Below are 72,089 nucleotides of genomic sequence, written 5' to 3' on the forward strand. Positions count from 1 at the left end.
CAAACTAACCGATCCCTTTTGCTTGAGAAGTAGGGGCCCATAAAATAAAGCACGTAGCTAGGAACATTGCTAAACTGAAAATAACCAACCGGGCTCATTGCTGCAACCAAACTAACCGAGCCTTTTGCTTGAGTAATAGGCGCCCATAAAATTAAGCACATAGCTGGGAACATTGCTACACTGAAACTTACCGACCGGGCTCATTGCTAAAGCCAAACAAACCAACCGGTATCATTGCTGAAACCAAACTAACCGAGCCATTTTGCTTGAGCAATTGGGGCGCATAAAATAAAGCCTGGATCATTGCTAAACTGAAACTAACCAACCGGGATCATTGCTGAAACCAAACTAAGCGATCACTTTTGCTTGAGTAATAGGGGCCCATAAAATAAAGCACGTAGCTGGAGCATTGCTAAACTGAAACTAACCAACCGGGATCATTGCTGTAACCAAACTAACCGATCCCTTTTGATTGAGTAATAGGGGCCCCAGGTCCCCCATCTCGCCGTCCTGTATAGCGTAGGACTCTGTCGATGATTTCCAGCAAGTATATGCCACAGTCGTTGTCATTACTCTGCAGCGGCACGGCTAACTGTAACTCCTGGGTCATGAAGTCCGAACTCCCGTATCTCTGCTGGTACTCCCACTGCAGAAACTTCAGCCACGCCTCAGTCGCGTATGTGACCTTGCCCCTGACCCTGGAATCGGCTATCCATATGTAGCGCTCTTGCCAGCACTCCACATCAGCCACGTGGTGGGTCATTTCCCGATTCGCTAGCGCCAGTAAGTACCAATGGTTCGGTACATTGTGGGGTGCCAGTATGATGCGCTTACCAAACAGGTCCGTATTCCTCAGTCATCGGTGTATGCGCCGATGATTTTCATCCTCGTTATCCTTCTGGGTGAGTTGCCAAATTACGAATGGGCTTAATGTTGTACCCTGTTGCCCGTACATGATATCCAGTTCCTTCGCCCACGCGTCGATGACCGTGTCGGTGAGCCAGCGGCTTCCCTCGAGGGAACGGAGATCGGGCGCGTAGAGTGCGATACCTCGTGGTCCCGGTGGGAAACTTATCTCCGGCCCTTCCTTCTCCTGCGCTAATTGCTCATCGTCCGATGATAGCTCGATCGTGTCGGCCTGTTTTATTGGGCTATGTGGCCGCTTGGCATTGCCCTTGCCAATTGTGGCGGCCTGGTCTACCCGTACCCTTCCCAGGATGTTGGTTGTTGTCGGTGGTCCAGTTGTTGGCATGTCGGCCTCGACCGAGGCAACCTCCCGTACTGCTGCGAGTGTGGCGTTCGCAAACGAAGCAATTGCGCGTCTGGCTATGGATCCGGCGATAGCTGTGTTCGCCGTGACGATGGTGGCTGCGTTTGCCGCAGCTATACGAATGGCATATACGGCTGCCTTGGGATCACTGTCGGCGTCCTGAGCGGTTGCGCGTGCTGCGGGGCGCATATTGTCGGCGGTGGCGTTCGGGCGTCTGCGTGTGCCTGCATACCGGCGGCGCTGGCGTAGGCAGCGATCGCTGCTCGGTCTTGTTCCGTAGTACGCGTGCCGTTGGCGTCGTGTTCGCAGCATTTGTTGGTGTAATGGTGCGTGCGACGTCAACGTACGTATTTGCGCGAGTAGTTGCACGCATGTTGTTGACGTCGCCGCCCGTAGTTTTCAGTGGTGTGATGTTGCGTGCGACGTCAGCGTACGAGTTTGCGTGTGTAGGTCCAGGCGCGTTGCTGACGTCGGCGCCAGTAGCTCCTTCCAGCAGCACGACCCTAGGGCGTTTTGCTTCCTCCTCCTCGTAGCGCTGCGCATACGCTTGGCGCTGTTGGATAATTTTGCGTTATAACCCTCCATTGTAGATTGTTGGTTTGTCAAGAAATTCGTAGCAAAAGAACGTGTTGTCACCTCGGTGGTTTGCGATAGAATGACCGGTGCTTGCTTATTCTCCCATCCTTGCCATTAATTAATATATGTTTGTTTTCCCCTGAATTTATTATAATTTCGATTGTGTTTATTATTTCCTGGTTTCGTGGCCTCTCCGGTCTCCGATGAATGGTATGCCTTTAGTTCGGCAATGCTTGCCGTCTTCTCCTTCCCGCTATCGATTTTCCTTAGTTTGACAATTACTGGGGAGACATACCCCAGGATTTGGTAAGGGCCATCATACTTGGGTGCCAATTTCGCTGCAAATCCCTCCGCAGCCTTTGACAAGTGGTGCTCCTTGGAAAGGACCAACTCGCCGACTACGGGGGTCCATTTTCTCCGCCGTAGGTTGTAATGACGTGCTTGATCTACTGCTGCCCGCTCCATATTCTGCCTCACTATTCTGAAGGCCTCCTGCATTCTGTTGGACTTCTCCTCGGCCGTAGCGAGAGCTGCACCCGTCCCAACGTTGACTTCATCGAATAGGGCTCCTGGCAGTCGTGGCTCTCGTCCTTGCGTTGGTGAGCTGCGCTATGATCCGTTTGATGGTCCTGTTTGCTCGTTCTGTTGGGTCTTCTTGGGGAGTATAGGGTGCGGTGTATTGTTGACGTACGCCAACTTCCTTAAGGTAGCGCTGCCAGAGCGTGCTACAGAACTGTGCGCCGTTGTCGGATATGAGTACTTTGGGGACGCCAAACCTTGCGAGTATCCGTTCCCTGAAAGCTCGGCGAAGGCCGTCTGCGGTAGCACGCCTCATGGGGATCAATTCCACCCACTTGCTGAATCGGTCGAAAAATACCAGTAACATGGTGTTTCCGTGGGTAAACCGTGGTAGGGGTCCAACGAAGTCGACGCAGACCTTGGCAAATTGTTCCTGGGCTACCTGTGAGAGCATTTTTCCGGCTGGCTTTTGTTGTGTTTCCTTGTATTTCTGGCAGGATTCGCATTGACGTACATACGGGCTGATGTCACGGAACATACCGGGCCAATAATATCGGTTGGCGACTCGTGCTACTGTCCGGCGGATACCCATGTGTCCCGCTCTTGGTATGTCATGATTTTCCTGTAACACTCGCTGTCTGAGTGGTGTGGGCACACACAATTTCCATGGTACCGCCTCTTCGTCGTGTGACCGGCAGGGAATATGGCGGTATAAGTGTCCATCCTGTATCGTATAGTCGGCGTATTTCTCCGGGTTGGTGCGTACCTCGCTGACCCGCTTGTGCCACTACTTGCATTGTGGTTCCGTCGTCGTGGTAAATCGTAATGCTTCCAGCGGCTGTCGAGATAGAGCGTCCGCCACCAGGTGGAGCTTTCCCTTACGATACTCAATGTCGAAGGTGTGCTGCTGTAGTTCTAAGGCCCATCGCGCTATGCGGCCAGAAGGGCTCTCAATGGAATTTAGCCACCTTAGTGACATGTGGTCAGTTATTACTTTAAATTTGTAGCCTTCCAAGTATGGCCTCATCTTACGGATTCCCCAAACGATGGCCAGACACTCCTTTTCGGTGGGTGAATAGTTGGCCTCTGCCTGGTTGAGCTTCCGGCTGGCGTAAGCGATCACTCGCTCGCCCTCTTCTAACTCCTGTGTCAGCACTGCCCCCAGGCCGTAGTTACTCGCGTCCGTCTGCAGGGTGAACGTTTTCGTGAAATCCGGGCATGCAAGTATGGGTGCTTCAGTGAGTTTCCGTTTGATGATGTCGAAGGCTTCTTGCTGCTCGGTTCCCCATCTCCAATGCTTGCCTTTCTTTAACAGGGCGGTGAGCGGCTTATAGTGGCGAAATCGGGCACGAAACGGCGGTACCACGAGGCTATTCCTAGGTATTGGCGTACTTCTTTCGCGCTGGTCGGTGGCTTCAGTTCCTGAATAGTGGCAACCTTTTCTGGGTCCGTGTGGATCCCTTTATCGCTGACCACGTGGCCCAGGTACTTCAGTCCTTTCCTAAAGAAATCACACTTCTCTGGATTGATCCTGAGGTTGGCGCGCTGTAGTCGTAACATCACATCTCTTAAATTTCGGATGTGTTCCTCTAAAGTTGCGCCTATGACGATAATATCATCCAGGTACGCAAAAGCATGGGGGTCCATTTCTGGCCCAATGACCTGGTCGAGCGCCCTCTGGAACGTTGCGGGTGCCGAGTGCAAACCAAAGGGCATGACACGCCACTGGAACAGGCCGCGTCCGGGTACCGTGAAAGCCGTGTAGGGGCGACTGTTTGATTCCAGCGGTATTTGCCAGTAGCCGTTCTTCAGGTCGAGGCTACTTATATATTTCGCTTGTCGTAGTTTGTCCAAGATGTGCTGTATCCTTGGCAGCGGGTATGCGTCGGGAACTGACTTGGCATTGAGCTGCCGGTAGTCCACGCAAAGCCTCCACTTACCGTTCTTTTTCTTAGCTAACACGATCGGGGCGCTATGTCGGCTGCAGGAGGAGCTCGTCGATCTCGTTGTTAATTATGCTCTGCATCGCTGGATTGCGCGGGAAATACCGTTGCTTGATGGGACGGTCGTCAGTCAGGATGATCTTGTGTTCGGCTACCGTCGTCACTCCGCTCATGGCCTCGAACTTTTTGAGTTCTACTGCCAGAAATTGTCGTATGCAATCCCCTTGCCTTCTATACCACTATGTTCATTGCTGGTTGTGTCGCCGTTAATTCCGTTCCTGACGTCGTACTTGCCGTTCTTCGCACTCGGTGGTGTTATACTCTGAATGGTCTCCGCCGTGGCTCCAGGAGGCGGTTTGTGCTGAGCAAGGGGTCTGGTTAGCACGAGGTGTCCTCCTCCACATGATATGGCTGCTCCTAGGCTCCCCAACGTATCTAGGCCAAGTATAATGTCGTCGATTGCCCCGGGCATCACATGTAGGACTGTGTGCAATGACGAATCTCCGAGGCGTACCTCTGTCCTTACGGCATCGAAAATCGTGTGCTGACTCCGTTAGCCATTGTTATTTCGATGGCCACTCTTACCCTCTCCCCGCTTCCAGAACTCACCACGTGATTCGCAAGGGTGGCTGAAACGAAGCTTCTTGAGGCCCCTGTATCGATAACTACCTCCGATGATACTGCTCCAATCTGAGCTGGGGCATATAGGCGACCGTGTTCCTGGTACATGACTACCGCTGATTCGGCGCTGGGTTCAGTGGGCTCACCGCGCCTTGTCCTTGGTGAAGCCCTCCGTCGTTTCCCTGACGTCGACGGCAGCATTCAATCGTGCGTATATCGTTTCGACCGCACTCCCAACAAAAAATTTTCCGTGGGTTACGACATCTCCTTGCATAGTGTCCTTCTTGGCCACACCTTCTACATACCCTGCTCGGATCGAAAACCCGAGTTTCTGGTGGTGAGTGGCGCTGTAACCTCGGTGGCTGCTGGTGGGATGATCGTTGCGACTGCGGTGATGAAGCTATAGTTTTGTCACCAACGACGTGTCTCGCTATTTCGCGACGTGATCCATCTGATGTCCGTCGGTAACCTTCGTGGATACCTTCATATTCCTCGGCGAGAGAGATGAGTTCTCCTAGGGCGTTGAAATCTCTTCGGCGAATGTAGAGTAAATAATCGGGGTGGCTATTTCGGAAAATTCTTTCCAGGCGTTGCTCGTTGCTGTATCCGGCGTGTCTCATCAAGCTTTTTATCCCTAGGACATAATCTTTATATCTTTCGCGGGCGTGCTGCATTCGTTGCCGCATTTCGTCTTCGAGGCGCTCGAAGTACCTGGCTGGTAGAAAGAAGCTTAAAAAGTCGCGCTTGAAGGTCGTCCAGTTGCTCCAGTGTACGTTGTTATTGCGGTACCATTGAAGAGCGGTGCCACCTAGCAATTCGGGCATCGTTTTTGGGAGCAAGTTTACGTTTAGCGTATAGACATCGGCTAGTTCTTCCAGCCGTTCGACGAAAGCTAGAGGGTCCCGTCCACCTTCATATTTCACTGACCACTTTCTTACCTGGTCGATGATGGGTGCGAATATAACGGTCGGTGCCTGAGATGCACCGTTGGGTGGTACCGCTACTCCGGATGATGCGCACTGTTGTGGGGGTACTGTGTTCCTGGGAGGGAACGCAAACTGGTTGTGCTCAGCTGGTCTATCGGCGATATTCATGGCTCCGCCTCCGTTCGGCGGGATCGGTGTCTTATACTCATTTTCCTCACTCGTGTTTGCTGTATTTTCCTTCCTATACGCGGCTTCTAAGGATAAAAATTTTGTGTGTATTTCCGAGTCAACACTTGCTTTTGAATCCACGGCTGCTATGCGCTTTCTGATTTCTCGGGTGGTGCCTGTCTGCTAAATGCCCAGCTCCTGTGTAATGGATATCAGCCGATCCTTTGAAATATTGTCTAGCCACGTGGTGTCAATCTGTTCGGCCATTTTTCTGTTAGGTTTCTAGTCAGGAATGTTCCTTCTGACGTTGTACGATTTGCAGGGTCCCTGCTCGGGCGCCAATTGTAACGAAGCTTTTCCTTGCCCCGGTGCTTCTTCAGTAACTGCTGGGGTATACTCGCCGTGTCCAAGGTTCGTTTACAATGAATTTGTATTTCGGGGCGCCTTGCAAATCGTTTTCATATAAATTCACTTTATTGGTAAATTCCCTAAACTATAATATAAAATGTATAAAATGTGTATCTATAATTCACCTAATTTCATTGCTTGCTTTATAATTCGTGATGGGCTTGCGGCCCCTCGTGTCCCGTTAGGAACGTTCTGTTAGGGCGCCGTACTGGTCGCCGTCTAGGTATGTGTGAATGTGTCTCGGTGACGCCTTGCGCCGGCGTGTTCCTATTATGGTTAGTGGCAGTGCTAAGCCTCCTGCGGCCAGCGTCGTATGCCTGCGTATCTCTGCTGCGGCCAACGTCGTATGTACGCGTAGTTCTGCTGCTGCCAACGTCGTGCGTATTCGTGGTCCTGCCAGCGTCGTATTTATGGGTGGCTCTGCTGCCAACGTCGTGTGTATGCGTGACTCTGCTGTGGCCAACGTCGTATATTTGCGTAGCTCTGCTGCGGCCAACGTCGTATGTAAGAGTGACTCTGCTGTGGCCAACGCCGTGTGTATGCGTAACTCTGCTGGCGTCGTGTGTATGCGTGACTCTGCCGCCGAGGCTTATGGCGATGGCGCGCGGGCTCGTGACGTTGTGGGTCTTCGCTTAGCGGGGAGCGAGCGTAGTTTAAGGCGTTGTAGAGCGGTCAAAACCAGCTTACCCACAATCCTCAACCCACGGCTCTCTCCTATGACGGGAACTGTCTTGCGATGGTCAAAACCGATACGCCTTTCAGATGCCCTTCAATTGCTGCTCAGGTGACAGTCGCAACTTTGCGCCCCGTTAGGTGAGATCCGTTAGCCTTGGTACAGTCACGTTGTTGCGTTTCACCTCGACTCACCCCTACTGCGGTTGCCGACGTACTTCTGCCGCGGACGACGTTTGGCTGAGCGCGGGATCACGATGCTGTGGAGGGCGTTTGCTTGCGAGGGAGCAAGCGTGATCTAAAGCGTTGTAGAGCGGTCAAAACCTGCTTAACCACAATATTCAGTCCACGACTTTCTCCTATGAAACGGACTGGCTTGCAATGGTCAAAACCGATATGCCTTCCAGAGCGCTCCAATAGTAGCTCCGGTCGCAACCACAACCGCGTGCTGACTGACTCCTGTCTTCTCGTGTTGCCCTTTTTATAGCCAATGCTCTTGATGTTGCTAGCATTGTTCGTTGTGCTGCCATGGTTACGGTGTTGGTGTGGCGTGTTGCGGCAACTTGTTGCACTAGTTATGTTTCTGACACTTGTTTGTGTCCCGTGTTGTGTTGGCAATGTTGCTAGTCGTGTTTTTATGATGTTTCAGAGACTTGTTTGAGTCTCGTGTTGTCTGTAGTACTGCTCCTGTGTTATGGGGTGGTGGTTTTGTGTGGGCCAAATTAATGGATTATATTTGGTCCTCACAGACGGCTCCATCCTCGTTAGCTTACATATTGCGTTTTTTTTAATTTGCTTACTGGGCTAAAGGTTAGCGTGCTTAAAATACGTAAATCGTTTCGTTCAACAAATTTGACTAGATCTCTCAGCAGTTGTTTGTTTCAGAGCAACAATTTTTGAGATAGTTATTAAAGCTTTTTAAAGGTTGTGAAACGTTCTTTCTCGTTTTATATCCTTTAATTCTAGAGTTAAACTTGATAAATACCGCCTACGAATTTTTTTAACCCATTTGTTTTGGTTACTCGACGGCTCCGTTTTCGTTAGCTTACATATAACGTTTTTTTTTTTAATATGCTTTCCGGTCTATAGGTTAGCCTGTTTAAAAACGTAATTCGTTTTGTTCAACAAATTTGAGTAGATCGCTCAGCAGTTGTTTGCTTCAAAGCGACAATTTTTGAGATAGTTATTAAAACTTTTAAAGGCTGTCAAACGCTGATTCTCGTTTTATATCCTTTAATTCTATAGTTAAATAATATAAAAACCGCGCACGTATTTTTCTAATCCATTCGTTTTGGTTACTCGACCGCTCCGTCCTCGTGTAGCCTACATATTTCGTTTTTCTAAATATACTTACCTGCCTAAAGGTTGAGCATGTTTCAAATATGTAAGCCGTTATGCTCAACTAATTTGAGTAGATCACTCAGCAGTTTTTTGCTTCAGAGCGAAAATTTTTGATATAGTTATTAAAACTTTTAAAGTTGTCAAACGCTGTTTCTCGTTTTATATCCCTTAATTCTATAGTTAAATAGTATAAAAACCACGCACGAATTTTTTTAACCCATTCGTTTTGGTTACTCGACCGCTCCGTCCTCGTGTAGCCTACATATTGCGTTTTTCTAAATAAACTTACCGGCCTAAAGGTTGAGCATGTTTCAAATATGTGAGTCGTGTAATGGAATCGCATTTACGTTGGAAGCAGTAAGGAAGGCGGTCGGCATGATGTGTTGGTGCACAGTGGCTAGTCATTGACGGCTGGGCGGGTCCTTGCCAACCTTACTGTTCCTGCGCCATAAACAGAGATAAAGTTCCTATCATGCCTATCAAAACGAGCAGTTGTCAAATTCAAAACAAACTGACAGAAGCGCAGAGACCGACTCAAAACGCTTATAATTCAAATCAAAATGACATCCGGTCGAACCGGATGCCACGGACAAACCGTTAACATTCCAACATTTAAAAATTCAAATTAAAAAAAAAATGACTGACGCAAGAAAATTTACCGAACCGGACATGGCCGGTTACTGCTCTGAAATCAAAATAACCGCTGAATATTAAAAGAAAACAAAAAGGAAAATAAACGGGCCGAATATACATAGGGGCGCCGCGGGTGGTCTTGCGACGCCCGGTGCTATGTCCCACCCTCAAAAAAAACCATGGCCACCGACGCACCTAAATTTCGGTGGCCCCTTACCTGGTAACCCTACGTGCCTTCTAAATAAATGGCGACGCCAGCATTCCCATATTGTTAACAAATTTATTCAAGTTTCATTATTACTAATATAGCATTTCTTTCTATAAACTTCTTTTGATCTTACTGCAAGGTTTTTTTTATATATTTATGCTTATAAATATTTTTATTTAAAAAAAAAGTAGCAATCAAAAATGCGTGCCTAATTGGAGAGGAACTCTATTTTTTTTTTGTAAGTTTTTAGAAAAATTATTGTGAGCTGCGTTTTGTGACGGTTCATTGAATGTAATAATAATTGGTTTGTTTTTATAATCTAATATATTATATATATAATAACAAATTTTTTTTTTTTTTTGGTAGAAATTTGGTTAAATGCCCTTTTCTTTTTTCATTCACAAACCTATCTTAGGGCTGTACAGTTCGGATACAACTTCCGAAAATTGGGGCCCCCTTACAAAATTAATATGTTGTTGTATTAGACTTACTTTGAGTTTAGCAAAAAATCAATTTGGTATAACACATAGTATAATGACACTAATATGAACTATGTACTAAGAAATTTGTTATAAACGCAACTAAGACTAAATTTGGGGTAAATCATACTCCTCAAAAAAATTGTTTCACATGGTCAAGTAAAACGTAAGCTTTTAAATTCATAGAAAAATTACCGGAGTCATTTACCTGTTCAGGTAGAACGTGAGCTTTTAAATTTATGGTAAAGTTAACGAAATCGTTTTACAGGTTCAGGTAAAACGTGAACTTTTTAAACTTATAGTAAAATTAATGAAATCGTTTTACTTGTTCAGGTGAAACGTAAACTGTTTTGCATGTATCAGTCAGTGCTGGTATTGTTTTGGGTTTAGTTCAACTCAGTCAAAAAAATGTATACAATTTTTTTTTGTTTTTGTTGATAATGTAAGCTAATCCGCATTACTCGTTATTTGCGTCCCTTAATATAAATTTAAGGCGTTCTAACTGATAATGCAATTGAACTTTAATTACCAATAAAACTTTATTCCTTACCGAAACAATATCAATACTTTTTGCTCATTCCAAAATCATATCCGCAACAATTGCATTAATTAAAAAAGTAATAGTAAAATTTTACCGTAACGCAAAGTAAATTTTAATACCTGGAACACTTTTTTTTGTTTCACAGGCAGTAAAAATTGCCTACCTATGACCATTAAGATATGCTTTGTTTTTTTTTTTGTTAATTTTTCTGTATGCAACAATTTCGAATGTATAACAAGAATTGTTTTCTTAACTTTTCATTTTCTTCGCTCATTATACATGTTGCATTCGTATTCATATTCGTTTTAATTCTATACTAGGGTGATAGCCTTAAATTTTAATATGTTTGTATATTAACATTATATAATGTTGCAGAGTCAAAAAAAATTTTAAAAGACAAGGTTGAGGCTACAAATACGTATATTTGGTTCAGTAATGGAACGAACTCACCGCTTTACCCGCTGATATTCGTTGTCGCAATTGGCCTGGCCGCAGGCCTATGGTCGCTGCCCTGTGGTTGTCATTGTAGCTGGTTTATGGTAGCCCGTATGGTCGTAGCTGATAAAGATGTGGTAGTATTGTTATCGCCGGTATGGACGCAGCTAATAAAGATGCGCTAGTATTATTATCGCCGGTATGGACGCAGCTGATAAGGATGCGGCTAGTATTGGTGTCGGTGGTACCGCCTGTTGTAGGTGTTAACATTAGTGACCTCGGACCTATGTTCGCGGCCCCGTTGTGTGCGTTGCAACTGGTGGTGGCGGTACATCTGGTGGTTGTTGCGCTCGTGGTTGGCGCTAATAAAAGGGTTGGGGAAGGTACTACCGATGGTGATGCTCGTGATAATAGTGGGCGCCGTTGGTGGTGGTTGGCGCTTTATCATATGCTACTGCGTATGGAGTTTGTGGTGGTTTTGGGGTACCATGCAGTCAGCGCAGACCACGTCACAATAATAGGTGGCCGTTGTATGTTGCCATAACGAAAAAGTGAAATTGCGGCTAGTAGTAAAACCGTCGGAATGGCAAATGTAGGTAAATTAACCACTTTGAAATGCAGGTAAGATTTGGTGTACGATGAACAAATGTTGGTTATTAGTGGAGGATTATTTACACTGCCTTTGATAAGTCTTTTGATTCCATGGTGCCTTTAGCTTGTTTCCTTTGTAGCTGCGGAGCTGACTGTCGCTGCATTTCTTCCAGACGCGTCACGATGATGCTTGCAGAAAATTAATTCAGTTTTATGTTCGAAAAGTAGTATAGGATTGTTTTCATAAATACAATTTTTATCGGCTTAAAACCAATTCAATTTAAAGTACGCTTAGCCCTTAATTGGAAAATTTAAGAGCACAAAATCACCACGTTTAACCAACTCAGCTCGAAAAAAGGAAAAGATCTTTTTTCTTCCTCCGGAACTCGTGGTCTTTTTTTCGTTAGCGATCGCCCGTCTGTCTTTTTCCTTGTTTTTCGATACTTTTTATCGCAACTTTCGCCACATCACTAGGTATGTTTGCGTGAACACGCTCCCAAGTGGATCGTAGCCGTAGACCGTAGCAGCAGACCGTAACAAACCTGCTTCGCTTTGAAGGCCTGACGATGAAGCGAACAGGAAACCGGATCATCTGTGGGAAGCCACTGCCAGGGATCTCCGACGACAAGCAACGTGGGGCACGACTCACCCCTGAGATAAGAGTCTCAAAGTCCTACTACGAAGCTAGCCGGGCAACATAGGTCTATCAAAAAAAAGTTAAGTCAAGTTGGGAATAATTTCTGTTTCCTAGTTAAAAGGGCTTTGCGGCAATTATACATTTGTTATGGAGAACTCGTCAAAACTCCGAAAGATGATTACTAGTGGGTATCGCTCCCACAGGAAAGAAAAATAAAAAAAGGTGTAGAAATTTTGATCTGGAGAACTCGTCCAAACTCCGAAAGGCTAGTCCGACCTAAGCGTGGACTGCCAGGGTGTTCACGGTCCTCGGTAATTACGCGTGTGAACATCCTATGAGGTCATTGGTCGGGGAGAATACTGGGCGAGATGTCCCCGACCGCCAAAACGCCCAGACAAAAAAAGTGCAACTGGTAGGTATATAAAAAAAGTCAAATTGTAATTTGGCAAGGAAACGTTTTCTGGTTTTTGCGGACGAATGTCCGAAGCGTGAAAGCGACCTATCAATTTCCCGTTTAGGTCTTCGAGATCGTACAGTGCATTGCCTATTTTTCGAAGCACACGACACTTTAGGTATTTTGGTAGGAATTTGGCGTTAATGCCCTGTTTGAAGTTACTTAAGGCAAAGTTTTTCCGAAAAACTTCCTGACCTTCCTTATAGTTGACTTGGCTGGAGCGCTTGCTATAGGTGGTTACTCCCCTATCCTTGGCCTGATCTAAATTTCTACGGATCTGCTCACGGATATTAGTCAACTTGTCAGCTCTGCTTACTACCGTAACCTGGTCCTCCCGAAGGCTGCCGAGTTGCTCTAAAATGTTGTACGTTGAGGCATGTTGGACCATATTTTGGCCATATAATGCAAAGTATGGAGAACACTGAATCGCCGTATGAAAATCACTTCTCAAAACTGATAAAATCTCGGGTATATGCTTATCCCAATCGGTATGGTCAGGTTTATCTTTCAGGAAAATCCTAATCTTCGAAACAATCTCTCTATTAACGCGCTCGGATGCGTTTGCTTGGGGAGAATATAACCCCGTCCTCACGTGCGTCACCCCGTAATTTGCAAAAAATTGGTTCATTTCCTTCGAGATAAACTGTTTACCATTGTTACTGTGAATAAACTCAGGGACCCCTACAGCCGGAAAAATTTCTGAAGCGAAGTAATTTATAACGTTTACAGTTGTGGCTCTCTGTGGCTCTAAGACTAAATTTGGGGTAAATCATACTCCTCAAAAAAATTGTTTCACATGGTCAAGTAAAACGTAAGCTTTTAAATTCATAGAAAAATTACCGGAGTCATTTACCTGTTCAGGTAGAACGTGAGCTTTTAAATTTATGGTAAAGTTAACGAAATCGTTTTACAGGTTCAGGTAAAACGTGAACTTTTTAAACTTATAGTAAAATTAATGAAATCGTTTTACTTGTTCAGGTGAAACGTAAACTGTTTTGCATGTATCAGTCAGTGCTGGTATTGTTTTGGGTTTAGTTCAACTCAGTCAAAAAAATGTATACAATTTTTTTTTGTTTTTGTTGATAATGTAGCTAATCCGCATTACTCGTTATTTGCGTCCCTTAATATAAATTTAAGGCGTTCTAACTGATAATGCAATTGAACTTTAATTACCAATAAAACTTTATTCCTTACCGAAACAATATCAATACTTTTTGCTCATTCCAAAATCATATCCGCAACAATTGCATTAATTAAAAAAGTAATAGTAAAATTTTACAGTAACGCAAAGTAAATTTTAATACCTGGAACACTTTTTTTTGTTTCACAGGCAGTAAAAATTGCCTACCTATGACCATTAAGATATGCTTTGTTTTTTTTTTTGTTAATTTTTCTGTATGCAACAATTTCGAACGTATAACAAGAATTGTTTTCTTAACTTTTCATTTTCTTCGCTCATTATACATGTTGCATTCGTATTCATATTCGTTTTAATTCTATACTAGGGTGATAGCCTTAAATTTTAATATGTTTGTATATTAACATTATATACTGTTGCAGAGTCAAAAAAAATTTTAAAAGACAAGGTTGAGGCTACAAATACGTATATTTGGTTCAGTAATGGAACGAACTCACCGCTTTACCCGCTGATATTCGTTGTCGCAATTGGCCTGGCCGCAGGCCTATGGTCGCTGCCCTGTGGTTGTCATTGTAGCTGGTTTATGGTAGCCCGTATGGTCGTAGCTGATAAAGATGTGGTAGTATTGTTATCGCCGGTATGGACGCAGCTAATAAAGATGCGCTAGTATTATTATCGCCGGTATGGACGCAGCTGATAAGGATGCGGCTAGTATTGGTGTCGGTGGTACCGCCTGTTGTATGTGTTAACATTAGTGACCTCGGACCTATGTTCGCGGCCCCGTTGTGTGCGTTGCAACTGGTGGTGGCGGTACATCTGGTGGTTGTTGCGCTCGTGGTTAGCGCTAATAAAAGGGTTGGGGAAGGTACTACCGATGGTGATGCTCGTGATAATAGTGGGCGCCGTTGGTGGTGGTTGGCGCTTTATCATATGCTACTGCGTATGGAGTTTGTGGTGGTTTTGGGGTACCATGCAGTCAGCGCAGACCACGTCACAATAATAGGTGGCCGTTGTATGTTGCCATAACGAAAAAGTGAAATTGCGGCTAGTAGTAAAACCGTCGGAATGGCAAATGTAGGTAAATTAACCACTTTGAAATGCAGGTAAGATTTGGTGTACGATGAACAAATGTTGGTTATTAGTGGAGGATTATTTACACTGCCTTTGATAAGTCTTTTGATTCCATGGTGCCTTTAGCTTGTTTCCTTTGTAGCTGCGGAGCTGACTGTCGCTGCATTTCTTCCAGACGCGTCACGATGATGCTTGCAGAAAATTAATTCAGTTTTATGTTCGAAAAGTAGTATAGGATTGTTTTCATAAATACAATTTTTATCGGCTTAAAACCAATTCAATTTAAAGTACGCTTAGCCCTTAATTGGAAAATTTAAGAGCACAAAATCACCACGTTTAACCAACTCAGCTCGAAAAAAGGAAAAGATCTTTTTTCTTCCTCCGGAACTCGTGGTCTTTTTTTCGTTAGCGATCGCCCGTCTGTCTTTTTCCTTGTTTTTCGATACTTTTTATCGCAACTTTCGCCACATCACTAGGTATGTTTGCGTGAACACGCTCCCAAGTGGATCGTAGCCGTAGACCGTAGCAGCAGACCGTAACAAACCTGCTTCGCTTTGAAGGCCTGACGATGAAGCGAACAGGAAACCGGATCATCTGTGGGAAGCCACTGCCAGGGATCTCCGACGACAAGCAACGTGGGGCACGACTCACCCCTGAGATAAGAGTCTCAAAGTCCTACTACGAAGCTAGCCGGGCAACATAGGTCTATCAAAAAAAAGTTAAGTCAAGTTGGGAATAATTTCTGTTTCCTAGTTAAAAGGGCTTTGCGGCAATTATACATTTGTTATGGAGAACTCGTCAAAACTCCGAAAGATGATTACTAGTGGGTATCGCTCCCACAGGAAAGAAAAATAAAAAAAGGTGTAGAAATTTTGATCTGGAGAACTCGTCCAAACTCCGAAAGGCTAGTCCGACCTAAGCGTGGACTGCCAGGGTGTTCACGGTCCTCGGTAATTACGCGTGTGAACATCCTATGAGGTCATTGGTCGGGGAGAATACTGGGCGAGATGTCCCCGACCGCCAAAACGCCCAGACAAAAAAAGTGCAACTGGTAGGTATATAAAAAAAGTCAAATTGTAATTTGGCAAGGAAACGTTTTCTGGTTTTTGCGGACGAATGTCCGAAGCGTGAAAGCGACCTATCAATTTCCCGTTTAGGTCTTCGAGATCGTACAGTGCATTGCCTATTTTTCGAAGCACACGACACTTTAGGTATTTTGGTAGGAATTTGGCGTTAATGCCCTGTTTGAAGTTACTTAAGGCAAAGTTTTTCCGAAAAACTTCCTGACCTTCCTTATAGTTGACTTGGCTGGAGCGCTTGCTATAGGTGGTTACTCCCCTATCCTTGGCCTGATCTAAATTTCTACGGATCTGCTCACGGATATTAGTCAACTTGTCAGCTCTGCTTACTACCGTAACCTGGTCCTCCCGAAGGCTGCCGAGTTGCTCTAAAATGTTGTACGTTGAGGCATGTTGGACCATATTTTGGCCATATAATGCAAAGTATGGAGAACACTGAATCGCCGTATGAAAATCACTTCTCAAAACTGATAAAATCTCGGGTATATGCTTATCCCAATCGGTATGGTCAGGTTTATCTTTCAGGAAAATCCTAATCTTCGAAACAATCTCTCTATTAACGCGCTCGGATGCGTTTGCTTGGGGAGAATATAACCCCGTCCTCACGTGCGTCACCCCGTAATTTGCAAAAAATTGGTTCATTTCCTTCGAGATAAACTGTTTACCATTGTTACTGTGAATAAACTCAGGGACCCCTACAGCCGGAAAAATTTCTGAAGCGAAGTAATTTATAACGTTTACAGTTGTGGCTCTCTGCATGGGCTTTAGCCAAACGTATTTTGAAAAATGGTCTAGTACTATGAAAAGAAATTGATTTCGCCGCTTAGATCTCGGATACGGCCATAGGAGGTCGCAATATAATCGCTGAAATGGCCTCTCGGATGCAAAGGTATTCTCTATAGGCGGTCTCGACTGCTGATTAGTGGGTTTTACAGCTTTGCAGGTGTCACAACGCTGGACGTAGTCCCTGACGTCCTTAGCCTGCTGCGGCCAGAAGTACTTCTGCCTAACACGTTCTAAGGTTTTCTGCCCCCGCCATGGTAACTTCCGTTAGCGTCGTGTGCTAATCTCACTGCTTCCTCAGTCAGCCCTTTCGGCAACCATAATCGCCACAGCGAGTCTTCTTCCCCTTCCACTCCCTTACGAAATTTAACTCGTTTGAAAATTACTCCGTCCACCACTCGCAAATCCGGAAGCGATTCCTCATTTTCGGTGACGGTCCGAATTAAGTCTAAATATTCGTTGGTGCTAAATTCGGGAGAGACTAAGTCTATTTCCCCGGGTGTGGTAGTGAAAGACAACTCATCGGCATCAAACCGCGACAGCGCATCTGGTACTACATTCAGGGTGCCCTTACGATGTTCCATTTTGAAGTCGTATCTTTGTAGTAAGAGCGACCACCTCGCCAACCTCCCGCTCAAGTCCTTTTGTGTCATTAACCACTTGAGACTGGAGTGGTCCGTGATAATACGAAACGGTAATCCCTCCACATAGGGTCGGAAACGCTTCACGCTGATTATGGCGGCGAGACATTCCAGCTCGGTTACCGTGTAATTGCGTTGAGCATTATTCAGTTTTTTCGACACAAACGCGATCGGATGCTCAGCGCCCTCGACATCGACCTGGAACAACACTCCGCCAACACCTATTTTGGAAGCGTCGCATTGTATCACAAATTCCCTTGAAAAGTCTGGTTGGGCCAAAACAGGGCGGAACTTAAAGCTACTTTTAGCTTTTCGAAGGCCTCTATAGCTTCAGAGGTAAGCTTGAACGGGCCTGCTGACTTACGGAGACAGTCGGTCAAGGGACCTGCCAAGTCAGCAAAATTGGTAATAAACGCCCCGTACCAATTCGCCATGCCCACAAACCTACGCACTTGCCGATTAAGGGATCGGAAAGTTTTGCATTGCCTCTATTTTTCCCGGATCCACTTTCAGACACCCGCTGCCTATCAAGTACCCTAAGTAGCGTATTTCCTTCTGAAAAAATTTACTTTTTTCCACGTTTATTGTCAGCCCTGCGTCTCTCAAACATTGGGCCACTTCCGCTAGCAATCTTAGGTGATCCTCAAAATTAGTGCTACATACCATCAGATCGTCCAGATAGACAAAGACGTTCTATCGCAGACGCGAAGGGATTGCCTTGTCCATCAGCCTACTCATAGTCTGCGGTCCATTGCACAGACCAAATGGCATTACTTTGAAGTGGTACAGAGGCCTCCCCGAAACTGCGAATGCTGTTTTTTCCTTAGAGGACTCTGTCAATTAGATCTGGAAGAACGCGTCCTTCAGATCAATGCCACTAATAAAATGCGTATCTTTCAGTCTGCTCAATAAGCCGTTGATATGAGGCAGGGGGTACGAGTCTTTCTTAGTCACCGCGTTGACCTTCCTGGAATCTATGCACAGCCTAACTTTACCTGGTTTCCGGACCAGTACTACAGGACTACACCACGGGGAGTTCGATTCTTCTTTAACTCCTAATTCGAGTAACCTGTCTAGTTCGCTAAAAGCTTCGGCTTGCCTCGGTGGCGAAAGAGGGAAATTTTTGCTTTTTATGGGAACGGCATCACCGGTGTCGATGTGATGCTCCACTAATTTAGTTTGCCCTAGGCCTAACTTCTCGTACGAAGGAAACGTCTCGATGACCTTTTGCAATTATAATTTTCGTTCTGGTGACAATTCATGGAGGTTAAGTTCCTCTTCCTTTCCAAGTCTAATCTCTAGGCACTCTACGCTTGGGAATATTTCGGGAGCTAACGCAAATGCTCTCCAAGAATCTACCCCGAAGTACGCTTCTTGGAGCAATGAGGGAACAAGGTAAAAACGAATAACCTTTGTGATATTTTTGAAGGTGACTGGTAGGGATACTGAGCCTAAAATTTTTTGCTTGTTGCCGCCCGCGGTATATACGAACGCGTGAAAGGGCTGATATTCGAAGCCGTTATCCTCTAGGAATTCTAATCCATTTTTCCCTAAGATAGAGACGTTGGCTCCCGAGTCCAACAGCCCTACAAGAAAGCTATCTCTAATTTTAGCCTTTACTAGAGGCCTTTCATCCTCTGTAAGCGTTAACGTGGTGGCTTGCAGCAGTCTACGCTCCTGTACTCTCCTGTGGTATCTCTTTCTACACTTCAAAATATTGTCCGACACCGGGTATTGTTTAAAAATGGAATGTCTTATTTGTTCGTACCTATGTTCCCTTTCTTCAGGGTTTGGTGAAAAATGCGTTTGGCACGCGACATCCCTATGCTGGCGTCGCAGAATCTTGATACGCTCGCCCATCGCGGATGAGGATGTTTGACTCTCGGATTCGGAACTATTCGAATTGTCCGTACTGTCAGGGTAAGTTATTATCACGTTTGAGGGCTCTTCTGCCAGGGTACTACTTCACCTCGGAAGCGTGTCACCTCTATGCAGAGATTCACCCTCTGGTTCAGCGCACGGGACGATGCCTCGAGCACTGGCTGATTTGGGAGCTATGAAGCCGAACGAGGTTCCCCCGCCTTCTCGCTCGGGTACTGGTTTCCCTGCCTGCGATGGTCCGTAGGGCATTTAGGAGTAAATATACCCTTATACCCACATTTAAAACAAAAAGGATTTTTTATGGGTTCCTCACAATATATATAGGAGTGCCCCATTGCCTGGCAATTCCAGCATTGGATTACCGAATAGTCCGGTCTTCTGTTGCGTCGATATTCCAGCGCCTGTATTTGTGGATCCATTTCGCCGTCCTCGCTTTCCCCCCTCATGTCTGGGGTTGTCGCGCGTGCTTCGTTTACCTGCCGTCCTGTGTAAGTGGCTCCCAACAGCTAGCTTTCTTTCAGCACTTGTTCACCTCTGCGTGCTACATCGCGTAGATCATGAAGGGTCCTTACATCTGCGTTGAAAAGCATCAGCTTAAGGCTACTGTTGACGTTTCTTTTTATTATGTCAATCAGTAGAAGCTCCGACATTGGCTCTCTTAAGCGCGCGTTCAAGGAGATTATGTCCGTGTGAAACACGTCATAGCACTCACTTGCTTTCTGCTTCCGCATGGAGATCTCCATCATGATCTCGTGGTCAGTTTTCAAAGTGCCAAACTATATTTTCAATGAGTAGCACAAAAAGGCATAAGTCGCGTTTGGGTTTTGTTTCGTGAAAAGACAGTATCATTCTTCGGCCCGCCCGGAAAGAAACAGGTGGAAACTAGCCATTATTTGTTCGTCCGTGCATTGTGTGCGCTCACACAAGGTGTTCAGTTTAAAAAGGAAATCGGCCACGCTCCCAGTGCCGTCGAACGAGATTTTCCACTCCTGCGGCTTCACTACTATGTTGCTCGGAGCAGGGTATATTGGCGGTACTACCGTTGGAAATGGGTTACGGTCCATCCTACTTGCGTTCCTGTTTTGCTGATTTAATTGCTGCGCGGATTCAAGAGCGGCGTTGAGCTGGGCCATATTGGCTCTAATTGAGCCCATCTCTCTCCGCATTTCCTCCTGCGAAGCCTGGAACAGTTGGTGTAGCACGTCCACCCACGAGCCTCCACGAGTGGTTTTGTCCTGCATTCCTAGGGTATTCCCCGATCACTTGTAGCGTCCCCAAAATTTCCCATCTCCTGATTTGGTGGTAAAGTACCAGCTCCTTCGGGTTCATAGGTCGACACATTGGTCATTAGCCCCGAGATATCGTAACTGGTGCTTCCCGGTCGGTCCAGTTTCTCGCGAGGGTTATTCAGGTCCGAGCCCATGTTTATTAACGCGGGATCTCCGTATCGTCCCCCTACTGGGGTGTGCACCACCAAGGGACGCCTGGCCTGAGAGAAGGCCCCTCTATTTTTATTACCCCGTTGCTGGTTTCTCTGGGGATTCCCCGCACTCCCGAACGGAGTGTTCGGTCCGATTGCCCGAATGACTGGTCGCGCGACATGTTCAAGGGAAAAAAATTTGGTCAAGCAAAAAAAAACTTTTGCCACGTAAGGCGCTTAGGGATACAAAAAAATTATATATAAAAAAAAATTGAGCGAAAATAATTGCTGAAACCTCTTATCGATAGTCGTATCGGATAGAAGAGGTCAAAAGCTGCAAAAAAAATGATTAGATAAATATGTCTTAAGTAACCCATGGGAATGCTGACATCCCATTCCCAAAAGGCAGTAGGCTACAGGAAAAAAAATTACATAAATTCATTCATACTTGTTCCTAGTGCTCCCAACCGCAATGCGAGGGAGTCTTAAGGCCCCCCTCCGAGACTGGTTGGGGCCACTAGGGTCAGTTCCAGGCACACGCGGGTTGGTCTCAACACGCCCAGCTGCAACGCAGGGGCAGTTTCCAGGGGCTTGCCCCTGGGACTGGTTGGGGGTGTTGAGGCCTCCCGTCCATTCTTACTGGACACCCCTCCTGTCTCCGCCGCAATGGGTGGAGCGGTTTCGAAACCGCTCCCCAGTCTGGTGGGACAGGAAGGAGTGCCACTCTGAATCCCAGCTCAACCCGTCACAGTCCAGGTGGTATTCGAAACTACCACCTGGGACGTGGGATGAGCTGGGGTTCTTTCAACACATACACACACACAGTCACTCTAACAACACAAATTCGGCAGATAAACTAAAAAAAACTACTTTAAAAAAAAAACCCAATTTATCGGACAAAATATTTCCAAAGCCGACTAACGGACAACATTTCGGCAAAATAAAAACCCCAATTACAAAAAAAAAAAATAAAGTGCTTGCAGCACTGCCTCTTCGGGTGAATACAAAGTCCGGATAACTGACGTTAAGTCGGTGGCTCCTTCGGCCACTGCCCCCGATGACCAGCCCGGACAACCTGATCCGTCCAACCATCCCACCGCAACGTAGGTGGCAGCTCCTGTGGCTGCTCATTCGGACTGGTGGGATGGTCAACATCACAAGTTGACCGGACTGACCCCTGCGAACAGCGCCTCAGGCGCCATGTTGGGCGCCATCTGTTATGGTATCGCATTTTCTACGGGAAGCAGTAAGGAAAACGGTCGGCATGATGTTGTGATGCACAGTGGCTAGTCATTGTCGGCTGGGGCGGGTCCTTGCCAACCTTACTGTTCCTGCGCCATAAACAGAGAAAAAGTTCCTATCATGCCTATCAAAACGAGCAGCTGTCAAATTCAAAACAAACTGACAGAAGCGCAGAGACCGACTCAAAACGCTTATAATTCAAATCAAAACGACATCCGGTCGAACCGGATGCCACGGACAAACCGTTAACATTCCAACATTAAAAAATTCAAATTCAAAAAAAAAAGACTGACGCAAGAAAATTTACCGAACCGGACATGGCCGGTTACTGCTCTGAAATCAAAATAACCGCTGAAAATTAAAAGAAAACAAAAAGGAAAATAAACGGACCGAATATACATAGGGGCGCCGCGGGTGGTGTTGCGACGCCCGGTGCTATGTCCCACCCTCAAAAAACCATGGCCACCGACACACCTAAATTTCGATGGCCCCTTACCTGGTAACCCTACGTGTCTTCTAAATAAATGGCGACGCCAGCATTCCCATATTGTTAACAAATTTATTCAAGTTTCATTATTACTAATATAGCATTTTTTCTATAAACTTCTTTTGATCTTACTGCAAGGTTTTTTTTTTTTTTATATATATTTATGCTTATAAATATTTTTATTTAAAAAAAAAGTAGCAATCAAAAATGCGTGCCTAATTGGAGAGGAACTCTATTTTTTTTTGTAAGTTTTTAGAAAAATTATTGTGAGCTGCGTTTTGTGACGGTTCATTGAATGTAATAATAATTGGTTTGTTGTATAATCTAATATATTATACATATAATAAAAATTTTTTTTTTTTTTTGGTAGAAATTTGGTTAAATGCCATTTTCTTTTTTCATTCACAAACCTATCTTAGGGCTGTACAGTTCGGATACAACTTCCGATAATTGGGGCCCCCTTACAAAATTAATATGTTGTTGTATTAGACTTACTTTGAGTTTAACAAAACATCAATTTGGTATAACACATAGTATAATGACACTAATATGTACTATGTACTAAGAAATTTGTTATAAACGCAACTAAGACTAAATTTGGGGTAAATCATACTCCTCAAAAAAATAGTTTCACATGTTCAAGTAAAACGTAAGCTTTTAAATTCATAGAAAAATTACCGGAGTCATTTACCTGTTCAGATAGAACGTGAGCTTTTAAATTTATGGTAAAATTAACGAAATCGTTTTACAGGTTCAGGTAAAACGTGAACTTTTTAAACTTATAGTAAAATTAATGAAATCGTTTTACTTGTTCAGGTGAAACGTAAACTGTTTTGCATGCATCAGTCAGTGCTGGTATTGTTTTGGGTTTAGTTCAACTCAGTCAAAAAAATGTATAAAAATTTTTTTTGTTTTTGTTGATAATGTAAGCTAATCCGCATTACTCGTTATTTGCGTCCCTTAATATAAATTTAAGGCGTTTTAACTGATAATGCAATTGAACTTTAATTACCAATAAAACTTTATTCCTTACCGAAACAATATCAATACTTTTTGCTCATTCCAAAATCATATCCGCAACAATTGCATTAATTAAAAAAGTACTAGTAAAATTTTACCATAACGCAAAGCAAATTTTAATACCTGGAACACTTTTTTTTGTTTCACAGGCAGTACAAATTGCCCACCTATGACCATTAAGATATGCTTTGTTTTTTTTTTTTTTTTGTTAATTTTTCAGTATGCAACAATTTCGAACGTATAACAAGAATTGCTTTCTTAACTTTTCATTTTCTTCGCTCATTATGCATATTGCATTCGTATTCATATTCGTTTTAATTCTATACTAGGGTGATAGCCTTAAATTTGAATATGTTTGTATATTAACATTATATAATGTTGCAGAGTCAAACAAAAATTTAAAAGACAAGGTTGAGGCTACAAATACGTACATATATTTGGTTCAGTAATGGAACGAACTCACCGCTTTACCCGCTGACATTCGTTGTCGCAATTGGCCTGGCCGCAGGCCTATGTTCGCTGCCCTGTGGTTGTCATTGTAGCTGGTTTATTGTAGCCCGTATGGTCGTAGCTGATAAAGATGTGGTAGTATTGTTATCGCCGGTATGGATGCATCTAATAAAGATGCGCTAATATTATTATCGCCGGTATGGACGCAGCTGATAAGGATGCGGCTAGTATTGGTGTCGGTGGTACCGCCTGTTGTAGGTGTTAACATTAGTGGCCTCGGACCTATGTTCGCGGCCCCGTTGTGTGCGTTGCAACTGGTAGTAGCGGTACATCTGGTGGTTGTTGCGCTCGTGGTTGGCGCTAATAAAAGGGTTGGGGAAGGTACTACCGATGGTGATGCTCGTGATAATAGTGGGCGCCGTTGGTGGTGGTTGGTGCTTTATCATATGCTACTGCGTATGGAGTTTGTGGTGGTTTTGGGGTACCATGCAGTCAGCGCAGACCACGTCACAATAATAGGTGGCCGTTGTATGTTGCCATAACGAAAAAGTGAAATTGCGGCTAGTAGTAAAACAGTCGGAATGGCAAATGTAGGTAAATTAACCACTTTGAAATGCAGGTTAGATTTGGTGTACGATGAACAAATTTTGGTTATTAGTGGAGGATTATTTACACTGCCTTTGATAAGTCTTTTGATTCCATGGTTCCTTTAACTCGTTTCCTTTGTTGCGGAGCTGACTGTCGCTGCATTTCTTCCAGACGCGTCACGATTCCGATTTTAATAATATCAAATGTTTCTTGCAGAAAATTAATTCAGTTTTATGTTCGAAATATAGTATAGGATTGTTTTCATATGTACAATGCTTATCGGCTTAAAACCAATTCAATTTAAAGTACGCTTAGCCCTTAATTGGAAAATTTAAGAGCACAAAATCACCACGTTTAACCAACTCAGCTCGAAAAAAGGAAAAGATCTTTTTTCTTCCTCCGGAACTCGTGGTCTTTTTTCGTTAGCGATCGCCCGTCTGTCTTTTTCCTTGTTTTTCGATACTTTTTATCGCAACTTTCGCCACATCACTAGGTGTGTTCGCGTGAACACGCTCCCAAGTGGATCGTAGCCGTAGACCGTAGCAGCAGACCGTAACAGTCGTTATTTTCAACTAATTTGAGTAGATCACTCAGCAGTTGTTTGCTTCAGAGCCACAAATTTTGAGATAGTTATTAAATCTTTATAAAGGCTGTCAAATGTTCTTTCTCGTTTTATATCCTTTAATTGTAGAGTTAAACTTGATAAATACCGCGTACGAATTTTTTTAACCCAATTGTTTTGGTTACTCGACGGCTCCGTCCTCGTTAGCTTACATAATGCGTTTTTTTTAAATTTGCTTACTGGGCTAAAGGTTAGCATGCTTAAAATACGTAAGTTCTTTAGTCAACAAATTTGAGTAGATAACTCAGCAGTAGTTTGCTTCAGAGCGACAATTTTTGACATAAGGGCTTTACGCAGTTCAAAAGAAAACCACAAGAAAATATTTTCTATTGTTTCTTCAGCATGAAAAAGTAGTAGCCAAGAAATGTTGACGTTTCATTGTAACGCTGAACTAGGTCAAGAAAAGAAGAAGAAATAAAAACAAAACGTTTTTGCATAATAATTGGTGAAATTCGTGTATATTTTTTAGTTTTCGTAAAATAAAGAATATTAATTGAGAAACAGTGTCGGGAGGTAAATAATTGTGCAAATTAGTGAGCAAGTTAACGAGTGAAATGTTCACGAAGTAAAAAACACCTTCAAAAGCTGCAAATAAATATAAGTTCAACCAGTGGAAGATCCTTCAGGGAGTGGAATACAAACATTCATAATATTAAATATACATTTCCATAATTTCAGTATGGCTCATTGGTAAAATTTAAACTCCTATACTGTGTTTATGTTAGGCCATTTACTAGGTGGCGGTGCACTGCTATTTCTTTATGGATCGAGCAAGCTGTGTTGGATTGGCTCAGGGTATTTTTATTGTTTTTTAAAAATATTCCAAAATGCGTAATTTGATACCGCCATCAACATAATTAAGTTTTGAATCGTCACCTAGTAAGGTCCCTTTAGATGTATTTACTTATATACATTTTTATTTGGCTTAAGGGAAGATTTAATGACAACATTGAACATAGGGCTTTTAATGGCTGGCGCTGAAGTAATGAAGAGTCATTGTGTTCGTCAAAAAGCACCAAGGTACCGTGTAAGCCCTTACCTCCTTGAGAGAAATCAAAAAGGAGGTTTGAGACGGATTTTGAGAACTTGCGACACTCACCTACCCTTTTTAATGGTAATTTCCGGATGAGTCCACAAACGTTTGATATCTTGTACGAAGAACTCCTTCCACATTTACGGAGGAAGCGAAACAATAGACCAAACGACTTCATACCGGAAAAAGCAAAATTAGCAATGGTGTTAGAGTAAGTAGCTATTAACTTTTAAGTTTCTTTCGTGAAGTTAATGATATAAAAAGGTACTTAGCAACAAGTGATTTGGGTCGACATATAGCCTCCTGCTACAGAGTGAGTAAGCAACATTTTGGCACTATAATATCGCACGTCTGTCAAGCTATATGCACAGCTTTGAAGAGCCAAATATCACCATTCAACCAACAAACCATGTCCGCAGTAGCTAAGGGCTACAAAGAAAAATGGAATTTTCCAAATTGCGTTGGTGCCATCGACGGTAAGCATGTGGCCATTAAAGCGCCTCCAAAAAGCGGAAGCATATTTTTTAATTACAAGGTGAGATGCCCATACTCTCTTCATAACCAAAAACGGACATAGCTTACAATTGTTGTGGTTGTGCTATAAATAACAGGCTGTAACTTTTATGAGTGTGTTTTTGTCTAAACGAGCTGAAAGTCTGGTGGTGGTATAGGGAAGAAAACGGAAGAGAGAGGGGATGGTAGAAAATAAGTCAAGGGGTAGAAAAGCGAAGCTCGATAGACATGCTGTATTTTGGGTAAGGTAAGACCGAGAGAAAGAAGATCTAAAGACTTATTTTGTTTTGTTGATTTTCTGACAGGGTGGATAAATGATGTATATTGGAACGATTTTTCGTCATTCGTTGTCAAAGTTTGTTCGAGACAAACCGGTTTCGGCTTTGTGCCATCATCAGTGTCGATTTTCGTTCGTTCTGTCTCTAAACCAACTTTGACAAGGGATGACAGAAAATCGTTCCAATATACATCAAGATCTTAAGATGTAGGGAAGGAGGTAGAAAACATAGAGGGCCTGACGGTTAAGGGAGTTGCTGAGAGGGCAGAGATGCTGTATGAGGGGAGATGCAGGAACATACGAATTTCTAAGCTAATTAAGTACATTTAGATCGTATACTGGCGCGTTACATTGGGCTATTCACGAAAGTTTTAGCCTGATTATAAATTGTGTGATCATGAGATTTATATTTGATATATTTATATCTTTTTCTTTCCATGAAGGGGTTTCACTCTATAGTTCTTTTGGCTGCTTGTGACGCGTGCTATAAATTTACTTATGTAGACGTAGGAGCATACGGTAGTGAGGGTGATTCCAACATTTTCAAGAACTCTGAATTCGGCTCAAAGATAATAAGAGACCAGTTGCCATTTCCCCCTGACACAAATATCAACGGGAAAAACGTACCACATTTCATCGTTGCGGACGACGCCTTCCCATTGAGTAAACGAATAATGAAGCCCTATTTTGTATAAATGTATTTATTTATTACGGCTTTCCTAAGCCTAACTTAAATCTATTTTACATGTTTATAATTGTCTTCTGGACTATGCAATCTAGAATAGTTACATCTATGTCCTACCTTGGAGTACTATGGATGGGAGACTTCCAGATCATGCGAACAAAGCGTTGTGCTTGTGTAGTATGTAGGCATTTTACGCATGTTAGTAAAGCGCGAAGGCAACATCTGCACGGCGATGCACTGAGTTAATCGAGTGATGCGCTTCAGTATGTGCTTCGGCAACCTTTTTTGTATGCGTACAAGAGCTTGGAAGTCTTGGCGCTACATAGCAATATAGAGTATAGTTTCGCTGCACTTCTATCGATGCTATGGAAGTCCGCCTGTCCAGCACTAAATTGGTAGTGTTCTGCAATAATTGTACAATTTTTGTTTAAATTTATTGGAATAACATGACTTAATATCATTCGGTAGTTCATTATAGGATTTAAGACCTTTATAATACAGATTACATTTGTCTGCTTCAGTTTTATAAGCCGGCAGATTAAAATCATTTTTATTACGAGTATTTACAGAGTGTATATCTTTTACATATTTTATATTCGTCTTCAAATACGCAGGCAAAGTTCCTTCTATTATGTTTTTAATAAATTTTATGGTATAATAAAAAAGTTGCTGTCTAATGCTAAGCCAATTAAGAGAGCATAGCATGTCTCTGATAGGTGTGTCATACCGTTTTTTGAGAATGAATCTCATAGCGCGGTTCTGTTGCTTTTGTAGCTTGTATATCTGACTATCTCGCAAGATGAAAAATATAGTTGGGCAATAAATAAAATGAGGTTCGATTATAGATCTGTAGACGATGATTTTATACCTTCTATTTAAATATTTGCAGGTTCGTTGTGTAAAATATAACTTTTTCGCTATTTTTCCTACCGTATAATCCACGTGCTCGTTGAAATTCAGCTTATCATCTATTTTTATTCCCAAGTATTTTAAGGTGCTGACTTTTTCAATTAGTTCGTTATTTATATTTAAGTTTTGTAGCTCACTGTTTTGAAAATTGCGTCTAGATATAACCATAAATTTCGTTTTATTGACATTCACTTTTAGTCTGTTTACGCATAACCAACCATATACGCTGTTAAGATCTTCTTGCAGCTTAGCATATATTTCAGTAATATTGTTCCCACTTATCATCAGCAATGTATCATCAGCAAACAATTTTATTTCACAGTGCTTAATGGAGCTAGTTATATCATTAATATATATATTGAACAGTATGGGTGCCAGCACAGACCCTTGAGGTAGACCAACAGGTACCTCCCTTTTATCCGATACGGACGTTCCAATCACTGTTCTTTGGTATCTGTTAATTAGGAAGTCTTGAAACCATTTTAGTTCTATACCAGAAACGCCAATGCAAGAAAGCTTTTTCAGCATTAAGTTTTGGTCGATCGTCCCGAATGCACGCTTTAAATCCAAAAACACAGCTAATATGTGTTTTTTCCTGCTTAAGTCTTCTTTCCAGTTAGCTACAACCAAATTCAAAGCACTTTCACATGAATGTTTCTTTCGAAAACCAGATTGTTGAGGTATAATAATTACATTATCTTCTAAATATTTTACCAGCTGATTTTTTACCACTGTTTCCAAAATTTTTTCATCACATTGTAACGTGTTAATAGGTCTTATCTCCTCAGCTTTGATGGTATTTTTAACTTTTTCTAATGGCACAACTATAGAAGATTTCCATAAACTAGGAACGAGACCTTTATCTAAGCTCTCATTAACAAGTTGAGAATAGAAGAAACCTGTATACGTTATGGAGTATTTAACGACTCCTTCCGACACAAGTTTCTTCCCTCCAATTTTATTTTTAAACTTACTTACTATATCAACTATCTCTGAAGTGGATACTTTCTGAAACTTAAAAACATTAGGGCCATTTTGCTCATCTATAGTACCTTCATTACTAAAAGAAGTAGGAATATTCATGCTAATCTCCAATATACTATCAATGAAATAGTCATTCAAAGACTGCGCTATTTCATTTTCCTCTGTGTAGAGTTGGTCGTTTATTTTAATTTTTTTAATACCATTATTTTCTTTAGCCATGCTTATGGAATTTTTCAAGTTTTTCCACATGACCTTACTATCACCAGCACTATGGTTGATTTTGTTTTCCATGTACTTGGCTTTTTTTATCTTAATTAGCCGTTTATATTGGCGTTTCGCACTATAATATTCACTCCATTCTCCAGTGGATAGGCTGATCTTGTAAAGATTTAGCTTACGTTTATTTAAGTTAGCCAGCTCAAAATCATACCACTTGTTCATAAGTTTGACACTGACTTCTTTAGAGTATGTCAGGGTGGTCACTGCGCTTGATAGTGTATTATATAGGAATGTTGCCTTATTTTCGATGCTCAGATTTTCAAAGTCAGTGTAGTTAAGCTGGCGTAATTCATCAACAAGGCTGTCGCTTGTATAATTTTCCCAGGAAATTATTGTTCTCTTCGTTCTCATCTGAAATAACTTATGTAATTTGATTTTGAATTTAATCGTTTCATGATCTGAAATCTGAAACTCTTCTAATTTTAAACATGATATAGAGCTACTATCTGTAAATAACAAGTCGATCAATGTATCTGTCTTATCGCCCTTTCGTGTATAAAAATCTATTTTTTGCTCCATAGCAAAGGATCGAAATAAGTCAACTAACTGTTTACTATAAGTTGTGCTCTTGTAAAGGTTTATATTGAAATTTTCATAGATCGCTGACAAGATCTGAAAAAATATTCAATTATCGGCTGAGCCGAGCACGTAGATGTATTGAAAATGCATTTGGAATCTTAAGCACAAAATGGTTATGCTTGCGAAAAATACTTTTAATAATTATGTTTTCAACTTACCACGTTAAGTTCCAAAACATAACACATTGCAGAGTACCAATAGCCAAAATATAGTTACAGCTTTTTGTCTTAACTTTCAATGTTCGATATGTCAAAATAGGTGGAACTAAAATTTATTTCCTACTAATTTTGACTATAAATAGTCCCATGAAGGTAGCGTGTACTTTTTATCTCAATTTTTTAATTGCAGTATAAGTTTTACGTTTCTATATGTCTTGATAGTCATTGAAATATGTAAGTAAAATTGGGGTTTCATCAATATTCTGAAAAACTATATCATATTTTGTTATGGAACTCGCCATTTAGATTTATTTAGTAAATTCATTTTTTCATTTAATTTTATCAACACTGCTTTACATAATATTTTATAGGTACGATTGAAATTAATCATTTACTTTTAATATTTACACAGGCGAGTTCACCCAGCATAATCCCTGAGATGTACAAAATACTTGAAACTAATTGCATTCTTTATACTTTTTACTTGATGTTTTTTATTGCTAAGCAAATTACAACAATAACAGTTTCAAGTTTCATTATTACTAATATAGCATTTCTTTCTATAAACTTCTTTTGATCTTACTGCAAGGTTTTTTTTTTTTATATATATTTATGCTTATAAATATTTTTATTTAAAAAAAAGTAGCAATCAATGCGTGCCTAATTGGAGAGGAACCCTATTTTTTTTGTAAGTTTTTAGAAAAATTATTGTGAGCTGCGTTTTGTGACGGTTCATTGAATGTAATAATAATTGGTTTGTTGTATAATCTAATATATTATATATATAATAAAATTTTTTTTTTTTTTTTGGTAGAAATTTGGTTAAATGCCATTTTCTTTTTTCATTCACAAACCTATCTTAGGGCTGTACAGTTCGGATACAACTTCCGATAATTGGGGCCCCCTTACAAAATTAATATGTTGTTGTATTAGACTTACTTTGAGTTTAACAAAACATCAATTTGGTATAACACATAGTATAATGACACTAATATGTACTATGTACTAAGAAATTTGTTATAAACGCAACTAAGACTAAATTTGGGGTAAATCATACTCCTCAAAAAAATAGTTTCACATGTTCAAGTAAAACGTAAGCTTTTAAATTCATAGAAAAATTACCGGAGTCATTTACCTGTTCAGATAGAACATGGGCTTTTAAATTTATGGTAAAATTAACGAAATCGTTTTACAGGTTCAGGTAAAACGTGAACTTTTTAAACTTATAATAAAATTAATGAAATCGTTTTACTTGTTCAGGTGAAACGTAAACTGTTTTGCATGTATCAGTCAGTGCTGGTATTGTTTTGGGTTTAGTTCAACTCAGTCAAAAAAATGTATACAAATTTTTTTTGTTTTTGTTGATAATGTAAGCTAATCCGCATTACTCGTTATTTGCGTCCCTTAATATAAATTTAAGGCGTTTTAACTGATAATGCAATTGAACTTTAATTACCAATAAAACTTTATTCCTTACCGAAACAATATCAATACTTTTTGCTCATTCCAAAATCATATCCGCAACAATTGCATTAATTAAAAAAGTACTAGTAAAATTTTACCATAACGCAAAGCAAATTTTAATACCTGGAACACTTTTTTTTGTTTCACAGACAGTAAAAATTGCCCACCTATGACCATTAAGATATGCTTTGTTTTTTTTTTTTTTGTTAATTTTTCTGTATGCAACAATTTCGAACGTATAACAAGAATTGCTTTCTTAACTTTTCATTTTCTTCGCTCATTATGCATATTGCATTCGTATTCATATTCGTTTTAATTCTATACTAGGGTGATAGCCTTAAATTTGAATATGTTTGTATATTAACATTATATAATGTTGCAGAGTCAAAAAAAAATTTTAAAAGACAAGGTTGAGGCTACAAATACGTATATTTGGTTCAGTAATGGAACGAATTCACCGCTTTACCCGCTGACATTCGTTGTCGCAATTGGCCTGGCCGCAGGCCTATGTTCGCTGCCCTGTGGTTGTCATTGTAGCTGGTTTATTGTAGCCCGTATGGTCGTAGCTGATAAAGATGTGGTAGTATTGTTATCGCCGGTATGGATGCAGCTAATAAAGATGCGCTAGTATTATTATCGCCGGTATGGACGCAGCTGATAAGGATGCGGCTAGTATTGGTGTCGGTGGTACCGCCTGTTGTAGGTGTTAACATTAGTGGCCTCGGACCTATGTTCGCGGCCCCGTTGTGTGCGTTGCAACTGGTGGTAGCGGTACATCTGGTGGTTGTTGCGCTCGTGGTTGGCGCTAATAAAAGGGTTGGGGAAGGTACTACCGATGGTGATGCTCGTGATAATAGTGGGCGCCGTTGGTGGTGGTTGGCGCTTTATCATATGCTATTGCGTATGGAGTTTGTGGTGGTTTTGGGGTACCATGCAGTCAGCGCAGACCACGTCACAATAATAGGTGGCCGTTGTATGTTGCCATAAGGAAAAAGTGAAATTGCGGCTAGTAGTAAAACAGTCGGAATGGCAAATGTAGGTAAATTAACCACTTTGAAATGCAGGTTAGATTTGGTGTACGATGAACAAATTTTGGTTATTAGTGGAGGATTATTTACACTGCCTTTGATAAGTCTTTTGATTCCATGGTTCCTTTAACTCGTTTCCTTTGTAGCTGCGGAGCTGACTGTCGCTGCATTTCTTCCAGACGCGTCACGATTCCGATTTTAATAATATCAAATGTTTCTTGCAGAAAATTAATTCAGTTTTATGTTCGAAATATAGTATAGGATTGTTTCATATGTACAATGCTTATCGGCTTAAAACCAATTCAATTTAAAGTACGCTTAGCCCTTAATTGGAAAATTTAAGAGCACAAAATCACCACGTTTAACCAACTCAGCTCGAAAAAAGGAAAAGATCTTTTTTCTTCCTCCGGAACTCGTGGTCTTTTTTTTTTCGTTAGCGATCGCCCGTCTGTCTTTTTCCTTGTTTTTCGATACTTTTTATCGCAACTTTCGCCACATCACTAGGTGTGTTCGCGTGAACACGCTCCCAAGTGGATCGTAGCCGTAGACCGTAGCAGCAGACCGTAACAGTCGTTATTTTCAACTAATTTGAGTAGATCACTCAGCAGTTGTTTGCTTCAGAGCCACAAATTTTGAGATAGTTATTAAATCTTTATAAAGGCTGTCAAATGTTCTTTCTCGTTTTATATCCTTTAATTGTAGAGTTAAACTTGATAAATACCGCGTACGAATTTTTTTAACCCAATTGTTTTGGTTACTCGACGGCTCCGTCCTCGTTAGCTTACATAATGCGTTTTTTTTAAATTTGCTTACTGGGCTAAAGGTTAGCATGCTTAAAATACGTAAGTTCTTTAGTCAACAAATTTGAGTAGATAACTCAGCAGTAGTTTGCTTCAGAGCGACAATTTTTGACATAAGGGCTGTACGCAGTTCAAAAGAAAACCACAAGAAAATATTTTCTATTGTTTCTTCAGCATGAAAAAGTAGTAGCCAAGAAATGTTGACGTTTCATTGTAACGCTGAACTAGGTCAAGGAAAGAAGAAGAAATAAAAACAAAACGTTTTTGCATAATAATTGGTGAAATTCATGTATATTTTTTAGTTTTCGTAAAATAAAGAATATTAATTGAGAAACAGTGTCGGGAGGTAAATAATTGTGCAAATTAGTGAGCAAGTTAACGAGTGAAACGTTCACGAAGTAAAAAACACCTTCAAAAGCTGCAAATAAATATAAGTTCAACCAGTGGAAGATCCTTCAGGGAGTGGAATACAAACATTCATAATATTAAATATACATTTCCATAATTTCAGTATGGCTCATTGGTAAAATTTAAACTCCTATACTGTGTTTATGTTAGGCCATTTACTAGGTGGCGGTGCACTGCTATTTCTTTATGGATCGAGCAAGCTGTGTTGGATTGGCTCAGGGTATTTTTATTGTTTTTTAAAAATATTCCAAAATGCGTAATTTGATACCGCCATCAACATAATTAAGTTTTGAATCGTCACCTAGTAAGGTCCCTTTAGATGTATTTACTTATATACATTTTTATTTGGCTTAAGGGAAGATTTAATGACAACATTGAACATAGGGCTTTTAATGGCTGGCGCTGAAGTAATGAAGAGTCATTGTGTTCGTCAAAAAGCACCAAGGTACCGTGTAAGCCCTTACCTCCTTGAGAGAAATCAAAAAGGGAGGTTTGAGACGGATTTTGAGAACTTGCGACACTCACCTACCCTTTTTAATGGTAATTTCCGGATGAGTCCACAAACGTTTGATATCTTGTACGAAGAACTACTTCCACATTTACGGAGGAAGCGAAACAATAGACCAAACGACTTCATACCGGAAAAAGCAAAATTAGCAATGGTGTTAGAGTAAGTAGCTATTAACTTTTAAGTTTCTTTCGTGAAGTTAATGATATAAAAAGGTACTTAGCAACAAGTGATTTGGGTCGACATATAGCCTCCTGCTACAGAGTGAGTAAGCAACATTTTGGCACTATAATATCGCACGTCTGTCAAGCTATATGCACAGCTTTGAAGAGCCAAATATCACCATTCAACCAACAAACCATGTCCGCAGTAGCTAAGGGCTACAAAGAAAAATGGAATTTTCCAAATTGCGTTGGTGCCATCGACGGTAAGCATGTGGCCATTAAAGCGCCTCCAAAAAGCGGAAGCATATTTTTTAATTACAAGGTGAGATGCCCATACTCTCTTCATAACCAAAAACGGACATAGCTTACAATTGTTTTGGTTGTGCTATAAATAACAGGCTGTAACTTTTATGAGTGTGTTTTTGTCTAAACGAGCTGAAAGTCTGGTGGTGGTATAGGGAAGAAAACGGAAGAGAGAGGGGATGGTAGAAAATAAGTCAAGGGGTAGAAAAGCGAAGCTCGATAGACATGCTGTATTTTGGGTAAGGTAAGACCGAGAGAAAGAAGATCTAAAGACTTATTTTGTTTTGTTGATTTTCTGACAGGGTGGATAAATGATGTATATTGGAACGATTTTTCGTCATTCGTTGTCAAAGTTTGTTCGAGACAAACCGGTTTCGGCTTTGTGCCATCATCAGTGTCGATTTTCGTTCGTTCTGTCTCTAAACCAACTTTGACAAGGGATGACAGAAAATCGTTCCAATATACATCAAGATCTTAAGATGTAGGGAAGGAGGTAGAAAACATAGAGGGCCTGACGGTTAAGGGAGTTGCTGAGAGGGCAGAGATGCTGTATGAGGGGAGATGCAGGAACATACGAATTTCTAAGCTAATTAAGTACATTTAGATCGTATACTGGCGCGTTACATTGGGCTATTCACGAAAGTTTTAGCCTGATTATAAATTGTGTGATCATGAGATTTATATTTGATATATTTATATCTTTTTCTTTCCATGAAGGGGTTTCACTCTATAGTTCTTTTGGCTGCTTGTGACGCGTGCTATAAATTTACTTATGTAGACGTAGGAGCATACGGTAGTGAGGGTGATTCCAACATTTTCAAGAACTCTGAATTCGGCTCAAAGATAATAAGAGACCAGTTGCCATTTCCCCCTGACACAAATATCAACGGGAAAAACGTACCACATTTCATCGTTGCGGACGACGCCTTCCCATTGAGTAAACGAATAATGAAGCCCTATTTTCATAGATCGCTGAAAAGATCTGAAAAAATATTCAATTATCGGCTGAGCCGAGCACGTAGATGTATTGAAAATGCGTTTGGAATATTAAGCACAAAATGGTTATGCTTGCGAAAAATACTTTTTTGTACCCCTCAACGTGCTCAGGAAATAGTATCAGCGTGCTGCTTTCTTCACAACTTCTTGTTAAACAAAGCTGGTTCTGAATACTGTCCGAACACATTTTCTGGTCATGAAATCAGCAGCGGAGAATGGATACGTGGAGATCATGAAATCTGGGAGGACCAAAACGAATCAAGTTTATTTCATGGAAGGCCATCTGAATATGGAAAATATATACGGGATTTGCTCAAGGAGTACGTTAACTCAAACGAGGGATCCGTCCCATGGCAAAATGATGTGGCGTTTGTTTAACCATGGTATGTATTTGCAACAGACTTAGGAGATGTACACATTTTGGTTATTGACAAAAGTAATTATGTTTTCAACTTACCACGTTAAGTTCCAAAACATAACACATTGCAGAGTACCAATAGCCAAAATATAGTTACAGCTTTTTGTCTTAACTTTCAATGTTCGATATGTCAAAATAGGTGGAACTAAAATGTATTTCCTACTAATTTTGACTATAAATAGTCCCATGAAGGTAGCGTGTACTTTTTATCTCAATTTTTTAATTGCAGTATAAGTTTTACGTTTCTATATGTCTTGATAGTCATTGAAATATGTAAGTAAAGTTGGGGTTTCATCAATATTCTGAAAAACTATATCATATTTTGTTATGGAACTCGCCATTTAGATTTATTTAGTAAATTCATTTTTTCATTTAATTTTATCAACACTGCTTTACATAATATTTTATAGGTACGATTGAAATTAATCATTTACTTTTAATATTTACACAGGCGAGTTCACCCAGCATAATCCCTGAGATGTACAAAATACTTGAAACTAATTGCATTCTTTATACTTTTTACTTGATGTTTTTTATTGCTAAGCAAATTACAACAATAACAGATATACATATGTGGTAAGATTACATTCAAGAAGAATTTAACATTGGTTTAAATTGTTTTTTATTTAATTAGAGATCATTTCTTTTGGATAACGGATATCACACAGGCAGAATATTTTCACAGTAATTTTTTGATCACATTTAATAACATTTTTGAGGCATATTAAATGAGGGTTTTCAATCATTTGTGAATTCGATTGTAATTAATTTTTCCATAATATTTAATATTTTCCTAGATAAAAAAAACTGTATTGTAGTATTCACGTAAGCGTGTCCTATAGGTTATCACCTCATTTAGTATTTTTTTTACTTTGTTACAAGAAATATATGTATATTAGACAAAAATAATTTTTAAACAGATAACTTGATAAGCAGGCCAACGTGAATAGCACATATATTTTATTTCTCCTTGCGGACGGGCCGCGGGTAAAGACTAGTACTATATAAATATCATATTTCATCACGGGGTGATAGCATCCCGAAGTTCGGAAGTAAGCTTTTTGAACCGCAGGCAATAATTAACTTGACTGATGTATACACATACGACCAAAATAGCCAACATCATCTGTCATATGGTTATCTTAAGTTATGGTAACGAAGTCGCTTTAAAAATCACGATTTTACTATGTCTATGTATCTGGAAAAATGCTAGGGGACATCTTAGGTTAAGAACACCATTTACACTAATTTTAGTTTGAAAATGTTTTGTATATTTGTAATTTTTTTTGAATTTTATGATTGAAAAAATGTGAAATAATGAAGAAAAATTTGATTTTCAATGAGAAGTATAGTTTTAACAAATATAAAATTCATTATTTAGCCAACAAAGGTACTATGAAAAGATTAAGAATGTTGATTGAAAAATGATTTTAAATTTTTTATCACAGAAGGTAGACAAATTAAATTCAAAAATTATTCCAAATTGTGATTGAAAAATTGTTTTCAGTTATCGGTCATCAAAAGTAAACAAGTTTTATTATTCTCTTTGTTCATTTTTATAAAATCTTAAATTTATTCATCAAAGATATTAAAAAATGATTTAAAAAAGTGATCGAAAAATGATTTTCAGTTTTTGATTATTAAAAGTAATCTTATATAATTTTCTTCCGATCTGTTTGGATAATATTTATGTATATTTTAAGCTACGCAGATCTATTGTGTTGGGTGCAAATAAAAATAAGAATAAAGATTATTCCACGTTTCGCCAAATTTCCTTGGCATCTTCAGGAGCGTGACACTGTATTTATTTAATAAAACAACAAAGAACACAATCAGATACATATAGATTTGAAATTTAAAATATTGCAAATAAATATTGATTGCACAAAATTTTTCTTACTTACAATGATTAACGAAAAACACAATTTTTACTAAAACATTTAAACATTTAAAACATTTGAATATTAAAAAATTGCGGAAAGTTAATAAAGTACAAAAAATCGAAACCACCTACATGCGGTAAACTTGTCATACTAAAAATTAAATTACAAACATAATAGGTACGCGGCGGCGGTTGGCTTTACAAAAACAAAAACACCCATAGATCTCCAACAATGTAGCAATGTAGTTTACGAAATTCATTGTAAACGGAATAAAGAAGATAGCTGCAATAAGGTCTACATTGTGAGCACAAAGCGGGCGCTCGGCACGCGGGTAGCTGAGCACGAAGCAGATATACGTAAACAAAAACAAAGCACAGCTTTGGCACAGCATGCAATAGAAAACAAACACACAGCTGATTTTGAAAACATAAAAATAATAGACACCGAAAGGAGAGAAAAAGCGCGTTACACCTTAGAAAGCCTAAGAATTTTGCATAAAAGAGGAAACACAATAAACAAAAAAGAAGATACAGACAATATCGCCGCCGCGTACCTATTATGTTTGTAATTTAATTTTTAGTATGACAAGTTTACCGCATGTAGGTGGTACTTTATTAACTTTCCGCAATTTTTTAATATTCAAATGTTTTAAATGTTTAAATGTTTTAGTAAAAATTGTGTTTTTCGTTAATCATTGTAAGTAAGAAAAATTTTGTGCAATCAATATTTATTTGCAATATTTTAAATTTCAAATCTATATGTATCTGATTGTGTTCTTTGTTGTTTTATTAAATAAATACAGTGTCACGCTCCTGAAGATGCCAAGGAAATTTGTCGAAACGTCGAGCTGAAAGGTGGAATAATCTTTATTCTTATTTTTATTTGCACCCAACACAATAGATCTGCGTAGCTTAAAATATACATAAGTAATCTTATTTTGTCATTTATTTTGTTCAACTGTATGAAAGCTCAGTATTTATTCGAAAGAAGAAATCAAATTGTATTGAAAAGAAGAAAAATTAAAAAATTAATCATCCAAATGCTGGACAATGATAAATAAAAACATAAAAATAAAATCAGTAATAATATGGGTCTTTCAATAAATTAAATCATTCTTTTTATATAGTAGAAAAAAAGTAGGTTCATTCAGTTTTGGGACGATCTATGTCTTTGCTGGGCTATCTTCTCCAATAATGTGTTCATGAAGTCACAGCACGCTTCGTCAGCTACCGGCCTAGGAAGCTGTTTCAGAAGATATTCAAAACCTGTAAAGGCCTGCTTGAAATGCGACTCAGACTCGGATTGTTCCCTACCCTTTATGAGATCTTGTTGTTGTTGCAAAAGGCTGTCAAACTTCTTCCATACCTCTTCGCTTTGTGATTGGCCTGCTGGGCGTGAATACGGTGTTGGAGCCTGTGTGAAAGATAAATGTGAAAGGAGATTGGAATGCATTTTGCAACAAGTCAATAGAAATATGCTGGTTAAGGAGAGCAAATCCAAAGGTGAAACTCTTACTGAGTGTAAGCAAACGGTTGTTGTTGTTGTAGCGATAAGGTTGCTCCCTGAAGGCTTTGGGGAGTGTTATCGATGTGATGGTCCTTTGCCGGATACAGATCCGGTACGCTCCGGTAATGCAGCTCCATTAAGGTGATAGCCCAACCATCTTGGGAAGGATTTATATGGGCCAATTAAACCTTCAGGCCCACGAGTGCTTGGGGTCGCCAGAGCCTCGTCTGTTAGTGAAACGGGATTCGCCGCTCGAATGTGAGGTTGACAATTGGGTTTGGATAAGCTTTATTTTGCGCTGGCAACCTGAAAAGTTTGCGCTACACAACCCCTTGAATCTGGATTTTTAGTCGCCTCTTACTACAGGCATACCTACCGCGGGCACATTCCTATGTTATAGAATGGCTTGTGGGGGATAAACTAGAGGCCGCCAACACTCATAATTGAACGTATAGTTTTGTTCTTTTTTCGAGGAGCCCAAATTTTGGATTCCCTCAACAAAAACATATTGTACTAAACATAAACTTACATAATCATATTGGGGACTAGGGGCATCAGGTGTTCCGGCTTCGGCATCAGTGGTTGACGTAAACGTTCTGGAAATTAACATAATTAAATATGTATATAAATTTAAAATTCATATTGCTTACTTTCTTTTTTGCGAAACATTTGGCAAAAACGACATTTCAGCAGCGAACTCCCAATCTACGCTTTCGCTTATTGATGGTTCGCTTAGCGGTTCTCCCCCATCACTCCCGCTTTTAGCTTTCCGAGCCACCTTTTCCCTATATCTGTAGCTCTCCCTCAAACTGATCCAAGCTGCTTTGCATTCTTCACCTACAAATTTTAGTCGTCTGTTAATGGATATTACCTAGAAAAGCTTTACTCACTTACCAGGCTTTGATAGAACGATACCAATTTGCTCCCAAGACTGCTCCACTGCGTTTTTGTTGGAATGTAAGGGGTCGCCGATATTCCAGATACGTGGTCTAGCCTTTACCTCCTCAATCAGACTTAACTTTTCTTCTGAAGAAAAGTTAAATGCACGCTTTTGGCGCTTTTGCTGGCTGGGGCGTATATTTTCCATATTTAAATGTTTTAGTATTAAAATATTCAATTGAAACAATAATATATTTAAACGTCCTGCAGTAACTGTCACTTTTCTTGAAGAAATAAATGCAAAGTAATTTTTTTCTTGCCAAAACAGAGTTGTCATGGCGTCTGTTTCTTAAAAAAACTTTAGAAAATAGTAGTAGAAAATGTACGAAATTACTTTAGAACTGCGTACTGCGTAAGAAATTTAGCCAAACGAAATTTTTCTTGAGCTTTTCTTATCTGTCATTTTATATGGATTTTTTACTTTTCTTTTGAACGGCGTACAGCCCTATAGTTATTAAAACTTTTTATAAAATACGTAAATCGTTTCGTTCAACAAATTTGAGTAGATCACTCAGCAGTTGTTTGTTTCATAACAACAATTTTTGAGATAGGTATTAAAACTTTTTAAAGGTTGTCAAACGTTGTTTCTCCTTTTATATCCTTTAATTCTAGAGTTAAACTTGATAAATGCCGCGTACGAATTTTTCTAACCCATTTGTTTTGGTTACTCGACGGCTCCGTCTTCGTAAGCTTACATATTGCGTTTTATCTTAATTTGCTTACCGGGCTAAAGATTAGCATGCTTAAAATACGTAAATCCTTTCGTTCAACAAATTTGAGTAGATCACTCAGCAGTTGTTTGTTTCAGAGCAACAATTTTTGAGATAGGTATTAAAACTTATAAAAGGTTGTGAAACGTTGTTTCTCGTTTTATATCATTTAATTCTTGAGTTAAATAGTATAAAAATCGCGCACGAATTTGTTTAACCCATTCGTTTTGGTTACCCGACCACTCCGTCCTCGTGTAGCCTAAATATTGCGTTTTTATACTCAGTTGAGCAGAGCTCACAGAGTATATTAAGTTTGATTGGATAACGGTTGGTTGTACATATATAAAGGAATCGAGATAGATATAGACTTCCATATATCAAAATAATCAGGATCGAAAAAAAATTTGATTGAGCTATGTCCGTCCGTCCGTCCGTCCGTCCGTCCGTTAACACGATAACTTGAGTAAATTTTGAGGTATCTTGATGAAATTTGGTATGTAGGTTCCTGAGCACTCATCTCAGATCGCTATTTAAAATGAACGATATCGGACTATAACTACGCCCACTTTTTCGATATCGAAAATTTCGAAAAACCGAAAAAGTGCGATAATTCATTACAAAAGACCGATAAAGCGACGAAACTTGGTAGATGAGTTGAACTTATGACGCAAAATATAAAATTAGTAAAATTTTGGACAATGGGCGTGGCACCGCCCACTTTTTAAAGAAGGTAATTTAAAACTTTTGCAAGCTGTAATTTGGCAGTCGTTGAAGATATCATGATGAAATTTGGCAGGAACGTTACTCTTATTACTGCATGTACGCTTAATAAAAATTAGCAAAATCGGAGACGGATCACGCCCACTTTAAAAAAAAAAATTTTTTTAAAGTAAAATTTTAACAAAAAATTTAATATCTTTACAGTATATAAGTAAATTATGTCAAGATTCAACTCCAGTAATGATATGGTGCAACAAAATACAAAAATAAAAGAAAATTTAAAAATGGGCGTGGCTCCGCCCTTTTTCATTTAATTTGTCTAGGATACTTTTAATGCCATAAATCGAACAAAAATTAACCAATCCTTTTGAAATTTGGTAGGGGCATAGATTTTATGGGGCTAACTGTTTTCTGTGAAAATGGGCGAAATCGGTTGATGCCACGCCCAGTTTTTATACACAGTCGTCCGTCTGTCGTTCCGCATGGCCGTTAACACGATAACTTGAGCAAAAATCGATATATCTTTACTAAACTCAGTTCACGTACTTATCTGAACCCACTTTACCTTGGTATGAAAAATGAACGAAATCCGACTATGACCACGCCCACTTTTTCGATATCGAAAATTGCGAAAAATGAAAAAAATGCCATAATTCTATACCAAATACGAAAAAAGGGATGAAACATGGTAAGGTAATTGGATTGTTTTATTGACGCGAAATATAACTTTAGAAAAAACTTTATAAAATGGTTGTGACACCTACCATATTAAGTAGAAGAAAATGAAAAAGTTCTGCAGGGCGAAATAAAACACCCTTAAAATCTTGCCAGGTATTACATATATAAATAAATTAGCGGTATCCAACCGATAATGTTCTGGGTCACCCTAGTCCACATTTTGGTCGATATCTGGAAAACGCCTTCACATATACAACTAACACCACTCCCTTTTAAAACTCTCATTAATACCTTTAATTTGATACCCAAATCGTACAAACTCATTCTAGAGTCACCCCTGGTCCACCTTTATGGCGATATCTCGAAAAGGCGTCCACCTATAGAACTGAGCCCCACACCCTTTTAAAATACTCATTAACACCTTTCTTTTGATACCCATATTGTACAAACAAATTCTAGGGTCACCCCTGCTCCACCTTTATGGCGACATCTCGAAACGGCGTCCACCTATGGAACTAAGGAATACTCCCTTTTAAAATACTCATTATCACCTTTCTTTTGATGCCCATATTGTACAAACAAATTCTAGGGTCACCCCTGGTCCACCTTTATGGCGATATCTCGAAAATGCGACCACCTATACAACAACCACCACTCCCTTTTAAAACCCTCATTAATACCTTTAATTTGATACCGATATCGTACAACACATTCTAGAGTCACCCCTGGTCCACCTTTGTGGCGATATTCCGAAAAGGTGTCCACCTATAGAACTAAGCCCCACACCCTTTTAAAATACTCATTAACACCTTTCTTTTGATACCCATATTGTACAAACAAATTCTAGGGTCACCCCTGGTCCACCTTTATGGCGATATCTCGAAACGGCGTCCACCTATGGAACTAAGGATTACTCCCTTTTAAAATACTCATTAACACCTTTCTTTTGATACCCATATCGTGCAAACAAATTCTAGGGTCACCCCTGGTCCACCTTTATGGCGATATCTCGAAACGGCGTCCACCTATGGAACTAAGGATTACTCCCTTTTAAAATACTCATTAATACCTTTAATTTGATATCCATATCGTACAAACGCATTCTAGAGTCACCCCTGGTCCACATTTATGGCGATATTTCGAAAAGGCGACCACCTATAGAACTAAGGCCCACTCCCTTTTAAAATACTCATTAACACCATTCGTTTGATGCCCATATTGTACAAACAAATTCTAGGGTCACCCCTGGTCCACCTTTATGGCGATATCTCGAAACGGCGTCCACCTATGGAACTAAGGATTACTCCCTTTTAAAATACTCATTAACACCTTTCATTTGATACCCATATCGTACAAACGCATTCTAGAGTCACCCCTCGTCCACCTTTATGACGATATCTCGAAACGGCGTCCAACTATAGAACTAAGGCCCACTCCCTTTTAAAATACTCATTAACACCTTTCGTTTGATGCCCATATTGTGCAAACGCATTCTAGAGTCACCCCTGGTCCATCTTTACCGCGATATCTCGAAAAGGCGTCCATCTATAGAACTTAGGTCCACGCCCTTTTAAAATACTCATTAATACCTTTCATTTGATGCCCATATTGTACAAACAAATTCTAGAGTCAACCCTGATCCACCTTTATGGCTATATCCCTAAATGGCGTCCACCAATAGAACTATGGCCCACTCCCTCATAAAATACTCTTTAATGCCTTTCATTTGATACACATGTCATACAAACACATTCCAGGGTTTCCCTCGGTTCATTTTCCTACATGGTTATTTTCCCTTATGTTGTCACCATAGCTCTCAACTGAGTATGTAATGTTCGGTTACACCCGAACTTAACCTTCCTTACTTGTTCTAAATAAACTTACCGGCCTAAAGGTTAAGCATGTTTTAAATATGTAAGTAGTTTTGCTCAACTAATTTGAGTAGATCACTCAGCAGTTGTTTGTTTCAGAGCAACAGTTTTTGAGATAGGTATTAAAACTTTTTAAAGGTGGTCAAACGTTGTTTCTCATTTTATATCCCTTAATTCTAGAGTTAAATTTGATAAATAACGAGTACGAATTTTTTTAACCCAATTGTTTTGGTTACTCGGCGGCTCCGTCCTCGTTAGCTTACATATTGCGTTTTTTTTTTTAATTTGCTTATCGACTAAAGGTTATCATACTTAAAATACGTAAATCGTTTCGTTCAACAAATTTGAGTAGATCACTCAGCAGTTGTTTGTTTCAGAGCCACAATTTTTGAGATAGGTATTAAAACTTTTTAAAGGTTTTCAAACGTTTTTTCTCGTTTTATATCCTTTAATTCTAGAGCTAAACTTGATAAATACCGCGTACGAATTTCTTTAACCCAATATTACGTTTTTTTTGAATTTGCTTACCGGTCTAAAGGTTAGCCTGCTTAAAATACGTAATTCGCTTTGTTCAACAAATTTGAGTAGATCACTCAGCAGTTGTTTGCTTCTGAGCGACAATTTTTTAGATAGTTATTAAAACTTTTAAAGGTTGTCAAACGTTGTTTCTCGTTTTATATCCTTTAATTCTAGAGTTAAATAATATAAAAACCGCGCACGAATTTTTTTAACCCATTCGGTTTGGTTACCCGACCGCTCCGTCCTCGTGTAGCCTACATATTACGTTTTTCTAAATAAACTTAACGGCCTAAAGGTAAAGCACGTTTAAAATATTTAAGTCGTTTTGCTCAACTAATTTTAGTAGATCACTCAGCAGTTGTTTGTTTCAGAGCAACAATTTTTGAGATAGGTATTAAAACTTTTTAAAGGTTGTCAAACGTTGTTTCTCTTTTTATATCCCTTAATTCTAGAGTTAAATTTGATAAATACCGAGTACGAATTTTTTTTAACCCAATTATTTTGGTTTTTCGACGGCTCCTCGTTAGCTTATATATTGCGTTTTTTTTTTAATTTGCTTATCGGGTTAAAGGTTAGCATACTTAAAATAAGTTCGTTCAACAAATTTGAGTAGATCACTCAGCAGTTGTTTGTTTAAGAGCAACAATTTTTGAGATAGGTATTAAAACTGTTTAAAGGTTGTCAGACGTTTTTTCTCGTTTTATATCCTTTAATTCTAGATCTAAACTTGATAAATACCGCGTACGAATTTTTTTTACCCAATATTAGGTTTTTTTTTTTAATTTGTAATCGACTGCTACGTCCTCGTGTAGCCTACATATTGCGTTTTTAAATAAACCCTCCGGTCTAAAGGTTAGGCATGGTTAAAATACGTAAGTAATTTTGTTCAACAAATTTGAGTAGATCACTCAGCAGTTGTTCACCTCAGAGCGACAATTTTTGAGACAGTTATTAAAATTTTTTAAAGGTTGTCAAAGGTTGCTTCTCGTTTTATATCCTTTAATTTTGGAGTTAAATATGATAAAAACCGCCCACGAAATTTTTTAACCCATTCGTTTTGGTTAATCGACCGCTCCGTCCTTGTGTAGCCTTCATATTACGTTTTTCTAAATAAACTTACCGGCCTAAAGGTTGAGCATGGTTAAAATACGTAAGTCGTTTTTTTCGACAAATTTGAGTAGATCACTCAGCAGTTCGCTTCAGAGCGACAATTTTTGATATAGTGATTAAAACTTTTTAAAGGTTGTCAATCGTTGTTTCTCGTTTTATATAATTTAATTCTTTTTGGATACTCGACCACTCCGTCCTTGTGTAGCCTACATATTACGTTTTTCTAAATAAACTTACCGGCCTAAAGGTTGAGCATGGTTAAAATACGTAAGTCGTTTCGTTCAACAATTTTGAGTAGATCACTCAGCAGTTGTTTGCTTCAGAGCGCCAATTTTGAGATAGTTATTAAAACTGTTTAAAGGTTGTCAAACGTTGTTTCTCGTTTTATATACTTTAATTCTAGACTCAAATATGATAAAACCGCGTACGAAAGTTTTTAACCCGTTCGCTTTGGTTACTCGACCGCTCCGTCCTCGTGTAGCCTACATATTGCGTTTTTCTAAATAAACTTAACGGCCTAAAGGTTAAGCATGTTTAAAATATTTAAGTCGTTTTGCTCAACTCATTTGAGTAGATCACTCAGCAGTTGTTTGTTTGAGAGCAACAATTTTTGAGACAGGTATTAAAACTTTTTAAAGGTTGTCAAACGTTGTTTCTCGTTTTATATCCTTTAATTCTAGAGCTAAACTTGACAAATACCGCGTACGAATTTTTTTAACCCAATATTACGTTTTTTTTTTAATTTGTAATCGACTGCGCTGTCCTCGTGTATCCTACATATTGCGTTTTCTAAATAAGCTCTCCGGCCTAAAGTTTAAGCATGGTTAAAATACGTAAGTCATTTTGTTCAACAAATTTGAGTAGATCACTCAGCAGTTGTTCGCTTCAGAGCGACGATTTTTGAGATAGTTATGAAAACTTTTTAAAGGTTGTCAAAGGTTGCTTCTCGTTTTATATCCTTTAATTTTGGAGTTAAATATGATAAAAACCGCGCACGAAATTTTCTAACCCATTCGTTTTGGTTAATCGATCGCTCCGTCCTTGTGAATTCTACATATTACGTTTTTCTAAATAAACTTGCCGGTTTAAAGGTTGAGCATGGTTAAAATACGTAAGTCATTTAGTTCAACAAATTTGAGTAGATCACTCAGCAGTTGTTTGCTGCAGAGCGACAATTTTTGATATAGTTATTAAAATAAAACTTTTTTAAAGTGGTCAAACGTTGTTTCTCGTTTTATATTCTTTAATTCTAGAGTTAAATGCACGAAATATTTTAACCCATTCGTTTTGGTTAATCGACCGCATGGTTAAAATACGTAAGTCATTTTGTTCAACAAATTTGAGTAGATGGTAGGTTTTTATGTGTATATTAATCCACAAGCTGGTCAAAGATTCTATCGCTAACGGTTCAATTTCGACGTCATACTGGGTGGGGTTAACCGACTAAAAGGGATAAGTGTCCATATCTATTGAACCAAGCAAGATATAATCGATTTTATTTGTGCAGATGGTAGGTTTTTATGTGTATATTAATCCACAAGCTGATACAAGGTTCTATCGTTAACGGTTCAATTTCTACGTCAAAGTGGATGGGGTTAACCGACTAAAAGGGATAAGTGTCCATATCTATTGTGGGTGGGGTTAACCGACTAAAAGCGATAAGTGTCCATATCTATTGAACGAAGCAAGATAGAATCGATTTTGTTTTTGCAGATGATAGTTTTTTATGTGTATATTAATCCACAAGCTGATCCAAGGTTCTATCGTTAACGGTTCAATTTCTACGTCATAGTGGGTGGGGTTAACCGACTAAAAGGGATAAGTATACATATCAATTGAACCAAGCAAGATAGAATCAAATTTATTTTTGAAGATGCTAGGTTTTTATGTGTATATTAATCCACAAGCTGAACCAAGGTTCTATCGCTAACGGTTCAATTTTTACGTCATACTGGGTGGGGTTAACCGACTAAAAGGGATAAGTGTCCATATCTATTGAACCAAGCAAGATAGAATCGATTTTATTTTTGCATATGGTAGGTTTTTATGTGTATATTAATCCACAAGCTGATCCAAGGTTCTATCGTTAACGGTTCAATTTCTACGTCAAAGTGGGTGGGGTTAACCGACTAAAAGGGATAAGTGTCCATATCTATTGAACCAAGCAAGATAGAATCGATTTTGTTTTTGCAGATGATAGGTTTTTATGTGTATATTAATCCACAAGCTGATATAAGGTTCTATCATTAACGGTTCAATTTGTACGTCAAAGTGGATGGGGTTGACCGACTAAAAGGGATAAGTGTCCATATCTATTGTGGGTGGGGTTAACCGACTAAAAGAGATAAGTGTCCATATCTATTGAACCAAGCAAGATAGGATCGATTTTGTTTTTGCAGATGATAGGTTTTTATGTGTATATTAATCCACAAGCTGATATAAGGTTCTATCATCAACGGTTCAATTTGTACGTCAAAGTGGATGGGGTTAACCGACTAAAAGGGATAAGTGTCCATATCTATTGTGGGTGGGGTTAACCGACTAAAAGAGATAAGTGTCCATATCTATTGAACCAAGCAAGATAGGATCGAATTTGTTTTTGCAGATGATAGGTTTTTATGTGTATATTAATCCACAAGCTGATACAAGGTTCTATCTCTAACGGTTCTATTTCTACGTCATACTGGTTGGGGTTAACCGACTAAAAGGGATAAGTGTCCATATCTATTGAACCAAACAAGATAGAATCGAATTTATTTTTGCAGATGGTAGGTTTTTATGTGTATATTAATCCACAAGCTGAACCAAGGTTCTATCGCTAACGGTTCAATTTTTACGTCATACTGGGTGGGGTTAACCGACTAAAAGGGATAAGTGTCCATATCTATTGAACCAAGCAAGATAGGATCGATTTTGTTTTTGCATATGATAGTTTTTTATGTGTGTATTAATCCACAAGCTGATCCAAGGTTCTATCGTTAACGGTTCAATTTCTACGTCAAAGTGGGTGGGGTTAACCGACTAAAAGGGATAAGTGTCCATATCTATTGAACCAAGCAAGATAGAATCGATTTTGTTTTTGCAGATGATAGGTTTTTATGTGTATATTAATCCACAAGCTGATATAAGGTTCTATCATTAACGGTTCAATTTGTACGTCAAAGTGGATGGGGTTAACCGACTAAAAGGGATAAGTGTCCATATCTATTGTGGGTGGGGTTAACCGACTAAAAGAGATAAGTGTCCATATCTATTGAACCAAGAAAGATAGGATCGATTTTGTTTTTGCAGATGATAGGTTTTTATGTGTATATTAATCCACAAGCTAATCCAAGGCTATATCTGTAATGGTTAAATTTCTATGTCATAGTGGGTGGGGTTAACCGACTAAAAGGGATAAGTGTCCATATCTATTGAAACAAGCAAGATAGACTCGATTTTGTTTTTGCAGATGATAGGTTTTTATGTGTATATTAATCTATAAGCTGATGCAAGGTTCTATCGTTAACGGTTCAATTTCTACGTCAAAGTGGGTGGGGTTAACCGACTAAAAGGGGTAAGTATCCATATCTATTGAACCAAGCAAGATAGAATCGATTTTGTTTTTGCAGATGATAGGCTTTTGTGTGTATATTAATCCAAAAGCTGTTCCAAGACTCTATCTTTAATGGTTCAATTTCTACGTCATACTGGGTGGGGTTAACCGACTAAAAGGGATAAGTGTCCATATCTATTGAACAAAGCAAGATATAATAGATTTTATTTTTGCAGATGGTAGGTTTTTATGTGCATATTAATCCACAAGCTGATCTATGCTTCTATCGTTAACGGTTCAATTTCTACGTTATAGTGGGTGGGTTTTACCGACTAAAAGGGATAAGTGTCCATATCTATTGTGGGTGGGGTTAACCGACTAAAAGAGATAAGTGTCCATATCTATTGAACCAAGCAAGATAGAATCGATTTTGTTTTAGCAGATGATAGGCTTTTGTGTGTATATTAATCCACAAGCTGTTCCAAGACTCTATCTTTAATGGTTCAATTTCTACGTCATACTGGGTGGGGTTAACCGACTAAAAGGGATAAGTGTCCATATCTATTGAACCAAGCAAGATAGAATCGATTTTATTTTTGCAGATGGTAGGTTTTTATGTGTATATTAATCCACAAGTTGATACAAGGTTCTATCGTTGACGGTTCAATTTCTACGTCAAAGTGGATGGGGTTAACCTACTAAAAGTGATAAGTATCCATATCTATTGTGGGTGGGGTTAACCGACTAAAAGGGATAAGTGTCCATATCTATTGAACCAAGCAAGTTAGAATCGATTTTGTTTTTGCAGATGATAGGTTTTTATGTGTATTAATCCACAAGCTGATCAAAAGTTCTATCATTAACGGTTCAATTTCTACGTCAAAGTGGATTGGGTTAACCGACTAAAAGGGATAAGTGTCCATATCTATTGTGGGTGGGGTTAACCGACTAAAAGGGATAAGTGTCCATATCTATTGAACCAAGCAAGATAGAATCGATTGTTTTTTTGCAGATGTAAGGTTTTTATGTGTATATTAATCCACAAGCTGATCCAAGGTTCTATCGTTAACGGTTCAATTTCTACTTCAAAGCGGATGGGGTTAACCGACTAAAAGGGATAAGTGTCCATATCTATTGTGGGTGGGGTTAACCGACTAAAAGGGATAAGTGTCCATATCAATTGAACCAAGCAAGATAGAATCGATTTTGTTTTTGCAGATAATAGGTTTTTATGTATATATTAATCAACAAGCTGATCCAAGGCTCTATCTTTAATGGTACAATTTCTACGTCATAGTGGGTGGGGTTAACCGACTAAAAGGGATAAGTATACATATCTATTGAACCAAGCAAGATAGAATCGAATTTATTTTTGCAGATGGTAGGTTTTTATGTGTATATTAATCCACAAGCTGGTCCAAGGTTCTATCGCTAACGGTTTAATTTCGACGTCATACTGGGTTGGGTTAACCGACTAAAAGGGAAAAGTGTCCATATCTATTGAACCAAGCAAGATAGAATCGATTTTATTTGTGCAGATGGTAGGTTTTTATGTGTATATTAATCCACAAGCTGATACAAGGTTCTATCGTTAACGGTTCAATTTCTACGTCAAAGTGGATGGGGTTAACCGAATAAAAGGGATAAGTGTCCATATCTATTGTGGGTGGGGTTAAACGACTAAAAGCGATAAGTGTCCATATCTATTGAACGAAGCAAGATAGAATCGAATTTATTTTTGCAGATGGTAGGTTTTATGTGTATATTAATCCACAAGCTGGTCCAAGGTTCTATCGCTAACGGTTCAATTTCTACGTCACACTGGGTGGGGTTAACCGACTAAAAGGGATAAGTGTCCATATCTATTGAACCAAGCAAGATAGAATCGAATTTATTTTTGCAGATGGTAGGTTTTGTGTGTATATTAATCCACAAGCTGGTCCAAGGTTCTATCGCTAACGGTTCAATTTCGACGTTATAGTGGAACAAGGCAAGATATAATAGATTTTATTTTTGCAGATGGCAGGTTTTTATGTGTATATTAATCCACAAGCTGATCCAAGGTTCTATCGTTAACGGTTCAATTTCTACGTCATAGTGTCCATATCTATTGAACCAACAAAGATAGAATCGATTTTATTTTTGCATATGGTTGGTTTTTATGTGTATATTAATCCAAAAGCTTATACAAGGTTCTATCGCTAACGGTTCTATTTCTACGTCATTCTGGTTGGGGTTAACCGACTAAAAGGGATAAGTGTCCATATCTATTGAACCAAGCAAGATAGAATCGAATTTATTTTTGCAGATGGTAGGTTTTTATGTGTATATTAATCCGCAAGCTGATCCAAGGTTCTATCGCTAACGGTTCAATTTTTACGTCATACTGGGTGGGGTTAACCGACTAAAAAGGATAAGTGTCCATATCTATTGAACCAAGCAAGACAGAATCGATTTTATTTTTGCAGATGGTAGGTTTTTATGTGTATATTAATCCACAAGCTGATCTAAGGTTCTATCGTTAACCGTTCAATTATTACGTTATAGTGGGTGAGGTTAACCGACTAAAAGGGATAAGTATCCATATCTATTGAACCAAGCAAGATAGAATCGATTTTGTTTTTGCAGATGATAGTTTTTTATGTGTATATTAATCCAGAAGCTGACCCAAGGTTCTATCGCTAACGGTTCAATTGCTACGTCATACTGGGTGTGGTTAACCGACTAAATGGGATAAGTATCCATATCTATTGAACCAAGCAAGATAGAATCGATTTTATTTTTGCAGATGGTAGTTTTTTATGTGTATATTAATCCACAAGCTGATACAAGGTTCTATCGTTAACGGTTCAATTTCTACGTCAAAGTGGATGGGGTTAACCGACTAAAAGGGATAAGTGTCCATATCTACTGTGGGTGGGGTTAACCGACTAAAAGGGATAAGTATACATATCTATTGAACCAAGCAAGACAGAATCGATTTTATTTTTGCAGATGGTAGGTTTTTATGTGTATATTAATCCACAAGTTGATCTAAGGTTCTATCGCTAACGGTTCAATTTCTACGTCATACTGGGTGGGGTTAACCGACTAAAAGGGATAAGTGTCCATATCTATTGAACCAAGCAAGATAGAATCGATTTTATTTTTGCAGATGATAGGTTTTTACGTGTATATTAATCCACAAGCTGATCTAAGGTTCTATCGTTAACGGTTGAATTTCTACGTTATAGTGGGTGGGGTTTACCGACTAAAAGGGATAAGTATACATATCTATTGAACCAAGCAAAATAGAATCGAATTTATTTTTGCAGATGGTAGGTTTTTATGTGTATATTAATCCACAAGCTGATCCAAGGTTCTATCGCTAACGGTTCAATTTCTACGTCAAAGTGGATGGGGTTAAGCTACTAAAAGTGATAAGTGTCCATATCTATTGTGGGTGGGGTTAACCGACTAAAAGGGATAAGTGTCCATATCTATTGAACCAAGCAAGATATAATAGATTTTATTTTTGCAGATGGTAGGTTTTTATGTGTATACTAATCCACAAGCTGATCTAAGCTTCTATCGTTAACGGTTCAATTTCTACGTTATAGTGGGTGGGGTTAACCGACTAAAAGGTATAAATGTCCATATCTATTGAACCAAGCAAGATATAATAGATTTTATTTTTGCAGATGGTAGGTTTTTATGTGTATACTAATCCACAAGCTGATCTAAGCTTCTATCGTTAACGGTTCAATTTCTACGTTATAGTGGGTGGGGTTAACCGACTAAAAGGTATAAATGTCCATATCTATTGAACCAAGCAAGATAGAATCGATTTTATTTTTGCAGGATGGTAGGTTTTTATGTGTATATTAATCCACAAGTTTGTACAAGGTTCTATCGTTGACGGTTCAATTTCTACGTCAAAGTGGATGGGGTTAACCTACTAAAAGTGATAAGTGTCCATATCTATTGTGGGGTGGGGTTAACCGACTAAAAGGGATAAGTGTCCATATCTATTGAACCAAGAAAGTTAGAATCGATTTTGTTTTTGCAGATGATAGGTTTTATGTGTATTAATCCACAAGCTGGTCAAAGGTTCTATCGTTAACGGTTCAATTTCTACGTCAAAGTGGATTGGGTTAACCGACTAAAAGGGATAAGTGTCCATATCTATTGTGGGTGGGGTTAACCGACTAAAGGGATAAGTGTCCATATCTATTGAACGAAGCAAGATAGAACCAATTTTGTTTTTGCAGATGATAGGTTTTTATGTGTATATTAATCCACAAGCTGATCCAAGGTTCTATCGTTAACGGTTCAATTTCTACGTCAAAGTGGGTGGGGTTAACCGACTAAAAGGGGATAAGTATCCATATCTATTGAACCAAGCAAGATAGAATCGATTTTGTTTTGCAGATGATAGGTTTTTGTGTGTATATTAATCCACAAGCTGATCAAAGGCTCTATCTTTAATGGTTCAATTTCTACGTCATAGTGGGTGGGGTTAACCGACTAAAAGAGATAAGTGTCCATATCTGTTGAACAAAGCAAGATAGAATCGATTTTATTTTTGCAGATGTTAGGTTTTTATGTGTATATCAATCCACAAATTGATACAAGGTTCTATCGTTGACGGTTCAATTTCTACGACAAAGTGGATGGGGTTAACCTACTAAAAGTGATAAGTGTCCATATCTATTGTGGGTGGTGTTAACCGACTAAAAGGGATAAGTGTCCATATCTATTGAACGAAGCAAGATAGAATCGATTTTGTTTTTGCAGATGATAGGTTTTTATGTGTATATTAATCCACAAGCTGATCCAAGGTTCTATCGTTAGCGGTTCAATTTCTACGTCATAGTGGGTGGGGTTAACCGACTAAAAGGGATAAGTATACATATCAATTGAACCAATCAAGATAGAATCAAATTTATTTTTGAAGATGCTAGGTTTTTATGTGTATATTAATCCACAAGTTGTTACAAGGTTCTATCGTTGACGGTCCAATTTCTACGTCAAAGTGGATGGGGTTAACCTACCAAAAGTGATAAGTGTCCATATCTATTGTGGGTGGGGTTAACCGACTAAAAGGGATAAGTGTCCATATCTATTGAACGAAGCAAGATAGAATCGATTTTGTTTTTGCAGATGATAGGTTTTTATGTGTATATTAATCCACAAGCCGATCCAAGGTTCTATCGTTAACGGTTCAATTTCTACGTCATAGTGGGTGGGGTTAACCGACTAAAAGGGATAAGTATACATATCAATTGAACCAAGCAAGATAGAATCAAATTTATTTTTGAAGATGCTAGGTTTTTATGTGTATATTAATCCACAAGCTGATCCAAGATTCTATCGCTATCGGTTCAATTTCTACGTCATACTGGGTGGGGTTAACCGACTAAAAGGGATAAGTGTCCATATCTATTGAACCAAGCAAGATAGAATCGATTTTATGTTTGCATATGGTAGGTTTTTATGTGTATATTAATCCACAAGCTGATACAAGGTTCTATCTCTAACGGTTCTATTTCTACGTCATACTGGTTGGGGTTAACCGACTAAAAGGGATAAGTGTCCATATCTATTGAACCAAGCAAGATAGAATCGAATTTATTTTTGCAGATGGTAGGTTTTTATGTGTATATTAATCCCCAAGCTGATGCAAAGTTCTATCGCTAACGGTTCAATTTCTACGTCATACTGGGTGGGGTTAACCGACTAAAAGGGATAAGTGTCCATATCTATTGAACCAAGCAAGATAGAATCGATTTTATTTTTGCATATGGTAGGTTTTTGTGTTTATATTAATCCACAAGCTGATACAAGGTTCTATCGCTAACGGTTCTATTTCTACGTCATACAGGTTGGGGTTAACCGACTAAAACGGATAAGTGTCATATCTATTGAACCAAGCAAGATAGAATCGAATTTATTTTTGCAGATGGTAGGTTTTTACGTGTATATTAATCCACAAGCTGATCTAAGGATCTATCGTTAACGGTTCAATTTCTACGTTATAGTGGGTGGGGTTAACCGACTAAAAGGGATAAGTATCCATATCTATTGAACCAAGCAAGATAGAATCGATTTTGTTTTTGCAGATGATAGGTTTTTATGTGTGTATTAATCAGCAAGCTGATCCAAGGCTCTATCTTTAATGGTTCAATTTCTACGTCATAGTGGGTGGGGTTAACCGACTAAAAGGGAAAGTATACATATCTATTGAACCAAGCAAGATAGAATCGAATTTATTTTTGCAGATGGTAGGTTTTTATGTGTATATTAATCCAGAAGCTGACCCAAGGTTCTATCGCTAACGGTTCAATTGCTACGTCATACTGGGTGTGGTTAACCGACTAAAAGGGATAAGTATCCATATCTATTGAACCAAGCAAGATAGAATCGATTTTATTTTTGCAGATGGTAGTTTTTTTTTGTGTATATTAATCCACAAGCTGATACAAGGTTCTACCGTTAACGGTTCAATTTTTACGTCATACTGGGTGGGGTTAACCGACTAAAAGGGATAAGTGTCCATATCTACTGTGGGTGGGGTTATCCGACTAAAAGGGATAAGTATACATATCTATTGAACCAAGCAAGACAGAATCGATTTTATTTTTGCAGATGGTAGGTTTTTATGTGTATATTAATCCACAAGTTGATCTAAGGTTCTGTCGCTAACGGTTCAATTTCTACGTCATACTGGGTGGGGTTAACCGACTAAAAGGGATAAGTGTCCATATCTATTGAACCAAGAAAGATAGAATCGATTTTATTTTTGCAGATGGTAGGTTTTTATGTGTATATTAATCCACAAGCAGATACAAGGTTCTTTCGTTAACGGTTCAATTTCTACGCCAAAGTGGATGGGGTTAACCGACTAAAAGGGAAAAGTGTCCATATCTATTGTGGGTGGGGTTAAACTAAAAGGGATAAGTGTCCATATCTACCAACTAAGATAGAATCGATTTTGTTTTTGCACATGATAGGTTTTTATGTGTATATTAATCCACAAGTTAATACAAGGTTCTGTCGTTAACGGTTCAATTTGTACGTCACAGTGGATGAGGTTAAACTACTAAAAGTAATAAGTGTCCATATCTATTGTGGGTGGGGTTAACCGACTAAAAGGGATAAGTTTCCATATCTATTGAACCAAGCAAGTTAGAATCGATTTTGTTTTTGCAGATGATAGGGTTTTATGTGGGTATTAATCCACAAGCTGATCCAAGGTTCTATCGTTAACGGTTCAATTTCTACGTCAAAGTGGATGGGGTTAACCGACTAAAAGGGATAAGTGTCCATATCTATTGAACCAAGCAAGATATAATCGATTTTATTTTTGCAGATGGTAGGTTTTTATGTGTATATCAATCCACAAGCTGATACAAGGTTCTATCGTTAACTGTTCAATTTCTACGTCAAAGTGGATGGGGTTAACCGACTAAAAGGGATAAGTGTCAATATCTATTGTGGGAGGGATTAACCGACTAAAAGAGATAAGTGTCCATATATATTGAACCAAGCAAAATAGCATCGATTTTCTTTTTGCATATGATATAAGGTTCTATCATTAACGGTTCAATTTCTACGTCAAAGTGGATGGGGTTAACCGGCTAAAAGGTATAAATGTCCATATCTATTGAACCAAGCAAGATAGAATCGATTTTATTTTTGCAGATGATAGGTTTTTACGTGTATATTAATCCACAAGCTGATCTAAGGTTCTATCGTTAACGGTTGAATTTCTACGTTATAGTGGGTGGGGTTTACCGACTAAAAGGGATAAGTATACATATCTATTGAACCAAGCAAAATAGAATCGAATTTATTTTTGCAGATGGTAGGTTTTTATGTGTATATTAATCCACAAGCTGATCCAAGGTTCTATCGCTAACGGTTCAATTTCTACGTCAAAGTGGATGGGGTTAACCTACTAAAAGTGATAAGTGTCCATATCTATTGTGGGTGGGGTTAACCGACTAAAAGGGATAAGTGTCCATATCTATTGAACCAAGCAAGATATAATAGATTTTATTTTTGCAGATGGTAGGTTTTTATGTGTATACTAATCCACAAGCTGATCTAAGCTTCTATCGTTAACGGTTCAATTTCTACGTTATAGTGGGTGGGGTTAACCGACTAAAAGGTATAAATGTCCATATCTATTGAACCAAGCAAGATATAATAGATTTTATTTTTGCAGATGGTAGGTTTTTATGTGTATACTAATCCACAAGCTGATCTAAGCTTCTATCGTTAACGGTTCAATTTCTACGTTATAGTGGGTGGGGTTAACCGACTAAAAGGTATAAATGTCCATATCTATTGAACCAAGCAAGATATAATCGATTTTATTTTTGCAGATGGTAGGTTTTTATGTGTATATTAATCCACAAGTTGATACAAGGTTCTATCGTTGACGGTTCAATTTCTACGTCAAAGTGGATGGGGTTAACCTACTAAAAGTGATAAGTGTCCATATCTATTGTGGGTGGGGTTAACCGACTAAAAGGGATAAGTGTCCATATCTATTGAACCAAGAAAGTTAGAATCGATTTTTTTTTTGCAGATGATAGGTTTTTATGTGTATTAATCCACAAGCTGATCCAAGGTTCTATCGTTAACGGTTCAATTTCTACGTCAAAGTGGGTGGGGTTAACCGACTAAAAGGGATAAGTATCCATATCTATTGAACCAAGCAAGATAGAATCGATTTTGTTTTTGCAGATGATAGGTTTTTGTGTGTATATTAATCCACAAGCTGATCAAAGGCTCTATCTTTAATGGTTCAATTTCTACGTCATAGTGGGTGGGGTTAACCGACTAAAAGGGATAAGTGTCCATATCTTTTGAACAAAGCAAGATAGAATCGATTTTATTTTTGCAGATGGTAGGTTTTTATGTGTATTAATCCACAAGCTGATCCAAGGTTCTATCGTTAACGGTTCAATTTCTACGTCATAGTGGGTGGGGTTAACCGACTAAAAGGGATAAGTATACATATCAATTGAACCAAGCAAGATAGAATCAAATTTATTTTTGAAGATGCTAGGTTTTTATGTGTATATTAATCCACAAGTTGATACAAGGTTCTATCGTTGACGGTCCAATTTCTACGTCAAAGTGGATGGGGTTAACCTACTAAAAGTGATAAGTGTCCATATCTATTGTGGGTGGGGTTAACCGACTAAAAAGGATAAGTGTCCATATCTATTGAACGAAGCAAGATAGAATCGATTTTGTTTTTGCAGATGATAGGTTTTTATGTGTATATTAATCCGCAAGCCGATCCAAGGTTCTATCGTTAACGGTTCAATTTCTACGTCATAGTGGGTGGGGTTAACCGACTAAAAGGGATAAGTATACATATCAATTGAACCAAGCAAGATAGAATCAAATTTATTTTTGATGATGCTAGGTTTTTATGTGTATATTAATCCACAAGCTGATCCAAGGTTCTATCGCTATCGGTTCAATTTCTACGTCATACTGGGTGGGGTTAACCGACTAAAAGGGATAAGTGTCCATAACTATTGAACCAAGCAAGATAGAATCGATTTTATGTTTGCATATGGTAGGTTTTTATGTGTATATTAATCCACAAGCTGATACAAGGTTCTATCTCTAACGGTTCTATTTCTACGTCATACTGGTTGGGGTTAACCGACTAAAAGTGATAAGTGTCCATATCTATTGAACCAAGCAAGATAGAATCGAATTTATTTTTGCAGATGGTAGGTTTTTATGTGTATATTAATCCCCAAGCTGATCCAAGGTTCTATCGCTAACGGTTCAATTTTTACGTCATACTGGGTGGGGTTAACCGACTAAAAGGGATAAGTGTCCATATCTATTGAACCAAGCAAGACAGAATCGATTTTATTTTTGCAGATGGTAGGTTTTTATGTGTATATTAATCCACAAGCTGATCTAAGGATCTATCGTTAACGGTTCAATTTCTACGTTATAGTGGGTGGGGTTAACCGACTAAAAGGGATAAGTATCCATATCTATTGAACCAAGCAAGATAGAATCGATTTTGTTTTTGCAGATGATAGGTTTTTATGTGTATATTAATCAGCAAGCTGATCCAAGGCTCTATCTTTAATGGTTCAATTTCTACGTCATAGTGGGTGGGGTTAACCGACTAAAAGGGAAAGTATACATATCTATTGAACCAAGCAAGACAGAATCGAATTTATTTTTGCAGATGGGAGGTTTTTATGTGTATATTAATCCAGAAGCTGACCCAAGGTTCTATCGCTAACGGTTCAATTGCTACGTCATACTGGGTGTGGTTAACCGACTAAAAGGGATAAGTATCCATATCTATTGAACCAAGCAAGATAGAATCGATTTTATTTTTGCAGATGGTAGTTTTTTATGTGTATATTAATCCACAAGCTGATACAAGGTTCTATCGTTAACGGTTCAATTTCTACGTCAAAGTGGATGGGGTTAACCGACTAAAAGGGATAAGTGTCCATATCTACTGTGGGTGGGGTTAACCGACTAAAAGGGATAAGTATACATATCTATTGAACCAAGCAAGACAGAATCGATTTTATTTTTGCAGATGGTAGGTTTTTATGTGTATATTAATCCACAAGTTGATCTAAGGTTCTGTCGCTAACGGTTCAATTTCTACGTCATACTGGGTGGGGTTAACCGACTAAAAGGGATAAGTGTCCATATCTACCAACTAAGATAGAATCGATTTTGTTTTTGCACATGATAGGTTTTTATGTGTATATTAATCCACAAGTTAATACAAGGTTCTGTCGTTAACGGTTCAATTTGTACGTCACAGTGGATGAGGTTAAACTACTAAAAGTAATAAGTGTCCATATCTATTGTGGGTGGGGTTAACCGACTAAAAGGGATAAGTTTCCATATCTATTGAACCAAGCAAGTTAGAATCGATTTTGTTTTTGCAGATGATAGGGTTTTATGTGGGTATTAATCCACAATCTGATCCAAGGTTCTATTGTTAACGGTTCAATTTCTACGTCAAAGTGGATGGGGTTAACCGACTAAAAGGGATAAGTGTCCATATCTATTGAACCAAGCAAGATATAATCGATTTTATTTTTGCAGATGGTAGGTTTTTATGTGTATATCAATCCACAAGCCGATACAAGGTTCTATCGTTAACTGTTCAATTTCTACGTCAAGGTGGATGGGGTTAACCGACTAAAAGGGATAAGTGTCAATATCTATTGTGGGAGGGATTAACCGACTAAAAGAGATAAGTGTCCATATATATTGAACCAAGCAAAATAGGATCGATTTTCTTTTTGCATATGATAGGGTTTTATGTGGGTATTAATCCACAATCTGATCCAAGGTTCTATTGTTAACGGTTCAATTTCTACGTCAAAGTGGATGGGGTTAACCGGCTAAAAGGTATAAATGTCCATATCTATTGAACCAAGCAAGATAGAATCGATTTTATTTTTTGCAGATGGTAGGTTTTTATGTGTATATTAATCCACAAGTTGATACAAGGTTCTATCGTTGACGGTTCAATTTCTACGTCAAAGTGGATAGGGTTAACCTACTAAAAGTGATAAGTGTCCATATCTATTGTGGGTGGGGTTAACCGACTAAAAGGGATAAGTGTCCATATCTATTGAACGAAGCAAGATAGAATCGATTTTGTTTTTGCAGATGATAGGTTTTTATTTGTATATTAATCCACAAGCTGATCCAAGGTTCTATCGTTAACGGTTCAATTTCTACGTCATAGTGGGTGGGGTTAACCGACTAAAAGGGATAAGTATACATATCAATTGAACCAAGCAAGATAGAATCAAATTTATTTTTGAAGATGCTAGGTTTTTATGTGTATATTAATCCACAAGCTGATCCGAGGTTCTATCGCTATTGGTTCAATTTCTACGTCATTCTGGGTGGGGTTGACCGACTAAAAGGGATAAGTGTCCATATCTATTGAACCAAGCAAGATAGAATCGATTTAATTTTGCATATGGTAGGTTTTTATGTGTATATTAATCCACAAGCTGATACAAGGTTCTATCTCTAACGGTTCTATTTCTACGTCATACTGGTTGGGGTTAACCGACTAAAAGGGATAAGTGTCCATATCTATTGAACAATGCAAGATATAATAGATTTTATTTTTGCAGATGGTAGGTTTTTATGTTTGTATTAATCCACAAGCTGATCTAAGGTTCTATCGTTAACGGTTCAATTTCTACGTCAAAGTGGGTGGGGTTAACCGACTAAAAGGGATAAGTATCCATATCTATTGAACCAAGCAAGATAGAATCGATTTTGTTTTTGCAGATGATAGGTTTTTGTGTGTATATTAATCCACAAGCTGATCCAAGGCTCTATCTTTAATGGTTCAACTTCTACGTCATAGTGGGTGGGGTTAACCGACTAAAAGGGATAAGTGTCCATATCTGTTGAACAAAGCAAGATAGAATATATTTTATTTTTGCAGATGGTAGGTTTTTATGTGTATATTAATCCACAAACTGATCTAAGGTTCTATCGTTAACGGTTGAATTTCTACGTTATAGTGGGTGGGGTTTACCGACTAAAAGGGATAAGTATACATATCTATTGAACCAAGCAAAATAGAATCGAATTTATTTTTGCAGGTGGTAGGTTTTTATGTGTATATTAATCCACAAGCTGATCCAAGGTTATTTCGCTAAAGGTTCAATTTCTACGTCATACTGGGTGGGGTTAACCGACTAAAAGGGATAAGTGTCCATATCTATTGAACAATGCAAGATATAATAGATTTAATTTTTGCAGATGGTAGGTTTTTATGTGTATATTAATCCACAAGCTGATCTAAGGTTCTATCGTTAACGGTTCAATTTCTACGTCAAAGTGGGTGGGGTTAACCGACTAAAAGGGATAAGTATCCATATCTATTGAACCAAGCAAGATAGAATCGATTTTGTTTTTGCAGATGATAGGTTTTTGTCTGTATATTAATCCACAAGCTGATCCAAGGCTCTATCTTTAATGGTTCAATTTCTACGTCATAGTGGGTGGGGTTAACCGACTAAAAGGGATAAGTGTCCATATCTGTTGAACAAAGCAAGATAGAATATATTTTATTTTTGCAGATGGTAGGTTTTTATGTGTATATTAATCCACAAACTGATCTAAGGTTCTATCGTTAACGGTTGAATTTCTACGTTATAGTGGGTGGGGTTTACCGACTAAAAGGGATAAGTATACATATCTATTGAACCAAGCAAAATAGAATCGAATTTATTTTTGCAGGTGGTAGGTTTTTATGTGTGTATTAATCCACAAGCTGATCCAAGGTTCTATCGCTAAAGGTTCAATTTCTACGTCATACTGGGTGGGGTTAACCGACTAAAAGGGATAAGTGTCCATATCTATTGAACAATGCAAGATAGAATCGATTTAATTTTGCATATGGTAGGTTTTTATGTGTATATTAATCCACAAGCTGATACAAGGTTCTATCTCTAACGGTTCTATTTCTACGTCATACTGGTTGGGGTTAACCGACTAAAAGGGATAAGTGTCCATATCTATTGAACAATGCAAGATATAATAGATTTTATTTTTGCAGATAGTACGTTTTTATGTGTATATTAATCCACAAGCTGATCCAAGGTTCTATCGCTAACGGTTCAATTTCTACGTCAAAGTGGATGGGGTTAACCTACTAAAAGTGATAAGTGTCCATATCTATTGTGGGTGGGGTTAACCGACTAAAAGGGATAAGTGTCCATATCTATTGAACCAAGCAAGATATAATAGATTTTATTTTTGCAGATGGTAGGTTTTTATGTGTATACTAATCCACAAGCTGATCTAAGCTTCTATCGTTAACGGTTCAATTTCTACGTTATAGTGGGTGGGGTTAACCGACTAAAAGGTATAAATGTCCATATCTATTGAACCAAGCAAGATATAATAGATTTTATTTTTGCAGATGGTAGGTTTTTATGTGTATACTAATCCACAAGCTGATCTAAGCTTCTATCGTTAACGGTTCAATTTCTACGTTATAGTGGGTGGGGTTAACCGACTAAAAGGTATAAATGTCCATATCTATTGAACCAAGCAAGATATAATCGATTTTATTTTTGCAGATGGTAGGTTTTTATGTGTATATTAATCCACAAGCTGATACAAGGTTCTATCGTTGACGGTTCAATTTCTACGTCAAAGTGGATGGGGTTAACCTACTAAAAGTGATAAGTGTCCATATCTATTGTGGGTGGGGTTAACCGACTAAAAGGGATAAGTGTCCATATCTATTGAACCAAGAAAGTTAGAATCGATTTTTTTTTTGCAGATGATAGGTTTTTATGTGTATTAATCCACAAGCTGATCCAAGGTTCTATCGTTAACGGTTCAATTTCTACGTCAAAGTGGGTGGGGTTAACCGACTAAAAGGGATAAGTATCCATATCTATTGAACCAAGCAAGATAGAATCGATTTTGTTTTTGCAGATGATAGGTTTTTGTGTGTATATTAATCCACAAGCTGATCAAAGGCTCTATCTTTAATGGTTCAATTTCTACGTCATAGTGGGTGGGGTTAACCGACTAAAAGGGATAAGTGTCCATATCTGTTGAACAAAGCAAGATAGAATCGATTTTATTTTTGCAGATGGTAGGTTTTTATGTGTATATTAATCCACAAGTTGATACAAGGTTCTATCATTGACGGTTCAATTTCTACGACAAAGTGGATGGGGTTAACCTACTAAAAGTGATAAGTGTCCATATCTATTGTGGGTGGTGTTAACCGACTAAAAGGGATAAGTGTCCATATCTATTGAACGAAGCAAGATAGAATCGATTTTGTTTTTGCAGATGATAGGTTTTTATGTGTATATTAATCCACAAGCTGATCCAAGGTTCTATCGTTAACGGTTCAATTTCTACGTCATAGTGGGTGGGGTTAACCGACTAAAAGGGATAAGTATACATATCAATTGAACCAAGCAAGATAGAATCAAATTTATTTTTGAAGATGCTAGGTTTTTATGTGTATATTAATCCACAAGTTGATACAAGGTTCTATCGTTGACGGTCCAATTTCTACGTCAAAGTGGATGGGGTTAACCTACTAAAAGTGATAAGTGTCCATATCTATTGTGGGTGGGGTTAACCGACTAAAAAGGATAAGTGTCCATATCTATTGAACGAAGCAAGATAGAATCGATTTTGTTTTCGCAGATGATAGGTTTTTATGTGTATATTAATCCGCAAGCCGATCCAAGGTTCTATCGTTAACGGTTCAATTTCTACGTCATAGTGGGTGGGGTTAACCGACTAAAAGGGATAAGAATACATATCAATTGAACCAAGCAAGATAGAATCAAATTTATTTTTGATGATGCTAGGTTTTTATGTGTATATTAATCCACAAGCTGATCCAAGGTTCTATCGCTATCGGTTCAATTTCTACGTCATACTGGGTGGGGTTAACCGACTAAAAGGGATAAGTGTCCATAACTATTGAACCAAGCAAGATAGAATCGATTTTATGTTTGCATATGGTAGGTTTTTATGTGTATATTAATCCACAAGCTGATACAAGGTTCTATCTCTAACGGTTCTATTTCTACGTCATACTGGTTGGGGTTAACCGACTAAAAGGGATAAGTGTCCATATCTATTGAACCAAGCAAGATAGAATCGAATTTATTTTTGCAGATGGTAGGTTTTTATGTGTATATTAATCCCCAAGCTGATCCAAGGTTCTATCGCTAACGGTTCAATTTTTACGTCATACTGGGTAGGGTTAACCGACTAAAAGGGATAAGTGTCCATATCTACTGTGGGTGGGGTTAACCGACTAAAAGGGATAAGTATACATATCTATTGAACCAAGCAAGACAGAATCGATTTTATTTTTGCAGATGGTAGGTTTTTATGTGTATATTAATCCACAAGTTGATCTAAGGTTCTGTCGCTAACGGTTCAATTTCTACGTCATACTGGGTGGGGTTAACCGACTAAAAGGTATAAGTGTCCATATCTACCAACTAAGATAGAATCGATTTTGTTTTTGCACATGATAGGTTTTTATGTGTATATTAATCCACAAGTTAATACAAGGTTCTGTCGTTAACGGTTCAATTTGTACGTCACAGTGGATGAGGTTAAACTACTAAAAGTAATAAGTGTCCATATCTATTGTGGGTGGGGTTAACCGACTAAAAGGGATAAGTTTCCATATCTATTGAACCAAGCAAGTTAGAATCGATTTTGTTTTTGCAGATGATAGGGTTTTATGTGGGTATTAATCCACAAGCTGATCCAAGGTTCTATTGTTAACGGTTCAATTTCTACGTCAAAGTGGATGGGGTTAACCGACTAAAAGGGATAAGTGTCCATATCTATTGAACCAAGCAAGATATAATCGATTTTATTTTTGCAGATGGTAGGTTTTTATGTGTATATCAATCCACAAGCCGATACAAGGTTCTATCGTTAACTGTTCAATTTCTACGTCAAAGTGGATGGGGTTAACCGACTAAAAGGGATAAGTGTCAATATCTATTGTGGGAGGGATTAACCGACTAAAAGAGATAAGTGTCCATATATATTGAACCAAGCAAAATAGGATCGATTTTCTTTTTGCATATGATAGGTTTTTATGTGTGTATTAATCCACAAGCTGATCCAAGGTTCTATCGTTAACGGTTCAATATCTACGTCAAAGTTGGTGGGGTTAACCGACTAAAAGGGATAAGTGTCCATATCTATTGAACCAAGCAAGATAGAATCGATTTTGTTTTTGCAGATGATAGGTTTTTATGTGTATATTAATCCACAAGCTGATCCGAGGTTCTATCTTTAATGGTTCAATTTCTACGTCATAGTGGGTGGGGTTAACCGACTAAAAGGGATAAGTGTCCATATCTGTTGAACAAAGCAAGATAGAATATATTTTATTTTTGCAGATGGTAGGTTTTTATGCGTATATTAATCCACAAACTGATCTAAGGTTCTATCGTTAACGGTTGAATTTCTACGTTATAGTGGGTGGGGTTTACCGACTAAAAGGGATAAGTATACATATCTATTGAACCAAGCAAAATAGAATCGAATTTATTTTTGCAGGTGGTAGGTTTTTATGTGTGTATTAATCCACAAGCTGATCCAAGGTTCTATCGCTAAAGGTTCAATTTCTACGTCATACTGGGTGGGGTTAACCGACTAAAAGGGATAAGTGTCCATATCTATTGAACAATGCAAGATAGAATCGATTTAATTTTGCATATGGTAGGTTTTTATGTGTATATTAATCCACAAGCTGATACAAGGTTCTATCTCTAACGGTTCTATTTCTACGTCATACTGGTTGGGGTTAACCGACTAAAAGGGATAAGTGTCCATATCTATTGAACAATGCAAGATATAATAGATTTTATTTTTGCAGATGGTAGGTTTTTATGTGTATATTAATCCACAAGCTGATCCAAGGTTCTATCGCTAACGGTTCAATTTCTACGTCAAAGTGGATGGGGTTAACCTACTAAAAGTGATAAGTGTCCATATCTATTGTGGGTGGGGTTAACCGACTAAAAGGGATAAGTGTCCATATCTATTGAACCAAGCAAGATATAATAGATTTTATTTTTGCAGATGGTAGGTTTTTATGTGTATACTAATCCACAAGCTGATCTAAGCTTCTATCGTTAACGGTTCAATTTCTACGTTATAGTGGGTGGGGTTAACCGACTAAAAGGTATAAATGTCCATATCTATTGAACCAAGCAAGATATAATAGATTTTATTTTTGCAGATGGTAGGTTTTTATGTGTATACTAATCCACAAGCTGAGCTAAGCTTCTATCGTTAACGGTTCAATTTCTACGTTATAGTGGGTGGGGTTAACCGACTAAAAGGTATAAATGTCCATATCTATTGAACCAAGCAAGATATAATCGATTTTATTTTTGCAGATGGTAGGTTTTTATGTGTATATTAATCCACAAGCTGATACAAGGTTCTATCGTTGACGGTTCAATTTCTACGTCAAAGTGGATGGGGTTAACCTACTAAAAGTGATAAGTGTCCATATCTATTGTGGGTGGGGTTAACCGACTAAAAGGGATAAGTGTCCATATCTATTGAACCAAGAAAGTTAGAATCGATTTTTTTTTTGCAGATGATAGGTTTTTATGTGTATTAATCCACAAGCTGATCCAAGGTTCTATCGTTAACGGTTCAATTTCTACGTCAAAGTGGGTGGGGTTAACCGACTAAAAGGGATAAGTATCCATATCTATTGAACCAAGCAAGATAGAATCGATTTTGTTTTTGCAGATGATAGGTTTTTGTGTGTATATTAATCCACAAGCTGATCAAAGGCTCTATCTTTAATGGTTCAATTTCTACGTCATAGTGGGTGGGGTTAACCGACTAAAAGGGATAAGTGTCCATATCTGTTGAACAAAGCAAGATAGAATCGATTTTATTTTTGCAGATGGTAGGTTTTTATGTGCATATTAATCCACAGGTTGATACAAGGTTCTATCGTTGACGGTTCAATTTCTACGACAAAGTGGATGGGGTTAACCTACTAAAAGTGATAAGTGTCCATATCTATTGTGGGTGGTGTTAACCGACTAAAAGGGATAAGTGTCCATATCTATTGAACGAAGCAAGATAGAATCGATTTTTTTTTGCAGATGATAGGTTTTTATGTGTATATTAATCCACAAGCTGATCCAAGGTTCTATCGTTAACGGTTCAATTTCTACGTCATAGTGGGTGGGGTTAACCGACTAAAAGGGATAAGTATACATATCAATTGAACCAAGCAAGATAGAATCAAATTTATTTTTGAAGATGCTAGGTTTTTATGTGTATATTAATCCACAAGTTGATACAAGGTTCTATCGTTGACGGTCCAATTTCTACGTCAAAGTGGATGGGGTTAACCTACTAAAAGTTATAAGTGTCCATATCTATTGTGGGTGGGGTTAACCGACTAAAAAGGATAAGTGTCCATATCTATTGAACGAAGCAAAATAGAATCGATTTTGTTTTTGCAGATGATAGGTTTTTATGTGTATATTAATCCGCAAGCCGATCCAAGGTTCTATCGTTAACGGTTCAATTTCTACGTCATAGTGGGTGGGGTTAACCGACTAAAAGGGATAAGTATACATATCAATTGAACCAAGCAAGATAGAATCAAATTTATTTTTGATGATGCTAGGTTTTTATGTGTATATTAATCCAAAAGCTGATCCAAGGTTCTATCGCTATCGGTTCAATTTCTACGTCATACTGGGTGGGGTTAACCGACTAAAAGGGATAAGTGTCCATATCTATTGAACCAAGCAAGATAGAATCGATTTTATGTTTGCATATGGTAGGTTTTTATGTGTATATTAATCCACAAGCTGATACAAGGTTCTATCTCTAACGGTTCTATTTCTACGTCATACTGGTTGGGGTTAACCGACTAAAAGGGATAAGTGTCCATATCTATTGAACCAAGCAAGATAGAATCGAATTTATTTTTGCAGATGGTAGGTTTTTATGTGTATATTAATCCAAAAGCTGATCCAAGGTTCTATCGCTAACGGTTCAATTTTTACGTCATACTGGGTGGGGTTAACCGACTAAAAGGGATAAGTGTCCATATCTATTGAACCAAGCAAGACAGAATCGATTTTATTTTTGCAGATGGTAGGTTTTTATGTGTATATTAATCCACAAGCTGATCTAAGGATCTATCGTTAACGGTTCAATTTCTACGTTATAGTGGGTGGGGTTAACCGACTAAAAGGGATAAGTATCCATATCTATTGAACCAAGCAAGATAGAATCGATTTTGTTTTTGCAGATGATAGGTTTTTATGTGTATATTAATCCACAAGCTGATATAAGGTTCTATCATTAACGGTTCAATTTCTACGTCAAAGTGGATGGGGTTAACCGGCTAAAAGGTATAAATGTCCATATCTATTGAACCAAGCAAGATAGAATCGATTTTATTTTTGCAGATGGTAGGTTTTTATGTGTATATTAATCCACAAGTTGATACAAGGTTCTATCGTTGACGGTTCAATTTCTACGTCAAAGTGGATAGGGTTAACCTACTAAAAGTGATAAGTGTCCATATCTATTGTGGGTGGGGTTAACCGACTAAAAGGGATAAGTGTCCATATCTATTGAACGAAGCAAGATAGAATCGATTTTGTTTTTGCAGATGATAGGTTTTTATTTGTATATTAATCCACAAGCTGATCCAAGGTTCTATCGTTAACAGTTCAATTTCTACGTCATAGTGGGTGGGGTTAACCGACTAAAAGGGATAAGTATACATATCAATTGAACCAAGCAAGATAGAATCAAATTTATTTTTGAAGATGCTAGGTTTTTATGTGTATATTAATCCACAAGCTGATCCGAGGTTCTATCGCTATCGGTTCAATTTCTACGTCATACTGGGTGGGGTTGACCGACTAAAAGGGATAAGTGTCCATATCTATTGAACCAAGCAAGATAGAATCGATTTAATTTTGCATATGGTAGGTTTTTATGTGTATATTAATCCACAAGCTGATACAAGGTTCTATCTCTAACGGTTCTATTTCTACGTCATACTGGTTGGGGTTAACCGACTAAAAGGGATAAGTGTCCATATCTATTGAACAATGCAACATATAATAGATTTTATTTTTGCAGATGGTAGGTTTTTATGTTTGTATTAATCCACAAGCTGATCTAAGGTTCTATCGTTAACGGTTCAATTTCTACGTCAAAGTGGGTGGGGTTAACCGACTAAAAGGGATAAGTATCCATATCTATTGAACCAAGCAAGATAGAATCGATTTTGTTTTTGCAGATGATAGGTTTTTGTGTGTATATTAATCCACAAGCCGATCCAAGGCTCTATCTTTAATGGTTCAACTTCTACGTCATAGTGGGTGGGGTTAACCGACTAAAAGGGATAAGTGTCCATATCTGTTGAACAAAGCAAGATAGAATATATTTTATTTTTGCAGATGGTAGGTTTTTATGTGTATATTAATCCACAAACTGATCTAAGGTTCTATCGTTAACGGTTGAATTTCTACGTTATAGTGGGTGGGGTTTACCGACTAAAAGGGATAAGTATACATATCTATTGAACCAAGCAAAATAGAATCGAATTTATTTTTGCAGGTGGTAGGTTTTTATGTGTATATTAATCCACAAGCTGATCCAAGGTTCTTTCGCTAAAGGTTCAATTTCTACGTCATACTGGGTGGGGTTAACCGACTAAAAGGGATAAGTGTCCATATCTATTGAACAATGCAAGATATAATAGATTTTATTTTTGCTGATGGTAGGTTTTTATGTGTATATTAATCCACAAGCTGATCTAAGGTTCTATCGTTAACGGTTCAATTTCTACGTCAAAGTGGGTGGGGTTAACCGACTAAAAGGGATAAGTATCCATATCTATTGAACCAAGCAAGATAGAATCGATTTTGTTTTTGCAGATGATAGGTTTTTGTGTGTATATTAATCCACAAGCTGATCCAAGGCTCTATCTTTAATGGTTCAATTTCTACGTCATAGTGGGTGGGGTTAACCGACTAAAAGGGATAAGTGTCCATATCTGTTGAACAAAGCAAGATAGAATATATTTTATTTTTGCAGATGGTAGGTTTTTATGTGTATATTAATCCACAAACTGATCTAAGGTTCTATCGTTAACGGTTGAATTTCTACGTTATAGTGGGTGGGGTTTACCGACTAAAAGGGATAAGTATACATATCTATTGAACCAAGCAAAATAGAATCGAATTTATTTTTGCAGGTGGTAGGTTTTTATGTGTATATTAATCCACAAGCTGATCCAATGTTCTATCGCTAAAGGTTCAATTTCTACGTCATACTGGGTTGGGTTAACCGACTAAAAGGGATAAGTGTCCATATCTATTGAACAATGCAAGATATAATAGATTTTATTCTTGCAGATGGTAGGTTTTTATGTGTATATTAATCCACAAGCTGATCTAAGGTTCTATCGTTAACGGTTCAATTTCTACGTCAAAGTGGCTGGGGTTAACCGACTAAAAGGGATAAGTATCCATATCTATTGAACCAAGCAAGATAGAATCGATTTTGTTTTTGCAGATGATAGGTTTTTGTGTGTATATTAATCCACAAGCTGATCCAAGGCTCTGTCTTTAATGGTTCAATTTCTACGTCAAAGTGGATGGGGTTAACCTACTAAAAGGGATAAGTGTCCATATCTATTGAACCAAGCA

At 38.6% G+C, this 72,089-nt stretch overlaps 2 protein-coding genes and 1 pseudogene across 8 annotated transcripts; 2 read left to right on the plus strand and 1 right to left on the minus strand.

Moving 5' to 3' along the window:
• The first annotated feature begins 25,269 nt into the window (after nt 1-25,269).
• On the plus strand, nt 25,270-27,362 carry LOC137239539 (putative nuclease HARBI1; annotated as a pseudogene).
• A 6,141-nt stretch (nt 27,363-33,503) lies between these two features.
• On the plus strand, nt 33,504-37,991 carry LOC137236991 (putative nuclease HARBI1). 3 transcript variants are annotated; one of them, XR_010948740.1, is made up of 6 exons: nt 33,504-34,076; nt 34,317-34,631; nt 34,685-34,955; nt 35,654-36,315; nt 36,802-36,926; nt 36,985-37,991. XR_010948740.1 is itself a non-coding variant. In XM_067760106.1 (4 exons), exons 1-4 carry the CDS (start codon nt 34,066-34,068, stop codon nt 36,308-36,310), a joined length of 1,254 nt encoding a protein of 417 aa, XP_067616207.1. In that variant the 5' UTR covers nt 33,504-34,065; the 3' UTR covers nt 36,311-37,991. The 3 variants fall into 3 exon arrangements, 1 of the variants encoding a protein (XP_067616207.1); XR_010948738.1 differs by having other exon boundaries at nt 35,654-36,926; XM_067760106.1 differs by having other exon boundaries at nt 35,654-37,991.
• On the minus strand, nt 33,674-41,125 carry LOC137236992 (transcription factor Adf-1-like). Of its 5 annotated transcripts, XM_067760109.1 has the most exons (5): nt 40,634-41,125; nt 40,390-40,576; nt 40,269-40,335; nt 39,547-39,646; nt 39,166-39,475 (listed from the first exon to the last, which is right to left on the minus strand). In XM_067760109.1, exons 1-5 carry the CDS (start codon nt 40,953-40,955, stop codon nt 39,468-39,470), a joined length of 684 nt encoding a protein of 227 aa, XP_067616210.1. In that variant the 5' UTR covers nt 40,956-41,125; the 3' UTR covers nt 39,166-39,467. The 5 variants fall into 5 exon arrangements, with proteins under 5 accessions (XP_067616211.1, XP_067616212.1, XP_067616210.1 ...); XM_067760110.1 differs by lacking the exons at nt 39,166-39,475; nt 39,547-39,646 and adding an exon at nt 33,674-33,772; XM_067760111.1 differs by lacking the exons at nt 39,166-39,475; nt 39,547-39,646 and adding an exon at nt 33,674-33,777.
• Between the last annotated feature and the right edge of the window lie 30,964 nt (nt 41,126-72,089).

Source organism: Eurosta solidaginis, chromosome 1 (assembly GCF_040869045.1).
Source record: "Eurosta solidaginis isolate ZX-2024a chromosome 1, ASM4086904v1, whole genome shotgun sequence".
NCBI classification, from domain to species: domain Eukaryota; kingdom Metazoa; phylum Arthropoda; class Insecta; order Diptera; family Tephritidae; genus Eurosta; species Eurosta solidaginis.

Coding starts and splice junctions, on each gene's coding strand:
- LOC137236991 (XM_067760106.1), top strand. Junction 34,632..34,684: donor AAATTAGCAATGGTGTTAGA/GTAAGTAGCTAT, acceptor TGATATAAAAAG/GTACTTAGCAACAAGTGATT. Junction 34,956..35,653: donor GCATATTTTTTAATTACAAG/GTGAGATGCCCA, acceptor CTTTCCATGAAG/GGGTTTCACTCTATAGTTCT.
- LOC137236992 (XM_067760107.1), bottom strand. CDS start 40,955: ATGACAACTCTGTTTTGGCAAGAAAAAAATTACTTTGCATTTATTTCT. Junction 40,336..40,389: donor AATGTTTCGCAAAAAAGAAA/GTAAGCAATATG, acceptor GTTAATTTCCAG/AACGTTTACGTCAACCACTG. Junction 39,647..40,268: donor CTAGTCCCCAATATGATTAT/GTAAGTTTATGT, acceptor TCTTTCACACAG/GCTCCAACACCGTATTCACG.